Source organism: Martes martes, assembly GCF_963455335.1.
Source record: "Martes martes genome assembly, chromosome: 4".
Classification (NCBI taxonomy): Eukaryota; Metazoa; Chordata; class Mammalia; order Carnivora; family Mustelidae; genus Martes; species Martes martes.
The window spans coordinates 89,930,289-89,986,784 of record NC_137891.1 but is presented as its reverse complement, the minus strand read 5'-3'; the positions used below and the strand labels follow the sequence as shown (position 1 = coordinate 89,986,784).

At 40.9% G+C, this 56,496-nt stretch overlaps 1 protein-coding gene across 1 annotated transcript; it reads right to left on the bottom strand.

The window, feature by feature from the left end:
* Window positions 1–30,067: 30,067 nt before the first annotated feature.
* SEC22B (SEC22 homolog B, vesicle trafficking protein) lies at window positions 30,068–52,689 on the bottom strand. The gene is made up of 5 exons (XM_080800036.1): window positions 52,476–52,689; window positions 44,301–44,410; window positions 41,342–41,502; window positions 39,288–39,434; window positions 30,068–32,030 (listed from the first exon to the last, which is right to left on the bottom strand). The coding sequence occupies exons 1-5, from the start codon at window positions 52,548–52,550 to the stop codon at window positions 31,876–31,878; spliced, it is 648 nt and encodes a 215-aa protein (XP_080656162.1). The 5' UTR covers window positions 52,551–52,689; the 3' UTR covers window positions 30,068–31,875.
* Between the last annotated feature and the right edge of the window lie 3,807 nt (window positions 52,690–56,496).

Genomic DNA, 56,496 nt, shown 5'->3' with positions numbered 1-56,496 from the left:
TCTTGCTGTGTCTCTCTGTTAAATACATAAATAAAATCTTTAAGAAAAAAAAAAAAGCTGGAATTTGGGATGTCTGGGTGGCTCAGTCAGCTAAGTGGCTGCCTTCAGCTCAGATCATGATCCAGAGTGGGGTCCCAGGATCGGGTCCCACATTCGACTCTCTATTCAGTGGGGAGTCTGCTTCTCCCTCTGATCCTCCCCTGTCTTGTGCTCTCTCTCTCTCAAATAAATAGAATCTTAAAAAAGAAAAAGCTGGAATTTGAAGCTTCAACTCTATCTTAAACTCAACATTTATTCAGCATTCTGTACTAGGCAGTATGCTTTAGTCTAGATCTCAGGTGACCCCAGGAGACCTAAAGAGCTATGGGTAAGAGAAAAAATATATATCCTGTCACACCCCCTCCAGTTATTTAGTCTGTGAATTGATGTGACACAACCTTTAATCCCATGGTTGTTTTTGTTTTTTTTTTTTTAACACGTATCCTTCCAACAAAGTATTTGTTATCTACACACTGTAAGTGTGTATCTGGTGTGGTATTTATGTACTTCTGTGTAATTTACCATCCGCCTCCAAGATGATACCTCCTTCTTAGCTCTAGTTCTTAGCATGGTTTCCATTAGCTATTCCTGAGAGGAAATGAGCCACTCCTTCCAGTTTACAGACGGTGAAAGTGGTTTGAAGGAAGTCATTGGCTGGAGCAAGGTCACAGGTCAAGTTAGCGGCATTTGGCTTAAATCAGGATCAATAACCTCTGTCTCTCCAGCCTGATCCTTAGAGGGTCTGCCTGTCCCGGGACCTGGGCCACATTCCAAATTGGGTAATCTGGTGCATGCTGCCTGTCTGAAATTCCCCTTGTGGTTTTGCTCACATCTGGTGTTTTTCACTTCTCTTTCTAAACACGTGCTTTGATCCTATTGCTGCTACAGCAGAAAGACATCCATGGTTGCAAGGAGCATAATTAATCTAGTGAGAGGTGAAGGATACTCCTCTCAACAGGACTTCTAAAAATAAACAGTATCAGAGCCTCACTATGTCATGCTTGAAGCACTTCCCGGAAACCCCCATGTTTTATAAAGCCTACAGTCTCCCTACAGCCCCCAAACGTCTAATGTGCCTGGACTCCTAGCCACCCCCCGCCCCCTGCCCCAGTCTCTTCAAATGTCAAACAGGTTTGAAGTCTCATGCTGTTCTCCTTTGGGCCATTCTCGGAGTAGACAAGGGTGACATGTGGCTAAATGTCTTCCATGAGCATTCTGTGGTCATATTTCTCCATCAGTTAACACACATTGGGCTAAGAGCTTTGTATATTTACTTCCAGAAAACCTTACCTACAACTAGATTACTTGTTTTATTTATTTTCTCAAACCTTGTTACTCATTCTGCCTCTTACCTTATCTTTGTAAGTCTGTTTCTTAATTGTAAAAGTGTTATTCCATTTCATGAAAATTTTAGGGAAATAGAGAATAAGAAAACAATCCAAAATCCTGGTACTCGTAACAAAACCATTATTAATTTATTAATTATTGGGGGTTTTTTTCTTCCGCACTATTTTCTTTGTACATGTGTATGTGTATTTTTTGTTTGTTTTTACATAGCCAGAATCATATTTTACAAACAGTTCTTGTGTTCTCTTCTTTTCACTGTTTAATATTATATTAAATGTTGCTACATATCTAGCAGATATAAAATGAAAGGAAACATGTAGATATTGGCAAGGGGAGAGCCAAAAGCTATCTGTGACCTCCCATAAAGGAATGGATTATGAATATTTGTGGGGACACAATTCTTCCCTAAGTTGTTGAGGTTTAAAATGGGGATAGAGAAGGCATAGATGACCACAAAGAAGCAAAGCAGCCCAGAATTTTTGGAGATGAAGAATTAATTTGAAGTCACAAATGGCCAGATTCAAGATTCAAGACAATGTTCCTGTTGAGATAAGTCAGAGGCAAGGCTAAATGTTTTGGTAGCATCTGCCTAAACAGTCTCCAGAAAAGAACACCTTATCACTGATATGGCCAAAAAGAGGGATGTTAGGGGAACACTATTCCTCGGGAAAAACCTTTTCCCATGGGCTGTGGAAACTTGTAATAAGTAAGTTACATCACCCACCCCATTCCCGCAGGGTTTTCAGAGAAGAAATGAGGAGGCAGGGCATTATTTATTCCTACCGGAGGGAATTGTTTGGCTTCCTGGCTGTGTTTTCTATTTTCTCATGGTTCCTCTTTCCTTTTCCATTGTCCCATCAGACCCTCCTACACCGAACTAAGAAATGTTACCCCCAAACAGCTTAAGCTGTCCTCATTTAACCAATCCTTCCCCCAGTCAACCTGCTGACCCTCCTAAACACAAGGTGTCTTCCAGCTCAAGCTCCACATCCACCCCTGCCACACACAGAGGCCAGTGCCTAGCGGCGTCCCTGTGCCCTGCTTAGCCGCCAGGGTGAAGCCTTTCTGTAAGAACGGAGCCATCCCTTAATGAGAGATAGGAGAACGCAGTTGTTAGGCCCCACCTTACTTCTTTGGCGCTGCTCTCCCTCCTCTAGGGACACCAGCTGACCGGCAGCCAGGCACATGGGGCACCTTAGGCCTCGTGACAATACTGGACGATGGGTATGGCTACTCTCAAGTTACAGGTGAGGAAACGGAAGCTCAGAGATGTGTCTGTGTAATAACATATAACATTGTAGGGAGGTAAGGGAACTGAGGAAAAACCCAAAGGTGCAGAGAAAGGTACAAAACAGGGGCACCTGGGTGGCTCCGTGGGTTAAACCTCTGCTTTCGGCTCAGGTCATGATTTCAGGGTCCTGGGATCAAGTCCCGCATCAGGCTTTCTGCTCAGCGGGGAGCCTGCTTCCCTTTCTCTCTCTCTGTGCCTGCCTCTTTGCCTACTTGTGACCTCTGTCTGTCAAATAAATAAATAAATAAAATCTTTAAAAAAAAAAAAAAGGTACAAAACAAAATCACCCGTCCTCCCCTTCTTTATATACTTCCTTACACTGTTTTCTTGAGTGCAAGATAAAGAGAGAGAACAATCCATGACATATATGGGGTTTGTTTCGTTTTACAAAATTGGGGTGATGCTACTTTCATTAGTTTGCTAGGGCTGCCCCAACACAACAGTGTACCACAAACTGAGCAGCTTAAACAACAGAAATTGATTCTTTCCAGTTCTGGAGGCTAGAAGTCTGAGATCAAGGTGTCTGCTGGATTGGTTCTCCAGAGGCTTGTGAGGGAGAATGTGTTCCAGGCCCCTCCCCCAGCCTCGGGTGATTTTTCTGGCCATCTTTGCCGTTCCCTGACTTCTGCTGCATCCGGGCCATCTTGGCCTTCACGTGCTCTGCCGGCACGCATGCCTGGCTCTTCGCATGACGGTATTTTTATAAGGACAAGAGTCATATTGGATTGGGGGCCCACCCGACTCCACTAGGACCTCATCTTCACTTGAATAATTACATTTACAGTGGCCCATTTCTAAATAAGGTTGCATTCCAGGGGACTGGGGGTTAGGACTCCAGCATATCAGGGGGGTGGGATGAACACAGTTCAACCCATAATAACAATTTCCACAATATTCCATCTCTATTTTTGTCCACTTACCTACGGTTCTATTGTGATCATTTTCTGGGACAGGTGCACTTTTGTCAGGGAAAGGGACTAGAAGTTGCCCAGGGCGTATGTGGGCAGGGTGGAAGGCCTGAGTGGGGCATCACACTGGAGAGCGACCCAAAGCCATGGGTTAAGGCAGGAAATGGAAAGAGCCTATAGAAAGGGCAGGAGAGCTATGAGAACATTGGCCATCATCACAGTGTGCCTACCTCACGGGTTTTCTGAGTACTTCTCAGAAACAGCTGCTAGAAAAGGAAAGCTGCCAGGACCTCCTAGGCCCTCCAGGGCCAGCTCCCCGCCTATACCCTCATCCTGCCTAGGAGAGCTGCAGAGATGCAGACAAGAGGGAACAAGTATGAGGGAAGTTTGGGAAGGGGAGTGTAGAAGATCTGTCAGCTAGGAAGCACTACAATATGGTCATTAAGAAGTCCCGCACAGACTCAAAGAAATGTATTTTCAAATTCCAGCTCTGACTCTCATATTTCTGTAAGATCTTGGGCATTATTGCTCAGTGTCTCTAAGTTTCAGTCTCCTTGACCCAAAATGGACCTGGTCATAGTACCTATTCACAAGGTCCCTGTGAGAATAAAAATGAGGTGATACGTGTAAAAGGCTTGCTGTGCTAAGGATATGGTGGGAAACAGAACTGACAGGGCTCCTATCCTCACGCAACTTCCACCCTGAAGAGAAAGGTAGATACTTAGAGAAAGAAACACATCCCCTGAAGCCTATCATTAGGAACTAAATAAATGATTTGAAGAAAATAAATTATTTCTGAGAGAGAAGAGTGGGGAAATGGATTTAATTTGGTGGGGATGGGAAGGGAGGTGCTGCATGGGGGGGGGGGGGGCGCTCCGAGGAAATGATAGTGGGCTGAAACCTGAAAGTCAAGTTGGAAACAGCCAGATGGAGCGCAGGGATGTGGGGCGGGATGTGGGGCGGGGAAGAGGGTCTCAGGTAGAGGGAATCAGCCTGAAGGTAACACGAGCTGGGTGTCTTAGAGGAACTGAGTGGAACCTGAGTGTCATGGGAATGGAGTGAGCAAGCAGGACAGGCCACATGTAAGGCTGGAGACCTCGGCAGATACCAGATCTTGTAGGCAGTCAGGGGACCTCTGTGGATGCCTGTCCTGCTGAGGGGGTCCCAGGGGAGAGGGCAGTCAAAGAGAGGGTGGGAGAGGTAGGAACACCAGGAAAGAAGAGTGACAGGGCCGAGGTGGGGAGGGGGGATTCAGAGAGAAGGATGAGGTCCAAACAGGACTGAAGGATTTGACAGCCAAGAAGTCCTCTGAGGCCTCTGTGCTGGTCAGAGTGAAAGCTAGCTTGCACAGGGTCACGAAGCAGCGTGTGGGGAGGAAGTAAAGGAAGAAGAGGAAGTTAGCATATATTCTTTTCAGAAGCGTTATGATGAAGGAGAAGAGAAAATGGGGGTCATAGCTAAAAGGAGAATGGCTTTGTTTATTTTTCTTTCAGATGGGGACATTTTTGAGCATTTTTCTCTGCTGAGGAGCGGGATCTGGTAGACAGACCTCCGAGACAGGAAGAGAAAGGAGGACTAAGTCAGCTTTCAGGAGACCTCATTCCCCCGACTGTCTTGCATGTGATCAGAAAGTGGTAGACTCTGGTGTCTTGATAGGGCCACAGACCTAAAACAGTGCAATTTCAATCAGAGATATGATTAGTCAAAAACTCTGTACACAGCATTTCCGTGTTTTTTTTTCAATTAAACTATATATTTAAATAGTCATATTTTTAAAATCTGGGCTTTAAGGCAATAGGCACTTAAAGTAAAATTTTAAGAAATTCATATCCAGACACAATTAAGAATTTACTCCAAAAACACTTCAGCATGATTCATGGTTCCCTTAATGTAATCCTGGTTTTGTTTTTGTTTTTTTTTTTTAAGATTTTATTTATTTATTTGACAGACAGAGATCATAAATAGGCAGAGAGGCAGGTGGGGGTGGGGCGGGGGAGGAGGAAGCTGTCTCCCTGCTGAGCAGAGAGCCCAATGTGGGGCTTAATCCCAGGACCCTGGGATCATGACCTGAGGTGAAGGCAGAGGCTTTAACCCACTGAGCCACCCAGGCGCCCCTCCTGGTTTTGGTTTTTAATTTGATAGAATCCTTTCTTTGCATTTACCTTGGATCACTTCCTTGGGTCAGAACCTGGGCAGCCCCAGATTTCAGGTCAGTTTGCCACCAACAGCTCTTTTCAGTATTTTAAGTCTTAATTTAATAGATTTAATTTAATAGACAATATTTTAAGTCTTAATTTCCCAGTTGCTCAGAATTGTTCTTCCTGCCTCAACGGGAGATGGAAAGACAATGGACCTGGCTGGAGTGATGGTCCCAAGAAACCAAAGAGTCTCTTCACCTTCTCAGCTTCTTATTGGCTAGGAAGGATCTGAGTTCTCCCTCTCACCTCCTCCCTTTCTCAGGCAGCAGGAGGAAAAAGACAAATTACTGTTTTTAATTTATATCAAAAATAAACATGCACATATTTGAAAGAATCGAATGGTCCTATATTAATAACGAGTTGTTCTCCACTCCACCCTTTCACCACATCCTGGGGATTCCCTTCCTCTCTTCTGTTGAATATTCTGGTTCCTGAATTCCACCTCTTCCTCTTTGTTGAATCACTCCACTGTTTTGGTGGAGCACATCCTCCAGTAGTTTCCTAAGAAAGAAGGCAAGGAAGATCTAACACAGCCATGAGTGCCCCACTCATAGTCTCCTGGCAACTACCATATCTGTGCAGTCTAAATCAGCACTCCAGGGGCACCCGGGGGGCTTAGTCAGTTCAGCATCTACCTCCAGCTCAGGTCATGATCCCAGAGTCCTGGGTTCAAGTCCCGCATCACGCTCTTTGCTCAACAGGGAGTCTGCTTCTCCCTATCCTTCTGCCTGCCACTCCCTCTGCCTGTACTCTCTCTCTGTCTCTTTCTCTCTCTGTCAAACAAACAAATAAATAAAATCTTTAAAAAAATTACCAATACAGGGGCCCTTGGGTGGCTCAGTGGGTTAAAGCCTCTGCTTTGCCTCTGCCTTGCTTCCAGGGTCCTGGGATCGAGCCCCACATTGGGCTCTCTGCTCCGCGGGGAGCCTGCTTCCTCCTCTCTCTCTGCCTGCCTCTCTGCCTACTTGTGATCTCTGTCTGTCAAATAAATAAATAAAATATTTTTTAAAAATTAGCAATACAAATGTCTCTTTGCCTGAGGGCTTCTTCTGGACACCCAAGGTTTGCTCATGAAGAGTTGGGAGTAATTAACCCCCTCCTCCCGAGAAGCAGCTCTTAACCAATGAGCGATGAGGGTTAGCAGAATAAAGACCTCAGCTCGCTCTGCCCTGAGCAGGGAGAACTTCAAGCCATGATTTCCACACCAGACTCCCAGAGTCTCCCCAAGGAATCAAGTTCCAGTTGTTCATAGTAACTTGCTGGATATGGCAGCTTCCTTGTTTCACTTCACGGTCCTATAGGTATTTCCTGGATCATCTCCCAGACAAACTGCTTTTGCTCTTCTATCTTCTGTTTTCCATGTCTTATCTCTTCGCTGTACTTTCTACTTTCTACATCTTCTTGGGAGGACTTTTTTTTTTTCCTGGGATCATATTTAAATTTATGAGATCATTTTGTGTTCTCTGTGCCTTTTGAAAAATAGCGTTTAACCCATTCATCTGTCAGGGGACATCTGGGCTCTTTCCATAGTTTGGCTATTGTGGACATTGCTGCTGTAAATGTTGGGATGCACGTGCCCCTTCGAATCACTATTTGTGTATCCTTAGGATAAAGAAGATGTGATATATGTGTATGTGTGTGTGTATGTGTGTGTGTGTACATACAAAACAAAACAGAGGAATATAGGGGAAGGGAAGGAAAAATAAAGTAAGATAAAAACAGAGAAGGAAGCAAACCACGAGAGACACTTAACTCCAGGAAACAAACTGAGGGGTGCTGGAGGGTAGGTGGGTGGGAGGATGGGGTAACTGGGTGATGGGCACTAAGGAGGGCACGTGATGGAATGAGCACTAGGTGTTATATGCAACTGATGAATCACTAAGTTCTAACCCTGAAACTAATAATACACTACATGTTAACTAAATTGAATTCAAATAAAAGTTTTTCGAAAATAAAAAAATAAAATTTAAGCAAATTAGATTTAAGATGGCATATAAAAATACTTAAATATAAAAAATATTTTTAAAAATCGACTATCCGGTCTTTTCTCTCTGAGGATATTGATAATTTTTACTTTCTTAAGCTCTCAGAGATGCTGCCACTTCCAAATGCTCTTTAGGGAATTTCTGTCCAGTGTGTTGTGCTCCCAGAAAATCTCCAGGCTGGCTGTCAGGGTTACAGTCTATGTAAAGGAAGAAGGCAGGGGGTCTGTAAGTAATCTCCTTTTTTCCTCTATATTATCCTTCTCACAACTGCGCCTGGTCCTCCCTCTGTCTTACTGTCCCCCAAATTGGAAAAAGCTCCATTCTTTGGTCACTGTGGGGAAGGGGCAGTCTGCTTGACAGATGCAAGGGGAAGTGGGATGGTCTGAGGACCTCTTTGCTTCTTGAACTGACTTTCAACTCATCTTACTTTTTTTAGCCACCGCTTTATTCACAAAATACCAAAGTACCTGGTACGACAAACTGCTGAGCACGTGGAGGATTCTGAAGTGTAAAGCAAGCAACATTAGCTTTCTTGTCCACTGGCTTAGAATTCACCTTACTTGGGTCTCTTGGTTCAGTTACTACACACTCATCCATGTTCCAGCATTTAAAATTATCCTGCTGTTTTCCTTTTCATATTCTCTTTGTTCTTTTAAGTTTAGCCTTTTAAAAATTCCATTTACTTAAATTCTTGTTTCCATAAAGAAATTCTGGAGACTGGGGCACTGGGTGGCTCAGTCGGTTAAGCATCTGCCTTTGGCTCAAGTCATGATACAAGGGTCCTGGGATTGAGCCTTGCATCAGGCTCCCTGCTCAGCGGGAAGCCTGCTTCTCCCTCTCCCTCTGCTGCTCCCCCTGCTTGTGCTTTCTCTCACTCTCCCTCCTGCTCTCTGTCAAATAAATAAATAAAATATTTAAAAAAGAAAAAAATAAAGGAAAAAAAGAAATTCTGGAGACACACATAACAAACTAGTGACAAAGTTTACAATGGACAGGAAGACAGTGGGACCCAGGCCAATGGGAGACATGGATGAGGGAAACTTTTTTACTTTGGTAAATTTTTGGTTTTAGAACCATGTGAATATATTACTTCATCAAACCTTAACTTTGGGTTATAGTCTAGGAAGGAGTGGAGCACAATGTGTATGTCTAATCTGTTCTCTTTAACCGGAGTCTCAAGTGTTATTTTTCTAAATTAGCATCTTCATGGTTGAGACCATGCAAAGCTTCCCACCAAAAGCTATTCTAAGCAAGTTCAGAAGCTATAAGCAAAAATATGGACAAATTTGACTCTGTGAAAATTAAAGATTTCTGCAAGACCCAAAACAAAATCAAATGAAAAAGTGTTAGAAGACCAAAAACAAGACAGGAAAAAAATCTTTTCAACAAAGATGAAAAAAGGTACAGTTTTTGTTTTAAGCTGGAGTTCTTACAAAAGAATTAAAAACAGATTGAAATCCAATTGAGAACAATACACAAAGGAAATATATGGAATACACAGGTATTTACAAATAGCTTTTAAGTACATGAAAAATCCTCCACCCCATACATGGTTTAATGAATTAACATTAAAACAAGAAACCAGGGGTGGCTGGGTGGCTCAGTGGGTTAAAGCCTCTGCCTTCGGCTCAGGTCACGATCGCGCGGTCCCGGGATCAAGCCCCACATTGGGCTCCCTGCTCAGTGGGGAGCCTGCTTCCTCTCTCTCTCTGCCTGCCGCTCTGCCTACTTGTGATTTCTATCTGTCAAATAAATAAATAAAATCTTTAAAAAAACAAAAAACAAAAAACAGGAAACCAGAGGTGCCTGGATGGCTCAGTGGGTTAAGCGTCTGCCTTTGGCCCAGGTCATGATCCCAGGGTCCTGGGATCAAGCTCCACATTGTGCTTCCTACTCAGTGGGGATCCTGCTTCTCTGTCTCCCTCTGCTGCTCCCCCTTCTTGTGCTCTCTCACTCTCTCTCTCTGTCAGATAGGTATTAAGGAGGGCATGTATTGCATGGAGTACTGGGTGTGGTGCATAAACAATGAATTTTTGGAACACTGGAAAGAAATAAAATGAAAAAAAATTCTTAAAACAAAAAAACATTTTCATCTACCAGAATGGCAACATTATAAAACTCTCACAATACACATTGATGAAGTGAGGAAATGGAAAACAGGGAGACTAAGACATTTTTAGTGGGATTAAAAGTTAGTAAAACCTCTTTGTAGTACACTTGGGTACCACCTGTTCAAAGTTTAAGAGTTATACCCTCTGGCCCAGCAACCTCACTACCAGAAATTTGTTCAATGAATATGCTTGCACTGGGCATAAGACCTATTGAAGGCATATTTACAAGGATATTCATTACAGTCTTATTTGTAGTCATAAAAACCATAAGTAATCCAAATGTTCACAGTAGAAGACTGCCTACATAGATTATAGAATCTTCACTCAATGGAATACTAATGAGGCATCTTTGTATTTATGGAATTGTCTCCAACATATATTAAGATTAAAAGCAGAATAAGGAACCGTGTGCATAGAATGACCCCACTGGTCTGCATGGTGTTTTTTAGAAAGTATTTTTTTTTTAAGAATTAATTTATTTATTGGAGAGAGAGAGAGAAGGAGAGAGAAAGAGAGCCAGAGAGAGCATGAGCGGGGTGGAGAGGGAGAAGCAGGTTTCCTGCCGAACAGGGAGCCCATCGCTGGGCTCAATCTCAGGACCCTGGGATCATGACATGAGCTGAAGGCAGATGCTTAACAGACTGAGTCACCCAGACGTCCCATACAGTAATTTTTCTTAAAGACATAGATAGGTTTACATACACAGAGAATCTCTCTGGAAGAATATGCAAGAAACTAGCAGCTCTGGCTACCTCTCGAGAAGGAAAGTGGCACAGTAAGAGGCCGAGAAAGGGAAGGAGATGTTGATGTTTCTGTCTTAATATTGTTTCTCACTTGTTCTTTTTCAACCAAGTGCATGTTTTAGAAAAATAATGGACACATTGGTCAGGGGTTTGGGTTGCAAACAACAGAAACAAATTCTGATTAATTTAAGCAGAAGATGAATTTATGAAGGGATCCTGGGTGGTTCACAGGTGCCGCAGGAGGACTGGAGACCCAGGTGTAGCGGCAAGCCAGAAACGACTTTTTTTTTTTTTTTTAAAGATTTTATTTATTTATTTGACACAGAGAGAGAGATCACAAGTAGGCAGAGAGGCAGGCAGAGAGAGTGAGAGAGGGAAGCAGGCTCCCTGCCAAGCAGAGAGCCCGATGCGGGACTCGATCCCAGGACCCTGAGATCATGACCTGAGCCGAAGGCAGCGGCTTAAACCACTGAGCCACCCAGGCGCCCCCAGAAATGACTTCTTGAATTAGCATGAGGGCATGAGGACACTGCATGGGTAATGCTGCTGGGACAGGGCACACCCCCAGTCTGGATGCTCATCCCCGCTGCTAGAACCCCCAGCACTGAAAATTACCAACTTCCTCTATATTCGGGGCTGCTTCAAAGCATGAAGGGACCTCCAAAATCATGCAGTCCAACCTCATTTGTAAAGTCAAGAACAATTTCCCTGGGGGTGGGGGTTCACTGAGCCGGAGAGTACTAGAGCTGGTGCCTCCCTCTCTAAGACCCACACTCGTTGCATTGTGTTGCTTTCTGCAACTTTAAGAGGAAGAGGGAGGGCGGTGCTCATTTTGTAAACACTCAGATGTTCAGATCACATTTGATTTCTCAGACAGCCGAGCTGGTACTCCATGCCTGACTTGCTGCCTGTGAGTTCTGCATTGAGGTTTTACTCTTGCCTGCTGCATGCCTTTCTAACCTCCTTTAACTCTTTTTTTTTTTTTTCAATTTCAGTGTAGTGAACATAAAGTGTTATATTAGTTTCAGGTGTACAGTATAGTGATTCAACGGTTCGATATATTAGTGCTCATCATGATAAGTGTACTCTTAATCCCCTTCACCAGTTTAACCCAATCCCCACCTACCTCCCCTCTGCTAACCATCTGATTGTTCTCCATAGTTAAGAGAGTCTGTTTTTGTTTTGTTTTTTTAGTGGGGGGGAAGGCTAGAGGGCGATGGAGAGAGAGAGAAACTGAAGCAGACGCCACACCCAGCGCAGAGCTCGATGCAGAGCTGGATCTCATGACCCTGAGATCATGACCTGAGCTGAAACCAAGAGTTGGACACAACCAACTGAGCCACCCAGGTGCCCCAAGAGTCTTTTTTGGTCAGTCACTTTTCTTCCCCCACCCTTGGTTCATTTGTTTTGCTTCTTAAATTCCACCCATGAGTGAAATCATATGGTATTTGTCTTTCTCTGACTTATTCTGTTTAGCATTATACTCTCTAACTCCATCCGTGATGTTGCAAATGGCAAGATTGCATCTTTTCTATGGCTGGGTAATATTCCATTAACTCTTTTTTGGGACTACCAGTCTTGCACTTTCCAGTCTTCTCATGGCAATATGTACTCTTTACTTCTTAAGCACAGCTTTATTACTTGGTCATGTCTTGCCAAATATTGAACAAGACATGGTATTAGATGGATGGCAAAAGGAGCAGAAGAAACAAAGACAAGTTCATATAGATGCCAATCATTTATTTGGAGAATGGTCATTTAATGCTAGGTAATCAGACAAGGGTGAAGATAGCAATCAGAACTAGATATACTTCTTGCCCTCTAGAAGCTTACTTTCTAGAACAATTGCTTCAAACTCTTCATTATGCAACTCAATCCAAAAAACAACAACAACAACAACAAACACATTCCCAACAATTGCATATATATTATAAATTATATAAGCTCTACTGTACTGATTTTTAAATATTGGTAAAGCTTAATTTTCTTAGTATTTTAGATTAAAGGGTAATAAAAACAAGTGTTCACATATTTTCTTCCCACACCTCAGTGTATCATCTTTGGCACCCCCCCTTTGGCACAGTTCCAACAGGGGAATCAAATGGATACCCCAATATACTATACCGCAAAAGAGTGTGAAGAGGGCTCCCATATCAGAGTGAGTGGAGTATTCTTAGAGCATCATGGAAGCTTTGCAAAAAGAAAGGAAACCTGAGAATATTCGAGGGCTTCTGACCCAACTCCTGAATCCAGCTTGGGCCAGGGATTAATCCGGGCTTTAGTTCCTTGGCTGGTGTTTGTGCAAAGTCTGCTTGATAAAAAGGCTTCACATGAGAGCCTCCCTCACCTCTGAAGCACCCACTTCTCAGCACTTTGCGCATGTGAAGGCTTAATAAAAACATGTCATGCCATGATGCTAGGAACAGACCTGTCTGACACATGGCCCAGAACCACACTCAGCTGTCTACACTATCAACCACAGATCTGCAAGTGCTCTGGATGTGGAGACAGACACTGAGTTGAATCCTCTTACTAACCAATGGTATGACTACATTCAGTCAGCTTCTCTGAGTCTCAATATTCTCATCTGTAAAATGGAATGATAAATACCTCCTAGGAGAAGGGTGCCTGGGTGGCTCAGTGGGTTAAGGGTCTGCTTTTGGCTCAGGTCATAATCTCAGGGTCCTGGGATCAAGCCCTGAGTTGGGCTCCCTGATCAGTGGGGAGCCTGCTTCTCCCTCTACCTACCCCCACCACCCGCTCATGCTTACTCTCACTCTCTCTCACATAAATAAATGAAACCTTAAAAAAAAAAAAACCCTCACATATGTTGCGTTCTTCATTGTGTATTACATGTATTGTCTCATGAAATCCTCATGACAACATGATGAAGTAGACGTTATGACCATTCCCATTTTGCAGGCGTGGAAACTAAGCCCATACCCTACCCTACCCAGACCACTCACTGCTGACCTCACAGTGCTGCCTGGGGCAGGGGGCAACCAGGTAACATGATCTCTGAGGTACACAAGGTACCCTTACACATTGTGTAAGGTGCAGTCATTGTCCTCAAGTCTAAATTCAAAACATGCTTTTCTGCACAGTCCTGAAGGTCAACAAAGTAGGATTTGGTGGGAAAGAAGAGGCGCAGAAAGAGAACTTTCAAGTTAACTCACTATTTCAGATATATGAATCTGGGAAGAGCGCCAGGTGAAGAAGAAGGATTCCAGCTCTGCCCCGCATTCACACCCTGAATCTAGACACATCATTTGAGTTGAGGTTCCTCGTCTCTTAGGGATCCTAATAAATGAGCTCTATGGGGCCTTCTTGTTGACTCTTTCCAAACTGCGTTCTCAAAACACGCTGCGGTCTGGACTCTCCCTGCTGTCCGGGGAAGCAGCGGCGGAGCTGGGCAGGAGCACGGGGAGGCGCTGCTCCGGTTGGCTGAGGCTCACTCGGACGGTGGATGGGGACTCCGGCCAGAGCTCTGCTGGGCCAGGCCGGTAATTACAAGGAAACATCGCAGAGAAAGTTTCTGTTGTGGTCGTTCCCTCTGTTGACTTTGGGCAGTTCTGTCATTTTTTAACTGACCCTTCCCAGATGAGATGGTCAGTTTTCAGCTGGGTAAAGTCAGAGCCTTGCAGCTGATGGGGTATTTGAATCCGCAGCCGCTGGGTTGCTGGAGGGAGGCCATGGCAGCTGACCCTCCAACCCCCCACCCCCTCAGCTTCAGGGAAGTGAGGCCAGGGCTGCAAACTTGCTGACAGTGGCCGGCGGCCTGCAAACCCAAACATCCTCCTCTCCTCCGCCTCAGGGGGGCAACCCGAAGAAAACCAAACCGCTAGCTTTCCAGAGCCCAGAGTCTCCAGCCGTGCACCCTCCCTCTGCTCACAGCCACGCAGGGACAAGGTTACAGTTACAAGTTGAGAACTGCTGACCTCTCCGTTTTGGTTGTTGCTTAAAAAAAAAAAAACAAAAAAAAAAAAACAAAAATACACACACAAAAAAACCCACACGTACACTTTCCTTCATGGCTTAAAGCTTCACATAGTTGATTCAGACCCAAAGGTGTTTATTTGCTCTGCTTTGCTTTTCTTGTTTTCTTAAGTTTGAACAGTATGAATGTGGCCGTTTAGGAGTCAGAGAGAAGGAAATCTCATCTGCTTAGAACTTTTCGTAAACTTTCCAGTTTCTTTTGGCCTCTGAAAGCCAAAGAATAGAGTCTTTTATGCCTAAGATTAGAAACATCTGGCCATCACATTTGAGCAAGGTTGGGCTGAAAGAGGGCAGGGCCAGGTGGAACGGCCTGCCTGTTTGCACTACGGAATTTTCAGCATCAAGAGGACTAAAAGTTACTAAATTCAGCCACTTCGTCTTATAAAGAAACAGGCCCAGAGAGGTTAGGGCTTGCTTCATGTCACATATCTTGTAAGTGTCAGAGGTGAAGCCAGAACCCGGGAGATAACTGGAGGAAACTTACTCCCACCTACCACTCTTTACATTTACCCATGCATAGGGAGGAAATGAAAACAGAAAGAAAATGCTTATAAATATTCTGCAGCACTCTATTTAACTATTTCCACTTGTGCACGCTTTCCACTCATGTCTCATCCACTGGCTATCTACGCTTCCTCAGGAGAAGAGAGTGGTTTAATGTTCCCAGAGAAACTACTACGTGGCAGGTGCTCACTACGTTTTGTTGTTGTTGAATTTTCACAATAATACCACGAGGGAGGCATCATTATACCTGTTTCACAGAGGATGAAACCCAGAGGTTAAGCACACTTGACCAAGGTCACACAACTCAGAAGGGGTGGGGTCAGGATTCGAATCCAGATCTCTCCAACTCTGCAACCTCTAGACGGCATGACATCACATTGTTGTGGTCACGGTGCATGTCACACTTCATACCTTTATACTTCCCTACTTTGAAATCACAACCTTGCTTTCATTAAGTATTACTTTCATGGACATACTCATTCATGCAACAATTATTTATTAAACAGCTTCTCCACGCCAGGCACAATCCAGGCACCAAGGCTACAGCCACGAGCGACATACCTGGATCCCCGCTCTCGGAGAGCACAGCTTCTACAGGGGGACTCAGACAAGAACCCATATCAGTAAGTGAGGGAAGGTGACAAGGGTAAGGGCAAGGGCAGAGAATAAAACAGGGGACTAGGAGGAAATGCTGGGAGCTTGGGGTTGGGAAAGATAGCAGTTTGAAATGGGGTGGTCAGAGGAGGAAAATCTCATTGGTGACATTTGAGCAGGTCTGAAGGTGCTGAGGGAACAAGCCCAATGGATATCTGGGAGAAGAAGCAAGGGCAAGTTCAAAGTCACTGAGGCAGGAGAAGGCCTGGTGGGTTCAAAAGCAGTTAGGAACCCTTAGGGCCAGAGAGGAGTGCGCAAGAGGGAAAGTGGTATCAGATGAAGTCAGAGAGTAATGGGGAACAGATGAGCTAGGGCCTGGGACCAACAAAAACAGCAGCTTTTCTCCAAAATGAGAAGGCAGCAGTGGAACATTTTGACTAGAGGATCGACAGGTTTTGTTTCTGAAAGGGTCCCTATGACTACGGTGTTGAGAGTAGACCAGGGAATGGGGAGCAAGACGAAAGCAGAAAGACTTGTTGAGAGACCGTTGCAATGATTCAGGTGAGAGACCATGTGACCGGGCTCCAGGGAGCTAGAGGAGGCAGTGAGGAGGGAGGCAACTCAGGGTGTATGTTGACAGTGTGGTCACCTACTGTCTAATGTGCCATGGTGTCATACCGTATTTACCGTGGAGATCTAGGCTGTCCCAGTGGGCACTGTTATAGATAATCTTCTTCTTAACATTGCCACTCACGCTCTTGGCATGTTTTCTTTCCTTAGGATGAACTCCTGGAGTTGGATCACTGAGTCGAAGAAGGGGGTTATCCTCATGCCCCTTGCTCTGTATTGTCTCTTCTTAGTCGGCTCCACCAGCGGGACCTGAAAAACCCTTCATTTCAAATGCTCTGGAATTCCTCTCCTATCCCCAGCATCTCTCACCCTCTCTCCCACTAGGGTTTTCTTCTTTTTCTCCCTTTCCTCCCTCTCCTTTTGGGGAACTAATAAAAGGGAAGGGTAACAAAGATAGACAAAGTTTAGTGCTGGCACAGATGGAGGTAAGAAAAGACAGGGAGGGATTTCTTCATTTTTTTTTTCCTTCATTTTTTTTCACAGGGTCTTAACAGTCCTGAGAAAGGGGCAGCTGCTTCCCTTAGATGAGAATCTTCTTCTGTAAGAATCAACAAACTAACAATACTGCTGACTTAGAGACCCCCCTTTTTTTTCTTGGGGGAGATCAATGGATTTAACAATTTCAATTATCTTTCACAATGTCCCCTGGTGTTAGATCAAACTGCCTCCCCTGAACAAACATTCCTCTCCCCAGGGTGGGAAGTTCACAGACTTTTTGACTCGGTTCTTCCCCTCCCCCATCTGTTTGCTTTCTACAGCTCTGAAGTGTACTTTCTCTGTACTCTCTCTCTACCCTGTTTCATTTTAAGTATGGAAGAAAAGGTGTTCATTGTTTATTAAGGACAGAGGCATTCTTATGGATTTCAGGACCAGTTTGTCAATTTCTGCTGATCCCCTTTTCATACAGAAATGCAAGAAATTCAGAATAGCCAGACAATCTTGGAAATGGACAAGGTTGGTGGACTCCCGCGGAAAGACTACAGTAATCAAGACAGTGCGGTACTGGCATAAGGGTAAACATTGGGATCAATGGAATGATCTAAGAATCTGCAAGTAAGCCCTGACAATTATAGTCAGTTGATTTTTGACAAAGAGGTCAAGAAAATTCAATAGGAAAAGAATAGCCTTTTCAACAAATGCTACTGGGACAACCGAATATCCACATGCAAACAAACTAATATGGACCTCTAAAAAACATCATACACAAAAATTAACTCAAAATGGATCATAGACCTAAATACAGGGGCTAAAGAATTATAAGACTTAATTTTTTTGAGATTATTTATTTATTGGGGCACCTGGGTGGCTCAGTCATTAAGCATCTGCCTTGGGCTCAGGTCACGAACCCAGGGTCCTGGGATCAAGTCCAGCATTGGGCTCCCTGCTCAGCGGGAAGCCTGCTTCTCCCTCTCACACTCCCCGGCTTGTATTCCCTCTCTCCTGTCTCTCTTTCTCTGTCAAATAAATAATTTTTTAAAAAAAGTTTATTTATTTATTTGAGAGAGAGAGAGCGAGCCCATGAGCAGGGGTGATGGAGAGGGAGAAGCAGACTCCCTGCTGAGCAAGGAGGACCCTGATGCCGGGCTCCATCCCAGGACCCTGCCTGGGATCATGACCCAAACCGAAGGCAGCTGCTTAACTGACTGAGCCACCCAGGTGCCCCAAAACTATAAGACATTTAAAAGAAATATTCAGAGTAAATCTTTATGATCTTGGATTTGGCAATGATTTCTTAGATAAAATATCAATAGAAAAGACTGATGTGTTAAACTTCTTCAAAATTAAAAGCTATTGTGTTCAGAGGACACCATGAGGAAAGCTAAAAGGACAGCCCAGAGAATGAGAGGAGATTATTTACAAATCGATCTGATAAGGGATTTGTATCTAGAATATTTAAAACTCCTACAATTCAATAACAATAAGACAACCCAATTTAAAAATGGGCAGTTACAGGAGACATTTTTCCAAAGAAAATATACAAATGGCTAATAAGCACACAGAAAGTCATTAGGAAAATGCAGTTTTACCCACTAGCATGGCTAAATAAAAAAAAGCAGACAATAACAACTTTTGGTGAGGATGTGGAGAAATTGAAACCCTCATACACCGCTGATGGGAAAGTAAAATGGTGTAGTCACTTTGGAAAATGGTTTGGCAGTCCCTCTAAATGCTAAAAATAGAGTTACCATATGACCTAGCAATTCCAATCCTAGTTATCTACCGAAGAGAAATGAAAACATATGTCCACACAAAAACTTGTATGTGAATATTCATAGCAGCTTTATTCACATAATAACAATAATAAAAAAAGGAAACAACCCAAATGTACACCAGCCAATGAATGGATAAACAAAATGTGATATAGCCATATGGTGGAATGAGTATTCTTTGGTGATGAAAAGCAATGAAGTCCAGAAACATGCTACGATACAGCAGAAGTTCAAAAACCTTTTGCTAGGTGAGAGAAGCCAGTCACCAAAGACCACCTATTGTGTGATCTCATCTATATAAAATGTTTAGCGTAGGCAAATCCATAGAAACAGAAAGTAGATTAGCGGTTGCCTAGAATTAGGGAGAGTAAAAGGGGGATGGGGGAGTGGAAACTGAGTGAGTGTTAACTGATACCGGTTTCTTTCTGGGATAATGAAAATGTCCTAACATTAATTAAGGGGATGGACGCACAACACTATACACTGGAACCCACTGAACAGTACACTTAAAATGTGTGAGCTTTACAGCATATACGTTTTCTCCCAGTACAGCTATTTTTAAAAAGTGGCTGCTTGCTCTTGGAAAATGACACCACACTGTTCTGTTCAGTGCCCTCAAAAAATTAGTTCGTGTAATGCATGAAGGAACATGCTATGGGATTGGCCTACAGGGTTGCTAGTAATAAAAGCTGGAGACAGAGAGGGGTCAGGGGAAGAGGAGGGATGGGGGAGGGATGATAAGTAATAGGTGAAGAGATGCACCCAGAAATGAAGACATAAATCGTCTTAAGGTTGGAAAGCCAGGTGGGAAAGGGAGAGGAAATGTGGGAGTGGAATTTGCAGGGTATCTTTACGCTATAGGGATGGAAGTGAGATGGTTCAAAACAAAATGGCAAAGCAGATAATGAAGAGAGTAAGACTCCACTGATCCGCTGTGTGTATATCACACTGTGTAGAGCTGATTGAAGTTACCTGCTAAGAGGATGTGAGCACTGTAGATGACTGGGAAAAGGAACCGTGGCTGCTGTTGCCAGGCTGGTATCAAAGCACAATTATGATGCGATTCTGCCAATAGCCAGGAAAGAGAAAGTGTTGACCCTTCTTAACAACTGCTGTGGATTAACACGGGGCAACTTTTAGGAAACTGCTTCTTTGTCTAAGCAGAAATCCACGTTTATAATCCTATTTGTACATGTCTTGCTTCTCAAGAAGGGTATTTTTAATTCCTAAAAATGTTTTCCTTAAAGTAAAGTTCTTTAGAGAGATGTTGGTTCTGAAATGTGTCCATTTTTTAAAATGAGAATTTTAAAATAAGAATCTGGGGCCGTTAGATAGTACATTGGTGGTAAGTCGTTGTATCTAGTAAGACACACACACTGTGCAGGCACACACCATCTCCCCGAAGTTCGAAGCATTGCGAGCGCCAGGTCACCCCACAGTCAGCCTGTCCCGGGTAGCGCTTGGCCCCGCCCACTCAGGAGCCCATCTCCTCCTTGCAGCCCGTCATCAAGGGCAGAAAAGCCCGAGACAGAACAGCTGTGACCAGGGCTTATCGTCCCTACAGATGCTAGATGAAGATAGTTATAATAATTAGCATGTGTAAAGGGCTTTGCAGTGTAAACACCACAACTGCATTTGATTTTCATTTAATTTTGATCTTCCTAGAAACCTCTCCTTTTCTCCCCCCTAGATGAGACAATCAAAACTTAGGAATGAAGTGAGATCTCTCCTCAGGTATGTAAACGTACCTAAACCTCTCTCAGTCTAAAAAAATGAAATCCATTCTTCATGTGCTCTCCAGCCAATTTCTCTCTTCTTCCTAAGTAAGCTTTTTCAAAAGCAGCTCATGCTCACTGTCTCCCCGTCTTTGCACTTCTTTTGTTCATTCTCCCTGTCTCAGCAATGTAATGTAGCATGGCAGGTCACAAGCTGGGGAGCAGAGTCACCCTGCTCCTTCCAGCTTGGATCATGCCTGGTTATTAAACACAACTCGAGGGTTTAATAAGAGGGATGTCCTTGACCACTCAAGACAGCCGGCGAACTCTGGGCAGGCAGTCTGGTTGGGAAGCTTGTAGCATTCCTTTGAGCTTTGAGGAACTTCCAATTCTCCGGCTACTTCCCTCTCCTTCCTCTCTGAAAGGGAGAAAGAAAGGAAAGAAGGAGGGAAGGAGAGAGGGAGGCAAGGATAGTTTCAAAACAAAATCATCTGACTACAGACTCTATTCTCTTTTTCCTTTATTGGGATCCATTCCAACTCACTGCTGTTGGGGCAGCTAAAACACAAGCCACATTTTTGCCACTTACAGATCCGGCCTTATAAGAGAAGAACTGTTTCCCTCACCTCCTATCAAAGTACCTCCACTGAAACTTCATTAATGATCAAGATCTTGGAAAATTTTCTGGGATAAGGAGAACACCATAGTGGAACATCTTAGGAGAAGTGAGGGGGCAGAAGGGAAGGGGGATTGCCCCAAAGTGTGCTTTACCTACTCCCCAGGGCTCCCCGGACTCAGTCCTGGTCACTTACAGGAGAGGAAAATGCGGTGAAAGAAGCCTACAAGTGAGTTCATGGCCTTGGTGCACAGTGAGTTCTCTCTCCCCTCCCAGCTGCACTAACCATACTTCCTGTTCTGCTATGTGAAGTGTGAGTCTGGCACTCTGTGAAGACACAGTGCCCACTTTCAGCCAAGCAAAGCGTCCTTTCTTCTAGACCAAGATGACCAAGCCTCTTCTCAGTGCCCTGCTTCTCCAGCTGCAAAAGCAGGGCCCGTCTCCCACCTCCCCAGATCCAGAGATAATGAGCCACTGCGAGACCCTGGCGTTCCACGGAGTTCCCAAACTTACCAGAGTTTCAAATCTAAACACAGCTCCTACCCACTCCCCCTTCCCTGTAACTCAGGCTGCTGAAGAATTAGTTTCTCCTTTGACAACAAAGGGGACAAGTGTGAAAAGGCAGGGTAGGCCAGGGTAGGCAAAATCAGAAAGTAGGTGGAACATATCTTTGGTGTGCCATCACGTTCCTTTCTCCAGCTCCCTCTACTGAAGTCAGGAAAGAATCTGAAATGCTTGTGTGTACGTTAATGTGGATTTCAAGGTCTCCAATTGTATCTCAGAGGGACTTGATCTTTGCTTATAAAATAAAATCAGTTCCAGCCCCCACAAGAAGCAGCTTGTCAGGCAGGTAGCCAAAGGACTTTTAGGGAACATGATGGCCTTCATCTGGGGATCATCCCATGCAGGGAGCCCCTTACAACCACGCACAGAGCTGGACCGGGGGGTGGGGGGAGCTTCTGAGACAGAGGGTCCACAGTCATTCATTTCAGGGACTTTCCCCCAGCCTCTGCCTCTCTGGTGGCTTTGCTATTATCACCCACCTTCTAAGACCAGACCTGGGGACACTCATGAGTGACCCAGGAAGGCTGGATCAGGGGAAGTGAAGGATAGGCGGTGCTGATGATTTATTCAGCTCTGTGGCTTCTTACTCCTCCACAAGGCTCCTCATCAGAGGGTGCGGCTTGGGTCATGCTGGGCACTCAGCAGCTTTGTGGTGGGTATCGGTTTGTGCTTCCTCCCCTTTGCTTTCGATTCAGTGCTTTCCTGTTGCAGTCTGAGCAGGTCTATTTAAACCGCAGCCGCATAGCGGCTACCGCTGCATGCAAACTGGGTCCATCAAGGGGCAAGTGTAGGGCAACCCTAGGGGAAGGAAGGGCTGGGAGGTGAGAAAAGAGAGTGGTCGAAGCCAGCTGGAAATGAAGGAAAAATTCCAAAGATAGAATGTCATGATGAATAGCAATCCAGAAAACATTCCAGTAATTTAAAAAATATGTTCCAGCTCATATTCGGCTATGATAAAAGTCAATCCTGACCTAAGTTAATGAGCTCAAATATATTTTCATTTGAACATACGCTTGGAGGTATTTTTCAAAGAAATAAGAAATCTACGGGTGAGATAAGGTGAACTGGGGCTTTAATTCAAGAATTAATTAAAATTAAGTATCCACATTCAGTTCTGATTCAGGAATAAGACAAATGACAAATTGGGGGTAGAATTTAGATTAGACGTGTTTGAGGTCCAGGCAAAAGAATAAGCATTTGTGAAGGCTTAGAAGCAAGAGAAGGCAGGGTGTGTTTGTGCCACGGGACTCCAGCATGAGTGAAGTGCAGGCTGATGGCAGTGAGGCAGGCCGGGGAGACCTTAGGAGCCATGTTAAGATATTTGGACTCTAGTCCAAGGATAGTGGGAAGGAACTAAATGATTTTAAATGGAGGAGGTGAATTCACCAGAAGCACATTTATAAAAATCTCCTGGTAGCTGGTGAAAAATGATCCAAGGGGAGAAAAACTAGAGACAGGAAAACTGCAAAGACTTGCAAAAGTCCAGAGGTGATTATTTAAGCCTGGTGAGGATGAGAATAAGTGGGTATAGGTTCAAAGAAGTAGAGAGAACAAACAAAAGAGAAATCAAAGATGAATCCCAGGGGCGCCTGGGTGGCTCAGTGGTTTAAAGCCTCTGCCTTTGGTTCGGGTCATGATCCCAGGTCCTGGGATTGAGCCCCGCATCAGGCTCTCTGCTTGACAGAGAGCCTGCTTCCCTTCCTCTCTCTCTGCCTGCCTCTCTGCCTACTTGTGATCTTTGTCTGTCAAATAAATAAATAAAATCTTTAAAAACAAAACAAAAAAGATGAATCCCAGGTTTCTGGCTAGAGCAATGGGTGGGTGTTCTGGTATAGGAAAAGGAATATTAAAAGAGGCATAGTCTGAGGAAGTGAGTTGATTAATATGGCTTCAGGAATATCCAGTCAGAGAGGTACTAGAAGGTTATTATCGTTGTTATATTAATCTGGAGTTCGGGGCAGGTGGAGATTTGGGAGTCACTGGCATGTAAATCTCATAAAGCCATGGAAGAGAGGAGATTTCTCAGAGAGTGTGTAGAGGGAAGATAGGCTGATATAGGACAGGGTGTTGAGGAACACCAAGAAGAGCTTGCAAAGGCTGCCTGAGATCCACAAGGAAGGTAGGAAAAAAATAATAGTGCGTGGAAACTACAGGAAGACAGTGAGTCTATCAAGGAGATTAATGGTGTCAGTTTCTGCTCAGTGTCAGGTAAGATAAAGACTGATATATCCACCAGATGTAGTAATGGGGGGCATTATTGTCCATAATGAAAGCCCCTTCCATACAGTGGGAGTCAGTGCCAGATTAGTCTGTGTTTAAGATGGGGAGAAGGGAAGAATTAGAAATAGCAAAGTGTGCAGACTATCCCCTCACCCTCAAATGCCCTTCCACACTTTACCTACTTGGTAAAATCTTCCTCATTCCAGGGTAGGGCTGAAGTGAAGGGTATTTATAAGCAAGCAAGCAAAAAGCCAAGGAATATTTTCTTTTCCAGAGGCAAATTCAGCCAGGACTGGAAGTCAGGAAGTGGGTGACTTACTCTATGCTCACCAGATGAGAACTCTCAACCAATAAAGAAGGCCTGTACACTCCCTGGTGCCAGTGTGGGGGCGTTGGTCTACATTAAGCCAAGAATGTGATGCAATTCTTAAGAACAGGAAGAGGTTTAGCTGGGATGGGACTAGAACTCTGACTTGAGGGGTGGTGGTAGAGGGAGTGGAGTGGGAAACTGAGTAGCTTTTTTCTTTACTTTCTTTCTTTCTTTCTTTTTTTTTTTTTTTTCAGAAAAGCAGAGCTAGCAATGAGCTGACAAAAGCAGAAGGGATTGAAAAACTATACCTGAAAGCCTTTCTACCCAATCTCTAATTATAGTAAAGCACACAAAAAAAGGATCAAGTTCAGAATTGGCTCTTGTACCTCCGATTAGGGGAGAGAAAATACCCACCTCAGGACTCTTGCCATGGGGTGGGGGTGGGGGGGCCTCCTCCTGCACTTTTCTCTTCAAGCAAAGAACAGCTATTCCAGTCACAGAGGAGAAAATTCATCTGTAAGATGGGGATAGTGGCTGTCAACATACATGGAAACACGTAGAAAAGCACCCTACTATGCTATTTAAGGAGAGTTCGGGGTGCCTGGGTGACTCAGTTGGTTAAGCATCCAACTCTTGATTTTGGCTCAGGTCATGATCCCAGGGTCCTGGGATGGAGCCCTAGGTCGGGCTCTGTGCTGAGCATGGAGCCTGCTTGAGTCTGCTTGAGATTCTCTCTCTCTGTCCTCCTCTATCCCTCTCCTTGCTCACACTCTCTCTCAAAAAAAAAAAAAAAAAAAAAATTTTTTTTTTTTGGAAAAAACAGTTCAAATATTAGCTGCTGATGTTCTTACAAGGTATAAAAGCACAAGGATATTTTTAAACAAATTTGAATAATGAAAGAATGAGAAATATTAGATACAGATGACATTTGCTCCGAATGACACAGATGCATGTGGGAATCGTTCTTTGGACTTAGCCAGGCATCTTAAATGGAAAGAATCAGGCCTGAACAACTTACTTTCTTCTTGTTTAAAAAAAAATTATTTAAGAACTGGCGCTATTATGTTGAGATCTAAAAATCTGGGGTTGAATGGAAAAACACACACATAGCTAAAGGTTTTTGATTGTACAGGTCAAATCATTAAACTGAGATTAAAGAAATAGCCCAAATTATTTTCCTCAGAGGACAGAGAAAAGGCAAAAACTTATTTAAAGTGAGTGAATTTTTGTTATGGCATTGATTTATAGCAATGAGATTTGCCTTGTCTGTCACTTAACGACCATCATTTTTTAAAGGCTACTCTTGACAGTGTAGTTGTTTTCCTCTCAAGGAAACAATACCTTAGACACTTTGAGGAAGTAGCAGTGTTCAGACTGGAGTTTTGCTGCCCTCTTCTGGGAACATGAAATCATAGCCCCAGAAATGGACCTGCCTAAGGGTTCCTAAATACTTCAACACAAGACCAGGCAGGAAACTGCCCCATCAGTACTAAAATTATTACAGAACAAGGTCGTTAGTTTCCACAGGAACAAGCAGAATTGTGCTGATCACCCATGCTTCTCTTGACAGAACAGTAATGATAACAGTGATACAGTGTAGTACTTACAAGTCACTTTATGGTTCATAAAATCTTCACAACCATTATTGCGTTTTTGCCTCCTTCTATCCTCAAATAGTCCACCTAAAGTAGGTGAAGCAGATATCATTCCCATTTCCCAACCATGGGAAACGGAGGCACCGGTGTTTAAGTAACCTGAAGTCTTACTGCTACGGACTGGCAGGCTGAGTTTAGAAACCAAGTCTCCTGGCTCTTGGTTCAGTATTTTCTAACTTTCCCTGCTCTCCCCCAACCCCCGCCCCGCCCCTGCTCAGACCACTGCTGCATGTGAGGGTAGTTTGTGTCTCTTGTGGTTTCATATAAATCTCTATCCTTCTTCTCTATCCATTTTACACTACACTGTTTAGCTAACTGATAAAAATAAATATACTGTTCTGTATATAATTCTAGCAAGGCTACACTGTTATTGTAGGCAAAACGACAAAAACAAACATATCTACATAAATCCCACAAGCAAGCGGATGGGCTATAGCAGAAGTTCTTAAACTTTTGCTCAAAAGTTGTTTAGCGTCTTTTTTTTTTTTTTTCCAAGACTCTTTAGCAAGCAGACTCTTTAGTATTAAGTCCCAACTCTGCTATGGGGGAAAACTGAGCTTTGAGAAAAATGAAAGAAAAAGTATAGATGAAAAAAAAAAGTTGAAAACAATAAAAAACCAGCTTGAGAGTCAAAGTACTTTTATTCTAAAGTTCTAAGTGTGCAAATAATACGCTTTCCATATTAATGTAAATAGCCAACCCCCCCCCAAAAGGCATATAAATATGCTCCTCAGTCCTTACTTCTATAGGTCTTACTATCTCCCTCTGCATGCCCAGCCCATCAAACCTCACTGCCCACCCACACTACTTACAAGGGAATCCCTGGGAGAAGTTTGCAAACTGCCATCAGTTGGTCACAACTAAGCCTTAAACCAGTTCCTTTTTTTAAGGTTATTTTTAAGATTTTATGTATGTATGTATGTATGTATTTAGAGAGTGCACGCAAGTAGAGGTAGGGGCAGAGAGAGAGAGAATCTGACTTCACACTGAGCACAGAGCCCCACATGGTAAAACTCATGACTGAGATCATGACCTGAGCTGAAATCAACAGTTGGATGCTTAACTTGACTGAGCCACCCAGGAGCCCCAAACCAGTTTCTTAATTCTAGCATGGTAAAATACTTCTTACTTTATAGGGCATGGTGGTCAAGGTATTTATCTGGAGTCACTTTTTCAGATGACAATTTGGCAAGAGGTTAAGTGACATGAAAAAGCTTGCTTAATTTAATCCACACAACATACAAGCATGATGCCTCTGTGACAAACTGAAAACATTTCCAGACTGAGATCTGCCAATATATTTGACTTCTATACTTTCTCTTCAAGTCGAATGTCTCCACATCTTAATTTCTTCTCTCTTCACCTTATCTTCCAATTGTTTTTGCCCTGAAGAATCAATTTCAATTCGTGTTCTCTCTTCTTTTTTCCAGTGTGTTCACCATATATTGCTAGAATCTTTCTGTTATTCCCTGATTTGTCTTCTTTTTCATTTGTCTTTTCCCCTTCTCATCCTTTATTTAAGGTGTGTGGGGGGTGGGGAGGTGGGGAGGGTCAGATGGAGAGGGAGAGAATCTCAAGCAGGCTCCATACCCAGCTCAGAGTCCAACATGGGGCTCATTGTGGGGCTTGACCTCACCAACTTTTGAGATCATGACCTGAGCTGAAATTGAGTCGGATGCTTAACCGACTGAACCACCCAGGCAGCCCTCTTTCCATCCCTTATTAAGCCTATATCACTTTATCCCTCTTTGGCTTTCTCCTTCTTTCATTTAAAATATGTGTATATACATGACTTAGAGGGCAGCCCATTTCCAGAAAACTTCTGCATAAATTTTTTAGGTCGATTTACTCATTCTGCAAATATTTGCCTAGTGCCTCCATGTCTGCCATTGTATCACATGCCAAGGATTTAAATACACATGAATAACAACTGGTATCTTCCTCAGGGCCCTCACAAAGCACATAGCAGCTATAAGAGCACACTATATTTCAAGTTTGTAGGAGGATGAATCCATAGCTTCTTCCAAGTTGGTGGGAGGGAGGACATGAGAATGTTGGGAAGGATTTACAAAGGAGACTATAGAGCTGGGTCTTTGAAAGATGAACAGAACTTCAGTAGACTGAAAGTGGAAAGGATAGGGGTAAGTTACCAAAAAAAAAAAAAAAAAAAAAAAAAAAGTCTGGGGAGAAGACATGAATGAGCCAAGGCAAAGGCAAAGTGCTCGACTGTTTAGAGAAAGCTAGATAATTTGGTGTGACTGAAACAAGAGGTGATGGGGAGTGGAAAAGTAATCTGGAATGATACAGTGGGGCCAGACTAGGAAAGCAAACTGATGATCTTACCAAAGGAAATAGGGGTACAATTAGCTCTTAAATTTCTGGCATTAACACGGTAGTACTGAGTTTAAAAGGGTGATGTATAAGGAAAGTAGTAAGGAGTCCAAGCAGTTAATGTGCAATTACAGTAGTAACACCTATATAACCACTACTCTTCGCCTTTTTGCTGAGCTGTCTGAAGACAAGCTGGCGGGGCTGTCAGTGTCATTAATTACATCAACCAAAAGCCTTCCTTGTGTGGTCACCAACATTCAAGCCCTTAGTTATGAAAACTCCCAAGAAGATGGGAATTTAGATGATAAGATGTTTTCTTACACATGTATTATTAAATGCCATGTATGCAGGAATGATTATCCATTTGTTTTCATTTGCTTTTGCAAGACTTCCTAGTGGTAAAAGTAGAAAGCCTAAAATCTAAGATCCTTAACTGTGATTTTGAGGAACCAAGACCAAATTTTTAGTTTTTCTATGGAACCAGACCCCTGAATGCATTACAGGAAAATATTTGATAGAATTTGGGGATAGGATACACAATTTCTCAAGAATACATCTCATCCACAAAGTTAGCACAAACTGTAGAAATCTTCCAAGTCACGATAGCTGGACAGTTTTCAAGGCTTCTGGGTACTTACCTTTGAGTTCCACTCCTATGCATCTGCAGAGTTCCTAAATGGGGATCAGGGACCACTACAACATGAACAGACTTTGTGGAGTTCTTAAATACCCACATTATGCATGCATGCACGCACATACACTCAACATCTTTCTGGGGATAAAGGCACACACCTTTCATCAGATTTTCAAGGTTTTCCAAAAAGCTTAATAACCACTAAACATTTAAACGAACAGATATATGTAGAATGTGCCAAATATTATTACCCTTTAACATTTGTTAGACTTCTTAAAAGCATGTTATGAAGTTCAATGTCATGACATCCAGAAAACTTACTTTCTAAAATATGAGTTCTGCACCTTTAGGTCCCAGTGGTTCACACAATCCTCAGCCCACTGCAACCGGACTTCTGGCCCACTCCCCTGGAATAACCTTGGCCTGCAGGATGAAGCTGCTTAACTATAAAAATTCAAAATAAATTTTTGGTACTTATTTTGATCTCTCAGTGGTACAGTATAATGGAGAAAATACAGACTCTGGAGACCAACTGCTTAGGTTCAAATCTCAGCTCCATCACTTTCTAGCTCTGCTGTTTCAGGCAAATCACTAACTCTTCTGTGCCTTAAGAGAAATATCCCCCGTGAAGTTTCTTCATTCATATGGTGTAAACAGTACTTACTTTGACTCATGAATGTGAGATATAAGCTCCAAACAAAGCCAACATTGTCAATACTAAATTTACTTCGTACCCATGATAACTCTTTTCTTGAAAATTGCTGGAAACCTGCCTCCTATGCCTCGTTCTACTTCTGATGGCTCCTCAGTTTTGTCTCCCTACTTTCAGGCTTATCCCTAAAACATGGTTTATCCTTTGGCCAGAATGATCATTTGAAACCATGAATCTGATGCCATCTCTTGCCACTGACATTAGTGTGGTCTAAACTCCTTAGCGTGGTAGACAAGTCTTTTTATTACAACTTACCAGTCTGATTCTTCTTCCTGAAGTCTCAACTGCCCAAACTTACCCAGTGAGTTAAGCTGAACCAAGCTAATTACCATACCCAGTATGGGTCTCACTCTTTTACTCATGATATTGCACAAACTATTGACTCTGTCTGGAATACCTCATTCTCCTTCTCTTATCACACTCCTTCCCAAAGTAAATTAGGTGTCCTTTCTTAATGTGCCCCCAATAACACTAGATAGCATTTATCACATTCTGTTTTACATGCTTCGTTGGTTGCGGACACATTTCATCTGGTCACAGCTTCCCACTACCTCCCATAAAGAACAGAAGTGGGAGCCACATCATGACAGTCTTGTTCTCATTTTTCTACCACCATTAATATTAAACCACTTTTTCATTCCTTTCTTCATCATTCTGCCACCATTCTCATTTTTTAATTAACCCAGTGAGTTTCGTAGAAATGTACCCAGAAAGCTTCATGTACACAAAATAACTATATAACAAAACTTCACACTGAAGGGAACATTCTAGAAGTATTTATTTCATTGCTGGCCACTTGATTGCTGCATGCAACTCTCAACAACGAGCTGCCACTCTCCACTCCTATAGAAGAACCAAATCCTATGGTACCACTAAGGTTTTCAGACTTTCAGGCTTTTATTACCAACATCATTACTTTAGGGACAAGCCTTGTAGGGACTTAAAAGCACTTATTCTCTATAAAAAGTAACTTCATATTTCATGCACATACTCCAATTGGCAGACTTAGGTCCAAAACAGAAAGAAAAAAAGTTATTCTAATTCTGTAAATTTATCAGAAACAAAATAAGCCACTTCTCCTTGCTTTGTTACTAAGGAAATTGGATTTTTTTTTCTCTACCAGGAATCAAGACAGTAGCTTTGATGATCCCTTAGTTATAAAATTGTTTACTCATTAAAGTTCTCTCCAAAGATGTTAAGAAGTAAGAAGCTGGCTCATTTTCTTGTACAACTTAAAGAAATATTTGCAGTATATGTAAATTCTAGGTTATATTGTAGACCCTTGTGATAATTTAAAAGGTCTATTCTCCCCATTTAAAAAATTCTACCTCAGAAGGTAAAAGGAAATCCCCATCATCCCTGAGCAAAAAAGGGAAAAATCACAGGTACTTTTATTTGTTAATAGAAGCCACTTAAATGAGTTATCTATCTTTAGAACATTCTTAGAGAATTTACATAAATTGAAGTAGTTATGAGGTGTTCTCAAAGACTTTCTCAGATAAATGTATTTAGTAGTTTGAGTAGATGCTCTATAAAAATTTAAATCTAACTACACAGCTAAACATTTTCCATTTCCATTTCCATTTTGAAATTTGAGAATATCCTGAGAGGATGCCTATGGACATGAAACTACTGGGTGCAGAGGAATTTTTAAAATGTCAACAGGAGGGAAAGAGAGTGGGGAAAACTACAGTGGAGAAAGAAAGAAGGGGCAGGACAAACTGTAGTGACAGGCTGGGCCTTTCTTCCCCTTAAGTCAGGGGACTCTGGCTATCTGTATGCTGTACTTAATCTTCTATTAATATAAACCGGATGCTGACAGATAAAATTAAGAATGTCCCAAACTAAATTTAAGTCTTTTAAGGAGTAAATGACAGAAAACACTTTAGCTTCTTAATCAAGGAGTGCTATAATATAATTTCAAGGCATCTTAATATAATTCATTTAACCCTAAAGCAGTTGTGCAATAAGCAAAATGTCATAAAAGGAAAACAACAAAAGTTAACTTCCTATAGGGGCCAACAGACAAGATCTTTGTAGCACAGCAATTAACCTTCACATAGTGGAGTCTTGTTTACAAGGCCATCAAAAACTGAAATCACAAATGTCACCAACGAAAGGAATGTTGATTAGATAGAGGCATAAAACTTCCCAATGGGCTGCCTTCTCTGAAGGAATTTCAGCCTGTTGTTAGCACAGGTTGGCTAAGCCAGATATCACTGATGACTCCATTAGAGAAAGAAAATGCCCCACTCAGTGCTGTTTAAAAATGTAAAGACACTGGGAGGGAAAAAACAAAATTAAACAATCTACTGTTCCCTAATGTATATAGCCTAGCACCCAGAGAAAGCCTCTGCCCCCAAAAGAGGTTTTCTACAAAGGGGTAAGCTTCATCAAATGAGGTGTAACATTTCATTTTCAGGACATGTCTTTCCTTGCAAGGTCTTTAGAGGCAGAAGTTCCACTTGGAATTCTAATACACATCTCTGCGAGCTCAGCTTCCTGAAAACATACACCTGCCGGGGTCTAGGTTCACCCTTGCCAGTGACTGGATTCACTACTTCACAGCCACCAGAATCGCACATACACTATTAACATGATGAAAAATACAGCGACTGCTGCAAGTTTGGCGTAAGTGGAACGCATGTTCAAGTACTTCGCGTCCTGGCGGTATTTCTTGGACAGACTGGACAGATTGTTAGCCTTTGAATCCAATGCTGTCAAAGAGGAAAAAAGGAAAACAGTAATTAGTCCCTGAAGTATTCTGTCTAATGTATTAAGCATAAAAATAACTTAAACGAGTGGGACCATACCAAACAACCATGAAGCTTAAATTGTTTTTATTTTAAGGGTTAGGGTGCATATACTGGTTAACCCATGATCCTGATGCACTGTAAAATCTACACTGCATTTTAAAGTTACCAGACTAAATTATGTTCAAATTCTTGAGATTGTACCGCGAGATGGTTAAGAGTACTGGCTCTGGTCTCAGAGTCTTTGGTTCGAATCTCAGCTACCCCAGCCATGGGACATTGGTCAATTCACTTAGTCTCTACTAAGACCCAGTTTCATCATCTATAAAATGAGGATAACAGCACTAACTGTACCACAGGATTATAGGTACATGAGAATGGCTGTAAAGTGAACATAATCCTTGGATATGATAAGCCTTTAAGAAGTGTTAGTTGATGATAATCATCTTCATCATTTTTTAATGGTCTAAATCATATTCTCTCATACCTTGAAAAATGATAATCCATGTAAGATAAGACTCAGGTGACCAGAAAATTCAATGAATCAGAAGCTGAGTATTGACCTATATCTTAATGGTGGCTGCTACCAAATTCCTAAGATTCTCTACACGGTAAAAACTATTATGATGCTACTAGAAATTATATTTCAACAGACACAGGAAAGTTGTCTTATAACTAAAATCACAGGTGCTGGAAAACCACCAATACCTACTAAATTAAGCTTTTTAAAACTTTTGAAAAGTTTTGCTTTTCAAAAAGGACATTTATAATGTAACTGCCTTCTATAACTGTTACCTGAGCACTCAGAGAAGCAACAAGAGTGGACTAAAATACATGACATATTTTAATAATACTCAGCGTGATATAAATGAATTCTGATCATTTTGGTTCTTTAAATTTTTGGAAAAAAACTATTTTGCAATATGAATTTGTTCTTCCTTAGGGAATACTTCTGGAATATTTGGAGTTGCTTAATAGAGACTGAGTTGATTGAGAAATGTGATATTACTTAATGACAAAAGAATGACAGCCACTTCTAAATTAGCAATTTGTCCTGTAAGAAAAACACTTAGTCACATAAGAAAATTTAGGAGATGAGAAATAACCATGACAATGCTGTGGGGAATCTTTCCAGCCAGTCTACTAAAATGGACACTCTACTACATAGAGGTTCTTAACTACTATGTCTACTGCTATATCCCCAGTGCCCAAAACAGAGTCTGGCAATAGTCAGTGATCAAAAAATAAATATTTGCTAAATAAATCTAAATCTGCTGAGAATAACTGGGCAGCAGAACAATATTAAGTCATATGAAATGAACAATAGTTGAGAGAATTCCTTTACATAGGAACATTTAGAAATACATGATATCGTAAAGACAAAGCCACTGCTGGGAGAAGTCACTGAGCAAATATTTGTTACAGGCACCAAGCAAAGTGCCGAAAGATACAATGATGATCACAACATACACGACTAGACTTACAGTCTAGTAGAATGACAGACCTAAATGAAAAAACAAAACCCACGGTTTAAAAGAAACAGCTATTTTAGGCAGTAAAAATGGGCATAATTTTGTATTGCTGAAAGAACCCATAGGAGCTACTTAGGTCTTAAATGCAAGGCAGGCTAGCTCTAAAACCAAAAATTAGAAAGAGGGGTGCCTGGGTGGTGCAGGTGGTTAGGTGTCCAACTCTTGATTCGACTCAGGTTGTGATCTCGGATCATGAAATTAAGCCCCATGTTGAGCTCCATGGTCATCAGGGAGTCTGCTTAAGACCCTCTTTCCCTGGGCAACCCCTTCAGGTCCCCTCCCTCCTTGGGAGCTTTGTACTATCACTTTGCTCTTGCTCAATAAACATTGCTTTGTGCCCCCCACCCCCAAAAAGACTCCCTCTCCCTCTGCCCCTCATCCCTGCTCACTCACTCTCTCTCCCTCTCTAAAATAAATAAATCTTTAAAAAAAAAATTAGAGGAGCACCTGGGTGGTGCAGATGGTTGGGCAACTAATTCTTGGTTTCAGCTCAGGTCGTGATCTCAGGGTCCTGGGATCAAGCCCCCGAGTGGGCTCTGCACTCAGTACAAAGTCCACTGGGGACTCTCTTCCCTCTCCCTCTGCCCCTCTCCATCACGTGCCCTCTCTCTCCCTCTCCCAAATAAACAAATAAATCTTTTAAAAAATTAGAGAAAGAAGACATAAAAGATGGATTCTTATTATGAAGAAGTTAAAGGGAAGAAAACATTTTTTGAGGTAGGCTAATCCTTTCACTATCCTTCAGATATGCTCTGTTCAGATACACTTTTTCTTCCTCCCTCTTAAAATACCACTCTTCACTTCTTCCTGGTCTATCAAAATTCAAGAAGTCTTCCCTGTTCACTTCACATTATCTACTTCCTGCTACATTTTACAGCTCTTATTGTTTATATATCCATTTAAAACTATCACACACTGAAGATGGACAAGGACCTGCAGAGGCCAATGAATTCTACCAGGCACTAGCAGTGTGACTAAAAGCAAGGTACCTAACTTTTCTGAGTCTGCTTCTTTATCTGTAAAACTGGTTTGATTCCACCCAATTCACAAGAGATTACTCTAAAGCATAAGTAAGATATATGTAAAGTCCCCCTGGGGTTCCTGGGTGGCTCAGTCAAGCATCTAACTCTTTGATTTTAGCTTGGATCATGATCTCCGGGGGGTCATGGGATATGCTCCATGTCAGGCTCCATGCTCAGTGTAAAATCTGCTTGAAATTCTCTCTCTATCTCCATCTATCCCTCCCCCAGCTCACACTCTCACTCTCTTCCTCTTTCAAATAAATAAATAAAATCTTTAAAAAGATAAAGTCCCATGAGATGCCTGGGTGGCTCAGTTAAGCAACTGCCTTCACCTCAGGTCATGACCCCAGGACCCTGGGATCGAGTCCCATGTCTGTTCCTTGCTCAGCAGGGTGTTTGCTTCTCCCTGTGCCTGCCTCTGCCCCTGCTTGTGTTCTCTGTCCCTGACAAATAAATAAATAAAACCTTTTCAAAAATAAAAATAAATAAATAAATAAAATAATAAAGTCCCCCTACCATATTGCCTAACACAAAGGGTTCAACTTAGGGCACCTGGGTGGCTCAGTGGGTTAAACCCTCTGCCTTCGGCTCAGGTCATGATCCCAGAGTCCTGGGATCAAGCCCTGCACTGGGCTCTCCACTCAGCAGGGAGCCTGCTTCCTCCTCTCTCTCTCTGTCTGCCTCTCTGTCAAATAAATAAATAAAATCTTCTTTAAAAAAACAAAACAAAACAAAACAAAAAAAAGGGTTCAACTGATGTCTCTTCCCTTACGCTACCTATAAATTACTTTGTGACAATGACAATGTTTCTTATCCTCCCAATCAGATAAAGTTATTAATATTAGAAATGTACAGGTGACCCTTAAACAACATGGGTTTGAACTGTGCACATTCCACTTATACATGAATTTTTAAAAATAATTTATTTTTTTATTAACATATAATGTATTATTAGCCCTAGGGGTACAGGTCTGTGAATCATCAGGTTTACACACTTCACAGCACTCACCAAAGCACATACCTTCCCCAGTGTCTATAACCCAACCACGCTCTCCCTATCCCCCTACCTCCAGCAACCCTCAGTTTGTTTTTGTGACATTAAGAGTCTCTCTTATGGTTTATCTCCCTCCGGATCCCATCTTGTTTCATTTATTCCTTTCCTATCCTCTAAACCCACCCTGTTGCCTCTCAACTTCCATACATGAATTTTTTTAATAGAATACTATAGATGTATTTTCTCTTACGATTTTAACAACATTTTCTTTTCTCTAACTTACTTGTAAGAATATAGTATATAATATGTGTAACATACAGAATAACATGTTAACTGGCTGTTTATGTTAAGGGGAGGGCTTCCAGTCAACAGTTGGCTATTAGTAGTTAAGTTTTTAGGAAGTCAAAAGTTCTATACAGAGTCCCTGACCCCCAAGCTGTTCAAAGGTCATCTGTCTTCTTTTCCAATCAGTATAGCACTAGAAGAGAATCTTTTTACATTTTTGATAAACTGACCATATATATACCTTTGATATAAAGAAAAATTTCTGTTCTGGTCTATTTTATCCCAGGTAGAAATAGTAAGACTGTTATGAGGAAAATTTACAGACTCACTCATCCAAAATTTGATGTTTAAAGAGTGTGAAGCAATTTGCTGGAACAACTGCTGACTACTACCATAAAGGTTACAATCTGCAGTTCATAATAAAGGAAAACCCATCTACCCATGAATAACATCACAAGGCTGAGTTCATGAAATACTCACTAAGGCAACAATTTGTGATCATTACTGTGAGAGAAATAAACCAAGTATATGAAATAGATATGAAATACATATATATTACATTTAAAGAGTACGTTATACACTTAGGTAACATTTAAACATTAGGTAAATATACATGTATTTTAAGGCAAATTAGTTAAGTACACAGGTATACATACACATGCACACACCCATATGTGCTTAAAAAACTGTCACATAGCTAAGTGTCTTAAGAGTTTAAAGGACAAAAGAGATTAATGTGATGTGGGCTATCAGAATCAGGGAAGGCTTCTTGGAAGAGGTAGTCCTCATCTGGATCTTAAAAGAACAAGTCCGGGATGGTGAGGAAGCTGACCGGGTTGAGGCAGAACATTTGTGAATTAGAGAGCATGAAAGAAGTTTGCAATCTCCTTATCTTCCATTACAGAGAACAAAATGCCTTGCATACTATAAGCACTATAAAAATGAAAAGTAAGTTGATCCACTGGCATTTTTCAAAGAGCTGGAGCAAACAATCCTAAAATTTGTACGGAACCAGGAGAGACCCTGAATTGCTAAGGGAATGTTGAAAAAGAAAGACAAAACTGGGGGCATCATGTTGCCTGATTTCAAGCTTTACTACAAAGCTGTGATCACCAAGACAGCATAGTACTGGCACAAAAACAGACACATAGACCAGTGGAACAGAGTAGAGAGCCCAGATATTGTCCCTCAACTTTATGGTCAAATAATCTTCAACAAAACAGAAAGAATATACAGTGGAAAAAAGACAGTCTCTTCAATAAATGGTGCTGGGAAAATTGGACAGCTATGTGTAGAAAAATGAAACTCGACCATTCTCTTACACCACACACAAAGATAAACTTGAAATGGATAAAAGACCTCAACATGAGGCAGGAATCCATCAGAATCCTGGAGAACATAGGCAGTAACCTCTTCGACATTGGCCACAGCAACTTCTTTCAAGATATGTCTCCAAAGGCAAAGGAAACAAAGGCGAAAATGAATTTCTGGGACTTCATCAAGATCAAAAGCTTCTGCACAGCAAAAGAAACAGTCAACAAAACAAAGAGGCAACCCATGGAATGGGAGAAGATATTCCGCAAATGAGTACGGACAAAGGGCTGATATCCAAGATTTATAAAGAACTTCTCAAACTCAACACTCACAAAACAGATAATCATGTCAAAAAATAGACAGAAGACATGAATAGACACTTCTCCAAAGAAGACACAGAAATGGCTATCAGACACATGAAAAAATGTTCATCATCACCAGCCATCAGGGAGATTCAAATCAAAACCACACTGAGGGGTGTCTGGGTGGTTCAGTGGGTTAAAACCTCTGCCTTCGGCTCAGGTCGTGATCCCAGGGTCCTGGGATCGAGCCCCACATCGGGCTCTCTGCTCACCAGGGAGCCTGCTTCCCCATCTCTCTCTCTGCCTGCCTCTCTGCCTACTTGTGATCTCTGTCTGTCAAATAAATAAATAAAAATCTTAAAAAACCCCACAAAAAACCCACATTGCGATACCACCTTACACCAGTTAGAATGGCCAAAATTAACAAGACAGTAAACAAGTGTTGGGGAGGATGTAGAGAAAGGGGAAACCTCTTACACTGTTGGTGGGAATGCAAGTTGGTGCAGCCACTTTGGAAAACAGGGTGGAGATTCCTTAAGAAATTAACAATAGAGCTTCCCTATAACCCTGCAATTGCACTATTGGGTATTTACCCGAAAGATACAAATGTAGTGAAAAGAAGGGTCATCTGTACCCCAATGTTATTCATAGCAGCAATGGCCATAGTCGCCAAACGATGGAAAGAACCAAGATGCCCTTCAACAGATGAATGGATAAGGAAGATGTGGTCCATATACACTATGGAGTATTATGCCTCCATCAGAAAGGATGAATACCCAACTTTTGTATCGACATGCACGGAACTGGAAGAGATTATGCTGAGTGAAATAAGTCAAGCAGAGAGAGCCAATTATCATATGGTTTCACTTACTTGTGGAGCATAAGGAATAACATGGAGGACATGGGGAGATGGAGAGGAGAAGTGAGTTGGGGAAAATTGGAGGGGGAGACGAACCATGAGAGACTGTGGACTCTGAGAAACAAACTGAGGGTTTTGGAGGGGAGGTGGGAGGTTGGGTGAGCCTGGTGGTGGGTATTATGGAGGGCACATATTGCATGGAGCACTGGAACACTGAAATTAAAAATAAATAAATAAACATTTTTAAAAAAAGAAAAGTAAGTTGAGACAAGACTAGATTTTTTTTTTTAAGATTTTATTTATTTATTTGATAGAGATCACAAGCAGGCAGAGAGGCAGGCAGAGAGAGAGAGAGAGGAGGAAGCAGGCTCCCTGCTGAGCAGAGAGAGCCCGATGTGGGACTCAATCCCAGGACCCTGGGATCATGACCTGAGCTGGAGGCAGAGGCTTAACCCACTGAGCCACCCAGGCGCCCAAGACGAGACTAGATCTTATCCTGTAGTCACAGATGTTAAGTTTTTCAGCAGAGGAATGCATGGCATTTTATGACATTTGATCTGACAGCAACAAAGTCTCCCAAAGTGGCTAGTCAGGAAACCATTGCAATAAATCTTTGACAATTTCCTCTCATTCTTCTTTTATTTCCCTTAACTTATGTGTTTCTGTAAATATTTAATGTTGTAAATATATTGGAAGCAGTGATTGCTTCTGATATGGAACGAGACCATCACACTGTTCCAACTCAATAAAAACTAATCATATTAGGGAAAAATATTATATTGTAAGTCTTACAATGTAATCTGTCTCTAAGAGGTGATTTCTTAATAGTGCTAGATAGAATCTGACAGCAAAAAAAAAGTATCCCAAAATAAGCTATCCTTGCCTATAGGAGGACTTTTAATGCTTTACATACCTGAGAGTGCTTCTCCCCGTTGTAACACTTCTTCAATATTGGCCACCATGATCCTCTGCACATCTTGCAATTCAGTGTTGATAGAGCCTAGGTTTCTCCGAGCACGGCTGTCAATGTAGAGCTTCTTGGTTTTCTGAATGTAGGTGTCTAGAATAATGAAGAGAAGTGACCATGAACAACTTTGTCCATCAAAGTACTGTAGGGAATAGGAAGTTTTGAGTTTAGTCCTGGATCTGCAATTGTCCATGGCTAAGGAAGCTTTTGAGTGAGCATCAGAATCTGAGTTTTGATTTCTTCATTTGTAAAATGCAGACAGATGATCAATCAAGAGAAATGTCCTCTGTACACCTTTAAATGAGAAGTCTCTGTTCTCAAGATCCTTAGAGAAATTAAGAGGGCTTACTGTAGTAAGTCTTTTCTGAAAGCACAGATTTTCAAAACATGGTCCAAGGATCCTTAGGGTTTCACTACTTAATTCTTCACATTCCCTGAAAAGGATCCTAGCAACAATCTAGCATCACTACAGGTTAATATGGCAAGGGTTATTCTATCATCAAAAGGGGGAAAAAACACTGTCTTAAAATATTTTCTTTAACATACTTCTAATTTCACTCTGTTCTTAAACTTCAGGTAAAGCAAAATCCCACTACAAAACTGCAATCTTATTTATGGCTAGCCTATGTCTGTATTTCTCAGACCTGTAAAAAGAATAACTTATTATTAAAGATTTTATTTTCAACTTTGGGCAAAAATCTTAAGTTACATGAGCTGGATACCTCTCATTTGCCTCCTTAGACCTCCTCTCCACCTTTCTGCACCATGCTTTTGCCTCGGAAAGCTGACCTGCATGGACCACATCGTGGGCTCCTTGGCCTGGTACTTCTGGTTAGGTTCAGCCAATGGGGGAATTCCAAGGGTGGAGCATGAGAGCAGTTAGTGACATTAGGGTATTTATTCCCAACCTCTCCCTGAGAAGTCACCCTGGCAGTATCCTCCAACCAGATGTTATTGCTCCTCTCAAGTTGGCCTTCTCTATAAATTTTTTCCTTCAAAGTTCCAAAAACTGTTCCTTTCTCTTATCCCTCAGGCCTAGGGATAAAAACAATTAGTGTATTACTGATCTCAGGTTACTGTACTTTGTGGTTCACCTATAACCCATTCATCTTTGTATTCAATCCTTTAAGCTAATTTGAGTGTACCAACTATTTCCTGTGTGACCTTGATATACTATTCTTATTTTTTTCCTTGGGTTTACTGGACCTTATCTTCAAAACAAAATTTGAAAAACCAGACATTATAAAAATTAGCTCTTGGAGAGTTTATAGTTATGAAATACCGGAATGTTTTGCTAAATTTTCTTTATTTCTAAAAGTAAGATAACCATTTATCTAGCAAATTGGTAATACTCCAGAAATTTGGAAACAGTAAAACCAATTTCTGTTTTAACTAAAAATACCAATAATGTAGTCTAATCATACTTATTCTCACTCCCACTACTTAGGGTACTCAAGACATTTCCTTTGATTTATTGCCATCAGATATTTAACTGGTGATGAATCTTTCTGTAATTATTTTACATGGACATCCACACTCACTATTTCTGCATGTAATAAATGTTATCTCTCCCCAGCACCATACCTCCTCCAGCTATTTTTTTTTCTTTTTAACTAGAGGATCTGAAAAAACCATCTTCTTTCTGATTTCCAAGTTTTGATTTCCAGGAAATGAACCTTACTGGGGGAAGGGAGAACTCAGCTACTATATACCAGTCAAGTAGATCTTTGGACACAGTTCTGATGCTGAATCAAATCAAATCACAAAAAAGGGCAAAGGGCAACAAGTTCTAAGAAAAAGATCAAAAGACCAGAGAAAATTACTGAGAAGAAGTCTCATTCATTCAAAAGGACAAAAAGAGATGGAATAGAAAAGACAGAATTCAAACCTTCAGTAAGTCAACATCAGAAAAAAATGCATCAGAATTACTATCAACGTAACAAACAGCTTCTCCATATTGTTTGCTCTCTTGATATAGAGATGAAGAGCAAAAAACTTACCAAACTCAATAAAGGAATAGGGCCTAGACACAGTGGGCACCTTCTTCCCATGCTGTTCATCAAACTCTGAGTGCAAATCTTCTAGGTAGGCAAAAGCCAATTTCTTAGGGAAGGCAGCTTCACACAAAACCAAATAACAAACTCCCTGCTCAATAATGTAGCTGGAGAGACAAAAAAATACAAAAAAAACAAAAAACAACAAGAAAAAGTTGTCTATAGAATAACAATACACCCAACAACTTGAAGCAGACTCTCAGTGCCTTACAAACTTTTGAAAATATTCCAGCCTAAGCTAGCTAAATCAGAAAATCAATTTCAAACCACAAATCCTTGGAATCAAAAAGCAAACATCATCTTAATATTAGAATCATATTCCAAAAGGGAATTATTTAAACATGTTTATTATATAATTCAGCAAAAATATTTTAATACCTAAGACTTTTTCGTAAAAACTCAGAGTTGTGACTCCATCTACCTTTTGATTATGTATGGAAATGAGTATACACATATTTAAACTCCTTCCAGTTTTAAGAACAGTAGACTGGAAATTTTGGTGGATACTTAGAAGTTGGAAGTTAATGCCACAGTGTTTACTGGATACAGATAATGACCTTACGACAAGTAATATTCCCTAATTCCCAGGACAGAACTCTGTATAAACTATCCAGTATCAGAAACTATTCAGTAACAGAAGTGACTTCCTCTTAGCTCCCTGGCACTCTGGAAGGAGCTATATGACTACATGTCTGAGATCTCTTGGAAAGAGGTTAGGTCACTCAGTGATTTCAAATGTCTTTCCAGCCACAGTACTCTTTATTTCTGCAATAATTATATTCAGAGGACCAAGTACATTAAATAAAATCAGAAGGTCATTAGTTTAAGTAGGAGTATAAGGGCACAAAGTATTATATATACCCCTATCCCTACTCTTACTATGTGGCTCCTAATGCATCCTGGGACTCCACAGAGCAGTTTACAGTGTATCATATGATCTCTCAGGCCCCTTAAAATGATGATGATGATACTGCTGTTCTATCTCTTGCTTGGGCATCCGAATCAACTGCTCTCCTTGCCTTCAATCTAGACCATCTTCTAAACTACCAGTTTTATTCCTGGGGCGCATGGGTGGCTCAGTCGTTAAGAAGAGTCTGCCTTCGACTTGGGTCATGATCCCAGGATCCTGGGATCGAGCCCTGCATAGGGCTCCCTGCTCAGCAGGGGAATCTGCTTCTCTCTCTCCCATTCCCCCTGTTATGTTCTCTCTTTCACTGTATCTTTTTCTGTCAAATAAAATAAAATCTTAAAAAAAAAAACAACTACCAATTTTATTCCAAACGAGTAAATATGACCATATTACTCTGCTTAAAAACACTCAGGATTCCCTAATACCTACAAAATAAAATCATGCTCTTTGATATAATATTTGTGGCTCCAAAACAGGTATAGACTGGTCTCCAAACTTGGGTTCTTTTACATCCTCATGGACTTCTGCTTATATATAAATATATATTTCTAATTGTAATACCCTTTTATGTACCTGGAAAAACCTTGTTCATTTTCATATGCTCGATTCTACTATAATTTTTTCCATGAAATTTCTCTGTATTCTCCCACTCTCTATCGCCTTTCCTCAAAACTTACTCCCTACAAATGGGAATTTCTTTCTAGTTCCAAAGCATTTCATTTATAACTGAATTACAGCACTTCTTGCCCTACGGTATCATAGTTTAGTTGTCTGCACATATGTTTCTCTCTGCTAATAAGATAAGCTCATAAAAGCTATGGACATCAAAGGCAGAACTTAACATGTGGTCTGTCAAAAAAAATCTTTAATAAATAGCTCTTAGATGGAAATTAAGGATGGAAGAGATTGTAAAGTTACTAAAGGAACCATATAGAAGAAAATGTTCTTAATCCATCCATGGTAGAGATAAAAATACTATATATAATTAGGCCCCTATATTTATTTTTTTGATGTTGAAAACTGGATTTGTAGAAAGTATTTCATATACTACACAAATTAATAGCTTATAAAACTTAATATCCAGGCAAACCTTTGGAGTCCCCAGCCTCTTTGGGAGCTTTGTACTCTATCATTCAATGAACTTTACTATCACTCAATAAACCTGGCTTTGCTGCCCACCTAAAAATAAATAAATAAATAAAACGTAAAACAAACAAACTAACTAAAAAACTTAATATCTACTACTTTCTTAACCAATAAACCAGGGTTTGTTTTGATTTTGGTTTTGTATACTTGTTTGTTTGTTTCTAATGGGTGGAGATCTTTTTTTTTTTTCCCTTTCAAATTAAACAGCAGGTCCCTCCCAGGTCTCTATTGTCTTAGCTTCTGAGTTCCTAAAATAGCAAGGATTACTTAGCTAATCCTATTTTATTTTCCTTTGATCTTCTTGTCCTCTTTTTAAAAAATCTTTCCTGTTTTATCACCCTCAAACCTGACATGTATTAAACATTTAATACCAATTATTTGTAGATAATTTGAAATTCAATAAAGTCCTTTTGATCCCTCTTTTGGCTATATGCACTGCCTATATAACCATCGACTGAGATGCTCTTAAATTACCCTCACAAAACTAGGACCATGTTCCCTATTTTTATAGAGGTAACGGAGCCCAGAGAAGTATGTGAGTTTTCAAGGTTGTGTTGTTAGTAAATGTTGGCTTTAAGAAGCTCCTAAAGCAAAAAATTATCTATTATTGCATGATGGGTACAGCACTCATTAGACACAGGATAACAGTTCATTTATTGTATGCAAATTTAATAAACAAACCAAGATCTCTGTCTTGCAGAACTGGAGCCAGGGAAGTTGCTTCCATGAAGAGAATGTATTTTTAAAATTTTCTTTACTTTTAAATAATTATTACCACTCTTATCAGGTGTTATTATATCTACCGTACCTCATACTTAAATGATCACAAAGAAATGGGATTATACTCACTGGAAAGTCATGGCACCGGCTTCCAAAGTACATCTAGTAGGGGACTGTTCATTCAACTTGCGAAAGAGTTGCTTAGCCTGACTCTGGTACTGTTGAAGATCCCGGCCAGACTGAAAGAAGACACCTTCATTTAAGAATTTTCCACACACAAAAAATGCCAGAACAGTTAGTCAGCAGCATTATACTATGAGGACACTATGTAAATAAGGTCTTTAACTAAAGGTTAATAAGTTCATTTTTAACAAAAGAAAAATGGCCAACTGTTAGAGCAAAAAGGAAGACCAAACCCCCTAGTTGTTCAAGAAAATCACACTATTTGCCAAGAAGCAAACTGTACTTCTCGACTGTCTTTAAGGCACTCTTAACTTTCAATCAAGTGTTTTTTCCACTATCAGGTCAGTGGTCTCCTCCTAACTCATTTCACTTGCACACTTACTGGCACATAACTGGACGACATTTTCTATACCTGGAGAATCTTAGGAAAAACAGACTGATGAATCTCATTTTTACCTGAATATCAAGCAAAATCTTCCACAAAGTGTTACAGTATTGAACATTTAAGTAAAACTAAATGTATGCACCCGTAACTGCAAATTACTAGAAACATTTTAATGCAACTGGGTAAAAATGAGCAAGAGTAAGGACCGAGACTGAAAAGTCAAATATTCTTTACTGAATAAATCTACTTGGTTTCTGAGTTTGGATAGCAAGGGACATATGCATACAAAATGAAAGTAACAATATTCAGATGATAGAATTACAGGCAATATTTTCTTGAACTATTTTTAAATAGTTTAATAATTTTTTTAAAAAAGGAAAAGAGCCTAATGAGGAAAATAGTAGTGTCATCTCAAAAGGAGAACATCATACTTTACTAACCAATTAGTTCCAAACAGGAAAGAAGGAAATGGAAAGCAAATATACATTATTTATGCATCCACATACAGCATGGGGGTGGGAGGGGGCTTTTGCCACTTGATAGAAAGGAATTATTTTATTTTAGATTATTTATTTTGAACACTAGAACACAGTATCTCCTTGAAAGATGTTTAATAACTAAATGTTTACCTTAAAAAAGCATTTATTTGAGGTTCTTCCTCAAAAGATCTGTGGACTGGATCCGAGGTCTAACTTTTAGAAAATACAAAGTGAAACCCAGAAATTCTAGATAGTGAACCACTCAGTTAAGAATAAAAACAAGGAAGCAATGATAAAATTATCAAAGTGGCAGATAAACAAACGTACAAGTAGCGGATTCTACGCTATATTTAAAATGAGGGCGTCTGGGCAGGTCAGTCGTTAAGTGTCTATCTTCGGCTCAGGTCACGATCCCAGGATGCTGGGATAGAGCCCGCATCCAGCTCTCTGCTCAGCAGGGAGTCTGCCTCTCCCCTCACTCATGCTCTCTGCCTCCCCCCAGCACTCTCTTGTGCACGCTCTCTCTCAAATAAATAAATAAAATCTAAAATAAAATTTAAAAATGAACTGGAAATTTCAGTATGAATAAGGAAGTAAATAAGCATGAAGTGAACCAGGAGAGTTAGGCAGACACTACTAGAAGTTATCTACTTGTAGATTTATCTTGTTTAGTACTGCCTCTACGGCAATGATTTGTTATAATACTCTTCACTTGAGAAATATTTCTATATTAACATATATATGTACATATGTGTATATTTACATATTAAAATACTTTACAATAATTAACATTATAATCTATATTAATGTTATTATATTAACTTGTATTGTATATACTTTTTTTTCATGACTGGTCAGCTAGTAAAGGAGACTGAAAACTATCACATGCTTTGAACTAGTACACAATATCCCACATTCCTAAATTTGAATGGTACTAGCCAATTTGCTTGCTTCACCAGTGCCATTATATATGTGGCATTTGGAAGAGATCTGACCCTACATTAGACAGAAAGGGATGCAAATAAAGTTGGAAATATTACTAAAGTGCCAAGAAATAATATCGACATTGATCAATGATTTTTCAACCTTGGCTTTACGCTAAAATCACCTGCGTGTTGTACAAAAACTACTCAAGCCCTATCTCCCCCTACCCCAAACCAATTAAATCAGTATTGCAGAGGTGAAACTCAGAAATTGGTATTTTATTTTATTTATTTGACAAAGAGAGACCACGAAAGAGGGAACACAAGCAGGGGTAGTGAGAGAGGGAGAGAGAGAAGCAGTCTTCCCGCTGAGCAGGGAGCCCGATGTGGGGTTTGATCCCAGCACCCTGGGATCATGACCTGAGCCGAAGGCAGACGATTAATGAGTGTCCCAGAAATTGATATTTTAAAAATAGCCACAACCGCGGGCACCTGGGTGGCTCAGTCAATTCAGCGTCTGCCTTTGGGTCAGGTTATGATCCCGGAGTCCTGGGATCAAGCCCTACACGGGGCTTGCTGCTCAGCGGGGAGCCTGTTTCTCCCTCTCCCACTACCCCTGCCTGTATTCTCTATCTAATAAATAAATAAAAGATGTTTAAAAAAAATAAACAACCGCAACCACAGAGGTTAAGTAAAACTCTTTTTTGACAGCTAAAGGCAGGTGAGCACATTAAAGGAACGAGTTGAAGAAATAAATGGGAAAAAAAAAGCTGTTAAAGACTGGCACAAATCCTTTGACTTTATAAGAAGCATTGTAAACACTACTGCAACCTAAGAGAAAAGAAACTAATAACTGTATGGACTACAAGAAGCTATGTCCAAAAGCATGCTACAGTTTCAGGGACTTTCAATGAACAAAGCAGTGATTGCCAATGCACGAGACTGAGATTACACAGAGATTATGGCATGCCAACCAACATTTTACAGTACTGGTTCCATTTGCATCACCATCGCCGAGAACACAATGCTGGCACAACCCTTCTGATAGTCATTTTTGTGATATGTATTAGAAATTATAAAATTTTGCATATTGTTTTATCTAACAATTCTGTATTTGAAAATATATGTACACACCATATCTTAAAAAATAACTACAAATGCATATAAAAATAAAAAATGTTCAGTTATAGGATAGGAAATTGGTTAAATAACATATGGTGTCTTTATATATAGGAATGCTACATAGCCATTAAAATGTTGTATAATACATAATGATATGAGAAGATATTCACTACAAACTAAGTGAAAAAAAATAGGTGAAAGTCTTACAGTATTACCCATTATGTAATTTTATACACATACACAAAGATTAAGATTATACATTAAAATGGGTATAATTTAAGTAGGGATTTTGGTAATAATCACCATTAACATTTTGGTCCTTTTGTTTATACATATTCACTGAATTATCTACAATAAGCACAGACAAGTTTTGTAATGGGGAATTATTCATTTGCCCATTCCTGTTTATTGCATATTTGTACCCACAAATACGTACAGTTCCAATGTGAACTTTCAGAAAGGCAGAACGAAACCAGAAAAGATTTTTCAGAAATAGGCAAATTAATAAAATTAATGAAAGCACTCACTTTCTGCCAAACACTGTTCTGAACACTTTACATAATTTAACTTAAATAATCTTTACAGCTACGTATGAGGTGATTTAAACTACTATGCCCATTTTCTGCATATGAAGTAAAACTTGCTCAAGGACTAGGAGCCAATAAGGGGAGGGGCAAGAACTTGAACCCAGACAGTCTAGTTCTGGAGTCCCTGTTCCTAAGCATGCTATACCACCTCTACAATTAATATTGCTTTGGTGATAACAGATTCACCTTCTGGGTGATCTTACTATTTGATATTAAATCTAATTCACAGGAAATGCTCAAGAAACTGTGGCAGCTCTGATCTAGATCTCACAAAACAACATATTCACTACTGTACAGACAGACCCTCAGTTTGCTTTTAAGATTAAAGTCACAAAGGGCCCATGGTCACTAGACTACCGAAAAACAGTTAGATTAGATATTCTCATTCTGTTTTCCATTTCATCTAGAACAACTTGATGAACCTTGTATAAAGTATAATGGAAAGACGTGTTAGCAATCCAATAATGAATTGGATGTGAATGTCTGGACAAATCCTGAAACTAATTCGAGGTCATCCAATAGCATATTTAGATTTGGTTCCATATATAATATGAAAGGTACAGGGTAGAAATATACCACACAACTATAATACTTCTTATTGCTATCACCTAGGTCTGGTGAACAATTAATTATATCAAATGCCACCTTTTGTCTTTATAAGAATGTTTAGCTAAGCTCTTATCATTTTTAAATTCCTATTGTGCTCACTTCGGCAGCACATGTACTAAATTCCTATTGAACTCAGCTGGTCAAAGGCCAGAAGCACCAAGAACCAACCATTTTCCTCTAAAAGCAATTACAGTAAGATGACTAATGAACCCTCAGTAACTGGGGTATGTGTGGCAGTTTAAATGTACAACAGACTATCTGCTTTTTTGATGCTCCCTGTTGAATACTTGGTTAGATAAACACCTTCTTCAAGTCTCCAGAACTGGGGCAAATTGAAAGAAAAGTGAACACCCTTCATTTTGAGGTAGAGCAGAAAGGTAGATGAAGAAACAAACATCAAAAAAGGAGAAACATACCAGAAAGGTACAAGAAAGGAAACAGAATATCAGAATCTAGATTTAAAAAGTTCATTTCTCTACCACCCCACCTGACTAAGCAGCTAAGCAGAGGAAACAGTGCCTGAGATACTCTGCCTAAATTATTTTTTAATTTGAATCTCTATTGTATTATTGTTGAATAATACATTATTCAATATATAACAATAACAATAATAATATTGTTGAATAATATTGAATAAATGTTCAACTCCCGTAGAAAGGCAGTTTGTACAGAACTAGAATCTACAAACCACCTAACATGGGATATCAATGATCAGTATAAATAATTGAAAAAGTGCATTGAATTATCTGGACTGAACAAAATTAAGGTACTTAACTATAAAACTATTTGGCTGAAATATCCATTTCTTAAAGTTATTTCTGGACTCTTAAGAAGTAAATATATGATTAAAAATGTTTTTTGTTTGTTTGTTTGTTTGTTTTCAGAACAAGGCATTAAAGTGTACCAGTTATGCACTAAGGCTCTACTCTAAAGTCAGACAGTTACTGATGAAAAATCAGTGGTTCTTAACCACAGGTGATTCTGCCAATTGCACCTGGCAATGTCTGAGAGTATTACACAACTGGAGGGTGGTGGTGATGGTAGTGCTACTGCCATTGAAGATGTAGAGGCCAGGGGTATCAGCAGACCTCCTATTATGCAGAAGACCATATCCCACAACAAAGAATCATCTGATCTGAAATATCAACAATGCAGACATTAAGAAACTGATGAAAAATACCATTATGCTATTTATTAGCTACCTGACTCCTACAAAAAAAACCTATCATCTCTAAGTTGGGAGATTCCTATTTATAAATGGGAATAATAAACATACTAACTATCCTAATATGATTGGTATGAAGACTGAATGAAATCGTATCCCTGACAGGCTTGAGCACAATGCTTGGCACGTAGTAGGTATTCTATAAATGTTCTGTATACTATTATCATTATAAAAAAGAATCTAGGATTCATATTTTTATAGATATTAAAAGTTTAGGAAAGACTCTACAATCCAAAGACCAAATACCTTTTTTTTTTTTTTTTAAAGATTTTATTTATTCATGAGAGACAGAGAAGAGGCAGAGGGAGAAGCAGGCTCCCCACGGAGCAGGGAGCCTGATGCAGGACTCGACCCTAGGACCCCAAGACCATGACCTGAGACGAAGGCAGATACTTAACCAACTGAGCCACCAGGAGCCCTCAAAGTCCAAATTCCTAATGGAAATAATTATGGAACTGCCATCACAAAAATATTTTTGTGGAAAACTTCTTTCCTTGTCAATTAAACAGAGTAACCCATCTTGGTAAACCAACAACTATTTCAGAATTAAATTAGGAAACACACAATAGGGGTGCCTGGGTAGTTCAATCAGATGAGTGACCGACTCTTGATTTCAGTTCTTGATTTTGGCTGGGGTGGTGACCTCGGGTTGTGGGATGGAGCCCCAAGCCCCATGCAGAGGTGGCTTGGGATTCTCTCCCTCTGCCCCTGCCCCCACTTGTGAGTGCACCCCAAAGCACTAATATATAAAATCTTAAAAAAAAAAAAAGAAACACACAATATCTCAATTATTTTTTTCAGTAAAGTATCAGGTAGAGAGTAAGGAACTACTAATATCAAATAGCCTTTCAATTCACTGCATTCCTTGCCCACATTGAAATTCAATGCAATAAACCGACCAGACTTCTCCCTGGGAAAACCCTTTCCCAAACTATGTACATATACTTCAACGAGAATTTTCCCGCACTATCTCCCTTGTCAAGTCATATTCCTACATTTATTTTAATAATTCCACTCCTTCTGTAGAGTGGTCCTAGAAAATTCTTAACAAATTGGGAGAAAAGTATTTCACAATTGAAAATTAAGGGCGCACTATAATGATTAGACTTTGTTTTGTCCAATGAATAGAAAATATATCACTTAGCATGACCTGCAACTTCATGATCAGTATCACTATTCTCCTACATGTGAAAATAAACAGATTTCCAAGTCAAACCTAAAAAGATATATAACGGGGTACCTGAGTGGCTTAGTGGGTTAACCCTCTGCCTTCAGCTCAGGTCATGATCTCAGGGTCCTGGGATTGAGCCTCACATCAGGCTCTCTGCTCAGCAGGGAGCCTGCTTCCCAACCCCCCCACCCTGCTCCCGCCTGCTGCTCTGCCTACTTGTGATCTCTCTCTCTCTCTGTCAAATGAATAAATAAAATCTTAAAAATAAATAAATAAAAATAAAAAGGCATATAACCAAATAGAAGCTTTCCTTATTACTAGACAATACTGTCAACTTAGAAGTCATTTATTTTGGGAAGACTTCTGGTCTCCCAAAACCAAACTAGATACCTTTTCTGTAAGGTAAAGGAGTGAGGTAAAAGAACCTTTGAACTTTACCTTTCCATAAGTAAAACAGCCACAGAGCCTTCTTCCTCTTCCATAGTAGTGGAGCTGCATTAGTTTTCTGGGTTTCCCATTAACTATAAACTCCATGAAAGTAGGGACTGTCTCCTCTAACCTCCTGTATTATCACCATACTTGACACAATTTATGTGTTTAATAATGTTTTTTTTCCCAACAATGTATGAATGAAAAGCCTAAGAAGAGATATGTACAAAATAATTTTTTCTAGAACTCACTTTTTTTAGGCTTGAGTTTGGTTTTGTTTTTTAACTACTTAGGGTGAATGAGAAAGTGAAAGAAAATTGTGCACTTGAAATAAGTTACATAATTTTCATTCTCAGCCTCCCTTCTTCAAAGACTGCCCAACCTTGTTCCAGAAACCAGTCTCACACAAGAAATTTCCCTTGTGATTGTAAGGCACAAAGCAGCTTCTTTTCAAGATATCTGGGGTGGTGGTTGTTTTTTTCATCAATTCAATACACTTTTGAGCACCTGTGCCAGCATAAAACTGCTGTTGTAAAAGCTATGAGAAACACAAAGATGATTAAGATCTGTCTACTGCCTCCTAGGAAATTCAAATTACTGAAAGACAAAGGAAAATAGTAAAATAAAAAGTACAAGGCATTACAGGGATATAACACAGGAGTTATAATTTCAACAGTAGAAATTTAGTAAGGCTTACTGGAGGAGGTGGGAATTGGGCATAACCTTGAAAGTACTGTACTGAACTTCAAACAGGTGTCTACATGTGGCAATATTATCTCACCCACTTTCAAAAGATGTCATCAAGATAGGTCAAGGATCAAGTGCCACAGAAGAGCTTGAAGAACTTAGGAGCTGATTTTTCCCAGGGCCTGTCAGCCTTAATAGCAGCAGAAAATTAGAAACCCCGAATTTTAACAAAGTCTCTAAGAGTTACCCAACAGTAGGTGATCACAATCGACCGAAACCATCCCTACACCGGAGCGTCTTTCTGTAGAGAAACAGGTAAGACAAAAATAAACCTCCTCCGTCAGGAAAGATTTCTCTTCACAAGTCGTCCCTCCACTGCCAAAGGATAAAAGAGCAATTCAGAGGGGTCGAGGGTGCAAGGGTCTCCTGGGTTCTAAGAAGAAATCCGGTACTGACAGCAGAGCTCCGGCAGGGACTTGGGGTCGCGAGGATCTCGGAGCTCACCTGTTCGTCCTCCTGCATCGAAGCCGCCAGCGGGAGTCCGTCCGCCACACGGGCGATCATCGTAAGCAACACCATCTTCACAAGCTACAGGGACCCAACACTGGCCGGGGTGGCCGGAGACGATCTCCTGACTTCCTCTGCCGCGACAACAGTTATACCTCTAGCTTAGTTGCCGAAGACTCAGCCGCTTGCGTCTGCGCTTCCCGCTGAGGTGGCCGGAAACTAGCTTTGGAGCCTTCCACTACCGGTCCTCAGAATTGGCTTCCCACCGAGAACCATAACTACCGGAACACTAGTTCCGCGGTCTCTCCTTCCACCTTCGGAAACTTCCAAGGCCCCGCCCGCTTCTCTGGACTGGGGGCTTCCAAAAACCTTGACCCTTGAGGGGAGTGGCATACAAACTGAAACAGAATAGTCTAGTTCCCAATACTTTTAGGGTGGGGAGAGGGCTCGGAGAGGTGGTGGGAGTTAATGGGTACGTAGATGGAGAGTATGTGCAAAAAACGAAACTCAATGAGGCGCCTAGGTGGCTCAGTGGGTTGGGCCGCTGCCTTCGGCTGGGGTCATGGTCTCGGGGTCCTGGGATCGAGTCCCGCGTCCGGCTCTCTGCTCGGCGGGAGGCCTGCTTCCCTCTCTCTTTACCTGCCTCTCTGTCTACTGTGATCTCTCTCTGTCAAAAAAAAAAACACAAAAAACAAAAACACACACAAAACCAAAACGAAAATCAAGTTATATATTTTCATATTTTTGTATTTTATGTATTATCTATTTTATACATACTTCTATATGCGTATAGTTCTAGGCAGGGATTTTTGTCTGCTTGAAGTTTTTTTGTTTGGTTGGTTTTTGCTTATTTGTTTATGTTGTATCCCCAGATCATTGAACAGTTTCCAATAAAAAATATTTATCTATTGTATGTGTGAAAAAAATGACCAAGTATGCGATCTCAGAAATCACCAAATCAGGCACCCTTCCAAAAGCTGGGATCTCTGCTACATTTCTTACAATAGGTAGCAGGGTAGCTTTGCTAGAACTTCCAGGGACTGGGCATTCACTTCCTATTGGAAAGACCTCTACATAATCCTACTTGAGGAAGCATTACCATCTCTCTTTTCTTTGGTGTACCTATCTCTAAAATGGGGATATTATCCACCTCTCAGGAATTTTGTGAACATTAGGTGAGAAAATGTAGGTGAACGAATTTTGTAAATTAAAAAAAAAAAAGTCATACAAGTGTTGTATTTATTATTACTTACATCAGTAACTACTCTTTATTAAGCATTTTGTGGTTGGTATTCACATTAATAGAAATAGAAAGTGCTTTATAGATACCAGTTACTTAACCAAACAACCCAGTAAGGTTGTTTAATATTAGGTTCCCCTTTATAGTTGGAGAAAAAGCCTCAGAGAGTAATTTTTCCAAGGTGACACAGCTAGTAAGGTTGGGAACGAGATTAGAGCTGAAGTTGAACTCCAAAGTCTCTGCTTTTAATTGTGCTGCACATCTATCAATATTTATCCATAGGTTAAAGAGCTCATGCTTTCATTATCTTTTCTACAGCTCTACAACTATTAGGAGAAAACTAGTATTATTCTTGAGAGGCTTTTGGGAAGTATAGCCAATAAGACCTACTGATTGACTCCACACAAAAGATGAAGGACTGGGATATAGATAAGAAAGAAATCAATGTGGGTTAACAGAGACAGTGAGAAAGTGAAATGGAAGACAATCCTTGTGTATATGGGAGTCTAAACTGGTAAAATCATAGTATCTTACATTTAGAATAGGCCAAATATATAACTTAATGTAATTTGCCTTCCACTCAACATGGACATGCCTTCTGCTATAATCTCAAAAGAAAGTTATTCAGCCTCTGCTAGAATAATTCCAATAATGAGGAATTCATAAGTCAAATATTTTAACCAAGGGTATGATGTAGATGAGAGAAGCAGAAAGTGAAGAATATGGCAGGCATGCAAGGGGAAGCAGATTTGGACCCAGAGTCCCAGTTTCTCTCTAGTTCATGACTTCAGGCTTTTCCCAAGGCTCATAACCATTCCTGCTCATGGATTCTACAAATCATCGTTGTTTCTTTCTTCTTCTTCTTTTTTTAAAGATGTATTTATTTATTTATTTGTTTATGTGAGAGAGACAGAGAAAGAGGGAGGGAGAGTGAGCACACAGATGGAGAGGGAGAGGGAGAACCAGACTCCCTGCTGAGCAGGGATCCTGATGTGGGGTTCGATCCCACGACCCTAAGATCATGACCTGAGCTGCAGGCAGACACTTAACTGACTGAGCCACCCAGGTGTCTTGCCATTGTTTCTTCATGATAAATTTCCTGTCCTTCTTTTTGCTTAGTTTCTGTTACTTATCAAAAAAAACAAAAAAAACAAAAAAACAAAACCCCAAAACAAACAAACAAAAAATAATTAACTATCGAGGAACACAGAATCATCCTGGGGTAACCCGTTCTTGAAACAACATTCATACTCAAAACTTTTACTTTTTTCTTCTTAGACACACTAAAATCATAATCCCAGCAAGAGGAGAGTGCTCTTCTTAGGTCACTGATGAGCTATCAGAAGGCTACAGTTTGTCTCTGTATGAAACTGCCCAACACTTAGACCTCAGGAACTCTGGAATCTGAGTGACTTTTGATTATAACTTGAGCAACATTATGGCATTCACACAGAGGCATCACCTTTGAGCTCCTGCTCTTTGGTCCTTTGAGCAATACAGGACCATGTAATAATGGTGAACACTGTGATCAGTACATGGAAGGTAGTTGACTCTTTCACAATGAATGGAAAAAGGGTATCAAGAAACATTTGTTTGGAACTTTAAAATTTATACAGCTTATTCTTTGTCTGCCTGAAACTTGATGACACTGTGAAATGGTAAAAGTACAAGAATCTTGGAGCCTGTAAACATTGTACTAAAAGGAAAAGAGTGAACAGTAGCCTTGAATATCATAATTAAGAGTTGCCAGCAAATTCTTAAAACTTATTGAAGAAACCAAGTAATGCACATACCTAAATTTAAATCAACCTGCAGATACAGGATGAGATTTTCCACTAAAGGGTCAGAAGGTTGCAGAGATTTTACAATGACATCAGAGGAAGCAATAGCTAAGGACTTGTGTCTATTTATTCTTAAACAATTATTGAGTGCCTAATTAGAAATAGGATACGGATTAGGTAAGGAAGATGAGTAAAAAAACCAGTCTTAGCAACATTTGCCCTTCATCTATCTACAGACTATGCTGCTTAGGAGAAGAGGTCTGCAAGTAAATATCAGCTCTTGTTTGAACTGAATGATTGCATACATTAAAAAAGCACTTCTAAGGTCATGCTCTTGGCAGACAAAAGAATAGAAAGCCACTATATCTGTACTGATATCCAGTCATAGGCACTAGTACGGCCGAACTGGTGATTTAAAAAATTGAAATGCTTTCCTACAGATTAGTAAATAGAGGCTGCCAGGAGCATCCCCCCACCGCTCCCCCCATCTCCGGCGCAACGGCACCAGAACTCTTACAGTTCTCCCTGGGCAGGTCATCCAGACTAGGTTCGGATTGGCCAGTTTCCACGCCAGTCAGTCAAAAGCTCCGCCTCCAGGAGGCCATTGGCTACCTCCAGGGAATCCAGAACGGTCCGGCCTTCCACCCAGGCGTGCACCCTGGCGCTCGCCTTTTGGCCACGCCTCTGGGTACAGTCTCTATCAGGGCTGGAGAGCGCTCCTGCCTGAGTCTGTGCGGGTGTTTATTTTGAGTTATCGTCCCTGACTAAACCTTACAGTGCGAGGTCTGAGGAGGCAGGAATTTGTCTTTTTATCTTTCAATTCATTCACAGACCTTATCTGTGTCATTCACACAGAGCCTGCAGACATTGAATTGAAAGTAAAGATTTGGGGCGGGGGGGGGGCGGGGGGGGAAGGTGGCTAAAAGAACAAAGTGTGCATTGTAAGTAATGTGAAGGCCTCTATTTAAAATAATGACTACTTTAGATAGCCTGCTTC

Excerpts from the sequence above, each read along its gene's own strand:
- SEC22B (XM_080800036.1), bottom strand. The coding sequence starts at position 52,550 with ATGGTGTTGCTTACGATGATCGCCCGTGTGGCGGACGGACTCCCGCTG. Across the intron at positions 44,411-52,475 it reads CGATGCAGGAGGACGAACAG|TCTGGCCGGGATCTTCAACA; the intron begins GTGAGCTCCGAG and ends GTCTTCTTTCAG. Across the intron at positions 41,503-44,300 it reads GCCGGTGCCATGACTTTCCA|CTACATTATTGAGCAGGGAG; the intron begins GTGAGTATAATC and ends TTGTCTCTCCAG.